This window comes from Eutrema salsugineum, unplaced genomic scaffold, assembly GCF_000478725.1.
Source record: "Eutrema salsugineum unplaced genomic scaffold, Eutsalg1_0 scaffold_8, whole genome shotgun sequence".
Classification (NCBI taxonomy): domain Eukaryota; kingdom Viridiplantae; phylum Streptophyta; class Magnoliopsida; order Brassicales; family Brassicaceae; genus Eutrema; species Eutrema salsugineum.
In genome coordinates, this window is record NW_006256414.1 from 1,563,808 (window position 1) to 1,625,757 (window position 61,950).

Here is a 61,950-nt window from a genome sequence, read left to right on the forward strand (position 1 = left end):
ATAAAAGAATCTGCTTCACTTCTTTCTTCTCCCAATCCCATCTTTTTTCTTCATCAAAGGTCACATCTCTTGATGTTTCAATTTTCTCTTCGTCTAACAAAAGAACTCTATACCCTTTAGATTCACTGCTGTAGCCGATAAACACCCCACGGTTGGCCTTGTCATCAAGTTTCTTCCTCTTTTCGTCTGGTATATGCACATAGCATAAAGATCCAAACACTTTTAAGTGTTTCACACTTGGTTTGACATCACTCCACTTTTCCATTGGTGTCATATTTTCTTCAAGAGCATTGGTAGGAAGTAAGTTTTGAATAAAATTTGATGTAGCCACTGCTTCAGCCCATAGCTTCTTTGGGAGACCTTGATCAACAAGCATCGAACGAGCCATCTCTACCAATGTTCTGTTTTTTCTTTCTGAGACACCATTCTGTTGTGGTGAGTATGGTGTTGTGATTTGCCTTTGTATCCCAGCCTCTTGACATAACTTGATGAATTCTTTGGATATGAATTCGCCTCCACCATCTGTCCTTAGTTGTTTGATCTTTTTTTCAGACTGATTTTCGACTAAGGACTTGAACGTTCTGAATTTTGAGAGAACTTCACTCTTGTTTTTGATGAAATACACCCAAATCATTCGTGAATAGTCATCGATAAACAGCACAAAGTACTTGCTTCCACCCATCGATTCGTTTTGCATAGGACCGCAGACATCTGAGTGTATTAACTCCAAAACTTCACTTGTCTTCGTTTGAGATTTCTTGGGAAAGCTTTTCCTTGCTTGTTTTCCCTTCTCACATGAGTCACATACTCCTTTTGTGACCTCAAATCTGGGAAGATCATTCACAATCTTCATTTCCTGCATCTTCTGTATTTTATCAAAGCCAACATGCCCCATTCTTCTATGCCATAACTCATCTTTGTTGACTCTTTCTCCTTCTGCAAGTAAGGCACTTACTTCAGATTTCTTCCATTTGAATGGAAAACTCTTATGCTTCATCCTTATATTTAGAATCCTTCTTCCTTGAGGATCATTGATGATGCACCGATTTGCTTCAAACAGAACTCCATATCCATTTGAAATCATCTGTGAACACTTAACAGGTTTCTCGCTAGACCTGGCACTAGAAATACCTCCTTGATGATCTTTTCTCCTTGACTTGTCATCACTTGAATGTTCCCTTTTCCTGTCGTCATTATCCTTTGACCATTCCCCACTTTGATTGGCACCTTTATGCTCTTGTCAAGAGTGATGAAGTATTTAACTTCCTTGGTCATATGATTAGTACAGCCGCTGTCAACTAACCATGTTTCATCATCTTCTTGTGATGATACTTCTTCTTCTGTCACGCAGAACAGCATGTGACTTTCATCATCTGTTTCTTCAAAACTTAGATCTGCTCCCTCAGTTCTTCTAAGTTTGCAGTTCTTTGCAAGATGTCCTGGTTTGTTACACACAAAACATCTTCTTTCATTTTTCATCGTTTGTTGTGACGAACCACCTTTGTTCTTTTTTGACCAACAATCACTTTCATTGTGACTGCTTCGTTTGCAAATGCCACACCACTTCTCAGTCTTCTTTTGACGCTTGTCTTCACGTTTGTTATCTCCATAGAATGCTCCTTCTGTTGATCGCTCTTCCCGGACTGAGATGCGCTTCTCATGTGCTTTTAATGTGCCTATCAATTCTGTAACTGATAGCACACTTCAGTCTTTTGTTTGCTCCAACACACCCACAATGCTGTCAAACCTTTCTGGAAGTGAAATCAGAATCTTTTGCACCATTTGATAATCTGATTTCTCTTCTCCATGAAGTCTGAGTTGATTTCCTGTCTCAATCAGTTTTGTCGTGAATGCGTTGATGCTGTCGCCTTCATTCATCTTCAGATTTTCATATTCTCTTCTAAGAGATTGAAGCTTTATCATTTTGACTTGTTGTGATCCTTCAAACTCTGATTGTAAAGCATTCCAGGCTTCTGTTGCGCTTGCTGCAGGAGCAATTCTCGGGAATATGGAATCTGAGACTGCAGTCAGAATGATTTGCAGAGCAGTTAGATCTTTTAAGGCTGCTTCATCATGTCGTGTTTTTAATTGAGTGGCTTCGGGGCTATGATCTCCACTTGCAGGTGGATTCGGAACTCCATTTTCAACAACTTCCCACAGTTTCTTTGTCTGGAAAATTGTTTTCATTTTGATGCGCCAAAAACCATAATTCTCACCATTGAAGATCGGAGTCACAATATGTGACGTCGTCTCCATGACTTTCTGTTTTGTTTAACTTCTCTCACTCGAATTTTGTCCCTTGAATCAGTAGGGCTCTGATACCATGTTGATCTTTTAATAAAAACTGAACAGACTCTGTTTTAATGATGAAAAACAGAGACAAATAGAGTACTTTAATTAATAAGGATCAAAATGTGTTACAGACTCTCATAATCAATCGGACTTGACTCAATCTATTTATACAAACAAAACATGTTCTTTGAAACGACATGTCTGTAAATGAAACAACGCAACCCTACAAACACAACTAATCACACATGTGTCTTTTAATGAGAAATAACTAACTAATGTAAATAACTTAAACCATACGAGATATGATTATCGTTCAACAATGAAGAGGACACGCTTGGGATCTTCCAAACTTCCTCTCCAGTAGCTCAAGAGATGTTCCCAAAAAGGTCCATAATAGAAAGTTCCGTCGCAAAACGATTTGAACATAGACTCGAGAATGCTTCTATTTAGTTCCATTTTATGAAAAGAGCACCTGAAAAACCACCATGAGACCAATGTGTCCATCACGTTCCTGCACACGTACACAATCTTGCAAGAAGAGTCCTTGAGGGTCTCGTGCATCGCGTCCAGTGGCATGTGAGTCGAGAACAGCCTTGGAACTGTTGTGTACTTGGCCAGGTCAGGACTCGAGCTTTCAATATATAAACCGAGCTCAAAGTATGGTACAATCCCATGAGGATTATGGGATAGTAGAGGATGATGATCAGAAGAATGGTTCTTTGATCTCTCGAGGAGGGCAACTGTGAGGGCCTTGAGCCAAGTGGTACCTGATTTGGGGTAGGAAGCAAGGATTATATCCGTGTCTTGTGGTTGAAAACCTCGCTGGAAATTGAGAACTCCTTGGAGAGTGTTGTGGAAATACCAACATCCTTGATACTTACAAATCTTCTTCCCTTGGAAATCTTCGTGTGAAGGAAGCGAAGAGATCAAACTCCTGGTTTCTTCGGTTATTTTGTCGTCTTTTACGATCGAGAGAAGGTCCTTTGGATCCATTTGTTTTGTTGGTTCTTTTTTTTTGGAAATAAATTGTTTTGTTTGGTTCTTATTATACAAAAGGATATGTTTAAGCTTCAAACGAAATCATAATAGATATAAGCCAAAAAACAATCATTGCTGGTAGTAAAGTCAAACCTATTTGCTAAGAAAAATTATGCAAATATGGATGAGTTAGTAGGTTAGTTGGTGTGTATTCGTAGAATCGATTTCATTTATTCCTTATATGTGCATTACAGCTAGTAATTTTGAATTTCACGTGATACATCAGTTTTATCTAATCTTTGATTTTAAAATTACAATAATTTTTCATTAAATGTAATGCAATATAACAGTGCATACTTTATACTAAAATTAATAACATAGTCTAAATTTCTAACAAAATAGTTTGAAGTTGATAACATTATATATTTATTCCGTTCTGAGATATACTGTATGTTGCATTTGCGTGAGGTGCGCTAATTCCTCGACCGTTTGAATAGACTTATGCGAGAGATGACTTTATGAAAGATCCTCTATGAGTCTTAGGGCTTACGTCTCACGTTATGATTGACCGATATATAGAGGATCTTTCAGAAATTTATCTAATATGGAAAGTGTAGAAGACAAATGATCATAAAAAAAATGGTTCTTTGATCTCTTAAGGAGGGTGACTGTGAGGGCATTATTATTATTATTATGGAGTTTTGCAAGAAATAATTGAAATGGAGTATCCTGGTTTGTTAAGGATGAAAACTGTACTCTTTAAATGTGATTGGTTTGATCCCAACTTTGGAAGAAGGGTACGATTAAACAAATTTGGAGTTGTCGATGTAAACCAATTCCGACGGTACAACAGGTTTGAGTATTTTATATTAGCTTCTCACTATACGGAAACAGTTATTTACCGACTAGAGTTTGTGATATATTATGCAGTCGTTAAAAGTACCGACTAAAGAACGACTACTTGACGACTACCGTGCGACTAAACCACTTTAGTCACCATTTCGTCGTCCATTAGCAACCACAAAATGTCGTCGTAAAACAGTCGCTAATCGGCGACTAATGTACGACTACAATGTTGTCGGTAAACGGTTGTCGTAACATAGTCGTAATTTGGCGACTAAAAAGCGACTGTTGCGGTGAATCGCAAAAAAATTAAACACGTGTTATACGTTTTGTGGTTGGTGTATCTACTTTTAACGACCATGGTTTGTAGTTGTAAAATGGACGCAAGGTACAGCCGCAATTTAGTCGGTAAAATATCTATATATACAGCTAAGCGATTTCTCGGCTGAATCACAATTGTGTCTCGGCTGAATCATAATTATTTTTCGGCTGAATCACAATTACGAGTATTTTTAATAAAATGTCAGAAAATCCTAATTATAGAGAATGGATGTATAAGAAGATTGATGAAAAGACGGGAAATTTTTCGGCTGAATTTGTAGAAGGGATGGAGCAATTCATGAATTTTGCAAACAATCAGCCTTTCACACAAAACAATGGTGGCAAGTTTTACTGCCCTTGTAGTGTTTGCAAAAATTGCAAATTTTTACCGGGAAGAAAAATTTGGAATCATCTGTATAGTAAAGGGTTCATGCCGGATTATTATATTTGTTATAAGCATGGAGAAGAAATTACTGATCTGGATTTGTGGAACTAGTTATGTTGATACAACTCATATAAGTGGGAGTGAAGAAGATTAAATGGTTCATATTGCTGAAAATAGTTATATGCATATGGTGAATGATGCATTTCATGATAACTATCATCAAGGTGATAACTATCAGAATGTACAAGAACCTGTACATAACCATTCCCAAAAGTTTTACAACCTCTTAGATGCTGGAAAAAAACCTTTATATGATGCATTTCATGATAACTAACATCATCTTTTCTATTTTCATGCTAGAAAACCCATACATGGGATCCTTTAATCACCGGAGTGGTCCAAGAGCATTTTGAGGCTATCTGTCAACGCAGGATGAAAGACATGGTGAGTACGTGTAGAACTTCTCGGGAGCAGCCGAACTGGATCAACGACACACTATGGGAAAAGATGATTAAAGTTTGGGATACTGATGACTGCAGAGAGAGGAGTGCGACAACATCAGCGGCTCGGTTGTCTGAACGTGGAGGTCTAGGTCCGCATGTACAGCTATCAAGACAGAAGTCATACCTTCAAATCCAGCAAGAGATGGTATGTTACCTTGTCCATTTTTAGTATTCAAATCATTTCATTTCAAAAATCATTTTCATACCTTACCTTATTCATATCGTTTCAGGAGGAGGAATTGGGAAGACCAGTGAGTCTTGGTGAAGTTTTCATCAAGACTCACACAAGACCAGATGGCACTTATGTTGATCGAAAAGCTCAGGCTGTAGCTGAAACCTATAAGAAGAACTTGGAAGCCAAATTTGCTGAGCTCTGGACAGACATAGGAGAGAACAACGAGCTATCTCCTCGTCCTGAGCTATCCATAGCAGAGGACAACGAGCTATTTCTTCAGGTATGCTCTTTTTTTTGTTTGTTTTTTGTGTTTTACGCAATAGCTGTTTGTATGTTTGGTTTTCATACTGATCACTCTTCTTTTTTTGCAAGTCGACTTTCACCAATGAGAGAGGAATACCTTATGGTGTAGGAAACCTCTCTCAGTCACTTGTCAACGGCAAAAGGAAGTACCCTGGAAGCACTCTTGCATTCAACACACTGCAAGATCAATTACAACAAGCTCACAAAAAGATAGAAGAACAGGCGGCTGAGAATGCAAGGCGTGAAGCAGAGCATACCAAGGTTGCAGCTGCCCAGCAAGCCAAGATCGAGCAATTGACATTGCTCGAAAGGTACCTAAGCGAAACTGATCCAGGGTTCTTGGACTTCAAGGCTGCTCACTCTGTTCCCACGTCTTCACCTCCAACCCCTGCTCCAACAGCTGCTGCAATCGGTGATGCTCCAAACGGTGCTTCAAAAGCTCCTCCAACCACTGCTCCAACTACTCAACCGCAAGATCCTCTAGGTTTCTCATCTCTATCAAACTCATTTTGATTGTCTCCTTTATTTTGTTTTTGTGCAATGGTTGTGAACTTGACTCCAATGGTTGAATATGGTTTTTGTGCAATGGTTGAATATGGTAACCATTGGATTTGCTAATGTTTTGTTTTGGGAACAACGGTTTTATTTGTGATGTTGTAATACATTTTTGGAAACAATGCTTTTATTTTTTATGGCAAATGGTTCTTATATGAAGTTTTTGTTTACTGCATTTTGTATTTGCATTTTGTATTTGGTGTTGAATTGATTTTAGATACCAAAATTAGCACCATCAAAAAGCATTACCAACTTTTGTAATCCGCAAAGAAAATAGTCGCAAATTGGACGGAACTTAGTCGTAATTCAATCGCAATTTAGTCGCTACTTAGTCGCTAATTTTTCAAATCCAGTCGTTACGTAGTCGGTAATCAGTCGTATCCAAATCACTATGTTGTCGTTATTTAGTCGCAAAAGTAGTCGCCAACATAGTCGCCAACTGGTCGTAGATTCGTCGTTAAAATTAACGACTAATTAGCTACTCCTGTAAACGACTAACTAGCGATTACAATGCAGTCGGCAAATAATCGTAACTTAGTCATACAGCAGTCGCCAAATATTACGACTAAACAACGACTGATAGACGTCATCATGTTTTAGTCAGCATTTAGTCGTTAATGTACGACTGATTAACGACTGTTTGGGTTTGCGACTAAATATTTCCGACTCTATGCATTAGTTGGTAATTAGTCGTTAATATGGAATTAGGGACTAAATCTCGACTAATTGTGGTGTCGCAAATTACCTGTAATCTTGTAGTGTCTCAAGCGGAACAAGTCACATTTGTGCCATATCCATGAGTTCGAGCTACAAGGATCTCATGGTTAACTGTTATTAAAGTGGCTCCGAAGGAAAAGATTGTAGGGGTTGAAGATCTTCCATTGCAACAAGAATCTTGTGTAGACCTGACTGAACCAGATATTGATGAGAATATATTCTTAATTGACCTTCAGAACAGGCAAGTTGAATATCTCCCCAATGATACAGAAGAAGAAGGTGATTCCGATGAATTTGATGAAAGCGAAGACGACGAAGAAGATTTGGAAGATGAAGGTGATGATGAAGAACATCAAGAAAATGAATCTGAATGATTATCATGGTTTTTTAGGATAATATTGTACTGATATATGTATATATATATATATATCATGTATGTTGTAGTTTTGAATAACTTATAATATTTTTTTCTTACTTCAGAACATTACGACGTTTTCTAAACCCTAAACCCTGTTTCAATATTGTGTATGTTGATTTGTGGTTAAGTATATTGATATGAGCATTACGACGTTTTTGCGACGATTCGTCGTAACACTGTCGTAACATAACGATAAAATTATGATAAAAATCACAAATCGTCGTAATTACGTCGTATAATCAAAATCTCAAATTTTGAAACCTTTGTATCTGATTGGTTATTTACTATTTCACAAATGTTTTTGATGGGTTATCTTATTTTATACGAAACGTTTTCATTCTGATAAAAATTAAAAATTTGAAAAAAAAATCATACATATTTGCAAGTTAATGCATGTTTTTATAAATGTCAAGTAAAATGTTATGAATTGTATAGGATGATTGAAAACATTGTTACCTCATTCACCAAATCAATCATTTGGGACTAAATAATGTCCTCATTCCAATATCTCAATTTAAAAGCAGTTTAGGAAGTTGATCAATGCAATTTTCCTTTTCAGAAACTTGGGGTTTAATTTTTTTTTTTTTAATCGTCGTAATTTCGTCGTAATTTTGTTGTAAAATTACGACGATTGTTCATCCAACCGTTGCAATATCGTCGTAAAATTCCATCGAACTTATGACATAATCTCAGTCGTTTATTTCTCTGATCCGAGGTACGAGGTAATAAATGACTGCGTATTACGACGGATTTACTACGAAACCGTCATAAAATCGTTGTAATGTTCACGCATTGTGAGTTTGCCACGTGTCGATTTATGCATTGGATCGTTTATATTACAAAAGTTATACGAAAAAATCGTCGTAATACGACGATTTTACGACGATCGCAAAATCTATATAAGGGACGCGGATTTCCTTTCTTCTTTGCTCGTTTCTCATTTCTCACTCTCTCTCTAAAATTTCTAAACTCTCTCTCTCTCTCTAGAATTTCCAGCTTCTTCAAATTTTTGTAAGTTTTATTTTATGCCTTTTAATTTATTTTTTATTTATAGGTTTCAGAATTAGATAGGTTCGGAATTAGATAGGTTCGGAATTAAATAGGTTTTGAATTTAAGAAAATTTAATTTTCGTTATATATAATAATTTTTTAAAAATTTATTTTGCAGATTTCGATGGCTCCCCAAAAATTCCACTATCGGAACCTTTTGGCTCTAGGAGATAGTAGCGGTCCGTCAGCATCTGCTACGGAGTCCATCATCCCAGAGTCTACAGAAACGCAGGCTGCCGTTTCTCAGAGCCTGGGATCTCAACCGGGTTTTGTTCTGCCGCCGCCTCCACCACCACCACCACCACCACCACCATCACCACCAGTACCAGCCCGATACTGCCTCCACCGTATGCACAATATACGGTTGAGGATCTTCTACAGCAGCTGGGACGTGGCGGGATGAAGAAACGTTGATCCGGACCGAGCTCCGGAGATGTTTTGGTACGTTTTATTTTTCTTTTCATAATTAAACAAATATATATACAATTTCTATATATTAATAAATTAGATATCTAACAAATATATTTTAACGATGTAGGTTTGGAACCGACAATTGCGTCGGTCGGAGCGTCTCCGATGTTATCAAGAGGTTCTTCTTACAATCCCATACAAGCTTTAGGAAGTTGGACCAGGCCACTTATGACACTTGGTTCAAGTGTTTCGCGGTAAATTTATAAATATATATTGATTTATTTTAACATAATTTACATTAATTTTACAATTTTAAATACATTTCTAACTAATTTTTTTTTTAATAGCAAAAGTGGCATTGAGAACTTTCTGCACAGGGGTGTGTCAAGTCGGCGTTTAGAGAGAAGGTCAAGCAGCATCTCAACAACACCATTTCCGACTAAAAGAGGAAGTGGGAGGTTGACCGAAACAAGGCAAAACCGGCGCCTATGGCTGATACTGTCTGAGAGGGTCTAGTGCAGAAATGGCTAGATTCGTATTCCCAGTCCATTGCCGCCAAATGTTCAGGATCCAGGTCTGTTTTTAAATAATTTAAATTCATATGTGTTTATGGATATATATAATATTTTATTAATATAAACTAATAAACTTTTTTTTTCAGGAACGCTAAAGATGATGCAGGACAACCAAAAAATGTCCTGCACAGTTCCGTTCAGGTTCTTTTTGCCGGTAGACGTCTGATGATGGTAAGCTTAATTAACATGTTTTTTTTTCCTAATATTTTTACTAACATTTTTCAATTGATTTTGTAGGTTGAAGAAATCGGGGGAGAACTTTCTCCGATGACAAAGGTCTTCGCCAATACCCACAAGAAGAAGAACAGCGAATTCACAGATTCTCGGGCGGAGGCAATCTACAGCGCGGCCTGTGTGAGGATCGAGGAGCGGCAAATGCAGCTCTCACAGCAGGTGCCTCCAACGTCTCCCGGTGGTAGCTCGGTCCAGTCCACACCGGCCTTAACGGTGCTGGAGATGGACAAGATCTTCGAAGAGGTAAGTTTTAATTTATTTTTTTCCTACTTAACGTTTTCAAATATATGTGTTTTACTTATATTTTCAACATTATTCCAGGTTGCCCCTCGGAAGAAGGGCAGGGTTTTAGGGATGGGATCAATTCATGATACTCCGATCGCTTCTGCGACTGGTCATGTCTAGGCAGTAGTTATTCGCCAGGAGCTCCACCAGATGCGGACGCAATACGAGACGAAGATCGACCAGTTGTACGGTCTCTTCGATATTTTGGATGCTGACAACCCGTTGCTCCAGGCACAGTTGGAAAGGTTACGGGTAGCTGATATATTCATAAATTGCATCATTTAATGTAAATATTCTAGTCCAAATCATGTCTTATTTGCATGCATTTTAGGTCTTTAGGCATTGTTTTAGGACTTAGGAGATTGCATTAGGTCCAAGAGAGTTTTGCATGTTTTGGAGTGCTAAACAGGTGCTTTTGGAGTTTATTTGGAGTGGAGGATGTGATTCAGATGAAGAAATGGAGTTGAACTTATCAAAAATGGTGAAAAAGAGCAATTTTGGGTTTCTCGGCAAAATGATGTACTGATGGCCGAAGATTCTCGGCCAAAATCCTTCCCGCGGATAGCTCTCTCAGCCAAAAACACGTACCGCGGTCAAGTCTCTCGGCCAAAAATCCCGGATGCAGATACATTTCCGAAATCGCGTCACCGGAGGATCTTTCCGGCCAATTCAGCTTACAAGGTCTTCATCAAACTTGAAGATAATTAAGTCAAGAACCCAGGACAGGTTGAATCAGGGCATTTGGAGCACTGAGCTGAAAGATACGGTCACCAGAAGACAGACCTCTCTCGCATCCATTCCGGAGCAATCCGATAATCCTGAATAATCGCCTGTCCGGGGAACCTTCCAGTCCGATTCAGTTGTCGGGGGCTTCATCAAAGTTGGAGAAACTTGGATCATGGTTCCAGATCAGGTGGAATCATAAGATTTAGAGGCGTGAGCAGAGTGTTAAGCTCGTCGGAAGGCACGCTTGTCTCGCTGCCGTTTTGGACCAACCCGATGAGCTCCAAAGAATGCGAAGGACGATGCACTTCCAGACCGATTCAGTTTACAGAGCTTTCATCAGGATCCGAGATATTTGAGTCCTCTTTCTAGAAAGTCTGAGATCATTCAATTCGGAGCTATGAGCAAGTTGATAACGTTTCCGGAATGGACACATGTCTAGAAGCCTCTTTCTGATCGTGTCAATGTACTGCAAAGATGAGCCCTCCGGGGAACCTTCCACTTCCCAAGCTGATGTGATCCTCCCAAAGATCGGCAGTCAGAAGTTGGTAGAAGGATAAGCTTTGGATCAAAGAAACCATGAAGTCTCAATGATCAAAGGATGTGGAACGAATGGTCGCACATAAGTTGCGGAAGACTTCTGATATACCGGTGATCCCTTGGATATGACACACCAAGACAGATCGATGGAACAAAGGCGCCACAAACGGGGATGGAAAACCGTTTGATAAGCCAACCACGGATATGACACACTGTGGGTTGATCAATGGATATTACACACCATGATCAAAAAGAAATGAGAATCACTCTCAAGATTCCAAAAATAATCATCAAAGTCTTGTTTTTTTATTCAGCATAGTGGGCTCTATAAATAGAGGAAATACATGACAATAAGTCCATTAAAAGTATCTCAACATGCAGAGAATCTAGGGAAATGAAATTCAAACTCTACAATACATGTAAGAGAGAGAAATAGGCAGAATTAAATGCAGTCTTTAACATGGACGAAATTTGATCTTCTTTGATTCTTTTTGGGCTTAATCCACTTTGCTGGACTTCTCTAATGGACCAAGATTATAGAACAACTCGGTTTGTAACTTAACTCATCTTGGTTTGGTCGGAATCCTTCAATGAATGCCCGTAGGCCCGAACGCGTAAGCTGGAGATCACCTGTTTTGTAAATTGAATAACTCCTTCGTCTAAACTCCGTTTGATATGATTCTTCTTTCAGGAGCTTTGTAATTGAGCTGAGCATTTTATCCAGGTGGTTTCATGCGTTTAATCGTCGTGGTTGAGAAGATACGCTTCGAACACTGAACACATGTTTTGATGCTTCCCATGATCACATCATCTTCTCCCTCTTCAAAAGGATTTGTCCTCAAATCCAGATCTCACAATGAAACACAATTTTTTCTCTTTTTTTTTGTTTTTCTTTTTTTTTTGGTTTGTTTTTTTTTCTCTCTTTTTTTCTACTTTTTTTTTCTTTTTTTTTTCTTTTTTTGTGACGAAAATAAATAAAAAATACAGAAATAAAATAAAATGGAAGAAAAAAGAAGATGAAGGGATAGAAGATGAAATAAAGAAGATGAAAATATGAGAAAATGAAAAGAAAATGAAGAGATGAGAAGATGGAATAGAAATAGATACCAAACTTCAGAGTGTGCTCTGATACCAAATGATGTGATCCTCCCAAAGATCGGCACTCAGAAGTTGGTAGAAGGATAAGCTTTGGATCAAAGAAACCATGAAGTCTCAATGATCAAAGGATGTGGAACGAATGGTCGCACAGAAGTTGCGGAAGACTTCTGATATACCGGTGATCCCTTGGATATGACACACCAAGACAGATCGATGGAACGAAGGCGCCACAAACGGGGATGGAAAACCGTTTGATAAGCCAACCACGGATATGACATACTGTGGGTTGATCAATGGATATTACACACCATGATCAAAAAGAAATGAGAATCACTCTCAAGGTTCCAAAAATAATCATCAAAGTCTTATTTTTTTATTCAGCATAGTGGGCTCTATAAATAGAGGAAATACATGACAATAACGTCCATTAAAAGTATCTCAACATGCAGAGAATCTAGGAAAATGAAATTCAAACTCTACAATGCATGTAAGAGAGAGAAATAGGCAGAATTAAATGCAGTCTTTAACATGGACGAAATTTGATCTTCTTTGATTCTTTTTGGGCTTAATCCACTTTGCTGGACTTCTCTAATGGACCAAGATTATAGAACAACTCGGTTTGTAGTTTAACTCATCTTGGTTTGGTCGGAATCTTTCAATGAATGCCCGCAGGCCCGAACGCGTAAGCTGGAAATCACCTGTTTTGTAAATTGAATAACTCCTTCGTCTGAACTCCGTTTGATATGATTCTTCTTTCAGGAGCTTTGTAATTGAGCTGAGCATATTCTCCATGTGGTTTCATGCGTTTAATCGTCGTGGTTGAGAAGATACGCTTCGAACACTGAACACATGTTTTGATGCTTCCCATGATCACATCACAAGCGCTGAGGGTGTTTTCACCAAAGTTCGAGATATTTGAGTTGTCTTTCCAATGCAGTTGAAATCATGTCATTTGGAGCCATATCCTGGAAGTTACTCTCCCCTCAATGCAAAGTGGTCCGAGAAGGCTTAGGTTGTGCGATACGGTACTGCGACTTGATTAACTCGCACCCATGAATGTTCAACGCTCTGGAAACAAGTTGAGACTTCAGAGATGAGTGTAAGGAGACTCTGAGCAAGGTAGAGACTTCCAGAATCAAATTTGAGTAAGTCCACAATGCTGTGCGAGATAGACCTGCGAGTTGGACATGAAGTGGAACCATGTAGCACATGTGTTCGCAAATTACACCGACTTGGGCATGCGACTTGGGCAAGGAAGTGACCATCTCGCACACATATCATCTCCATATTGCGTCCTGGTTGTGCGAGTTAAAGAAAAGGAAGCCTGAGCAGCACAAACGTTCGTAGACCTGCGAGTTGGACATGAAGTGGAACCATGTAGCACATGTGTTCGCAAATTACACCGACTTGGGCCTGCGACTTGGGAAGCACCTGACCATGTCGCACACCAGCCACCAGACCCAACTGAGCCGGGTCAGTACCCAGTTTTTCCTGGGCTGACCGGGTCCATCAGCACTTAGTATATATAGCTTTTTGGAGAAAAACCCTAAAAAAATCTTCTTCTCTCTTAGTTTCTTTCCTTTTCAGTGTAAAAACGAGTTTGATCAGGAGATATCTAGCAGATTTAATCATCTTAAGGCTGTTTCTTATCATCTGATCATCTCATCTCTGCTTCTAATCATGATTAACACCACCTCTTGCAAAGGAAATGGTGTGTTAATCATGATTAGTGAGTAGTCATCTTTTTAAACTTTTAGGTGTGTAGATTAGGGTGCTTAGATGTTTGATTTTTGATATTTAGGGTTTAGATTCTCATTTCATTTCTTTAGTTAGCTGCTCCTAATGCCAGATTTTCTTGGGAAAGTGAAATCTGGGTTCATAGGCATTTCATGCACCAAAAGTGTTTGATGAAATGCCTGAAAGAGCTACTTAAGGGTTTATGTTTTAAATGTCATGGGAATGTTTGTTTGAAGCATAAATGACATATTAGAACTGTTTCTTAATGCTCATTAGTTCATATTTCACAAATGAGAATTTGGTTTGAAAGTGGATTAGTGTAGAGATTAATGCCTTCATGAGAGGATTAGTCTAGATTAGAGTTCTAAGTTGAAATGTTTGAGATCATGTGATTGTTTGTTATGTCTTTCTGTATAAGATTCAGTCTTCTTGGTTAAGAGATTGTTTGGTCATTTATTAGGCTTGATGCATTATGCTTGTTGATTGCTTGATTATATCTAATGGTTGTTAGACTTGATTAAGTGATTAGCAAAGGGATTATTGTCATGGGAATGAATTAATCTGATTAAGAAGCCTAGACTAAAGAGTAGCAAGTGTTGCATTATGTTCTTAGCATCATGAATCAATATCTAAAGCACCCTAATCAATGATCACATCTAGAGGTTTAGCTTTTATCATCTTTATTATCACCATCATCTTGTTGAGTTTGCTTTAATTACTTCCTTATCATTGCTTGTTTGTTTCTTGTTTACGATTTCATTTGTTACTAGTTATCAAAAACCTGTCTTTGATCACTTGACTTAAGAACTTATCACATAAACTAGTGCCTAACTACCACACATATGGATTGACACCCCTTATACTACTTTGACAAGGAGATTGATAACCCGTCTAAGACCTGAAAAATCTTAGTTATCAATTAGCTGGAGTCTTTGGCGCATCTTCTTCATCCTCTAGGAGGCAACCATCAGTGCAGATGGACGAGGAGATGTTCGGGTTTCTCCCGTTGATCTTTCTAGAGATGGAGACCAGGCACTGGAAAACTCCAACCGAAGAGCCGGCAAAGAACCTGCGGACCAAGACGGAGAGCAGGACGATGCGGGGATAGACAACATTAGTATATATTTATGTCTTTGATAGGTTTTTTTGTAAATAATGTAATTTTTATTATTTTGAATTTTAATTACATTTAAATATTAATTTTCTTTTAATTATATTTTTTATTCTAATTAAAATTTCAGTTCAGATTAATTTTTTTTCTCATTTTAACAAAACGTCCTATAATCGTCGTAATACTATTTATTATTATTTTAATGTATCGTCATAAAATCGTCGTAATAATATAACAGTTTTACGTCGAACAAACCAAAAAATACGACGCAATTACTACGATATGTTCATCGTATATAATATATGACGCTTATACGTCGGTTAGTTACGACGATTTTACGACGGTTATGATGAAAAACAAACCAAAGCAAATCGATGTAAAATCGATGTAAATTTTATGACGCTTTTACGACGTCTTTGAAAATAAAGAAATAGTTAATATATTCAAGATAATTACGTATTTACACGATTTTACGACGGTTTTTGACCGTCCCAAATTTTACAACGAATTATCTTTTACGACGGTTTTAAAACTGTCGCAAGTACGTCGTATTAGGAATTTTACAATGATTTTAGTTGTTTTTCTTGTAGTGTAACTTTTATAAGCTTTTGTATTGAACTACTTTGATATTATATATTTTAATTTAGAAATATGTTTATTGGATATAATTAATTTAATCTTCACATAAGGCGGATAACAATTAACGCCTAACGGGCTATTAGTGGACAATATTAACCCTTTATTAAAACACATCAAAGCAACAATTAAAGGACATTCTGGTAAAAAAGAACCAAAGGACATTTTGCATAATCGAAGGAAACACTAACCATATACATACGTAACTCTAGAATTTCAAACCAGAACCTTGGAGTTTCTCTTGGATGATCATGTCTATCTTGTTCTCCATTTCAGGAGTAAGATAATTTTTCGAGTCGCCGACTTCCCCTTTACGGAAATAATCCTTGTTGTCCGAGTTGTAGCTTTTACCAGTTTTGTTAATCTTTAAACCGCTTAAATTACGTAGAGAGCAAAGGTCCGAGATCTCGTCCACACATCCACTCTCTTCTTCTTCTTTAGTAAAAGGGCAACCCAAGAAATCCGCAAGTCTCTTGATCTGATCATGAGGCTCTGCTTTCATTTCCTCATATCTCATGAAAAGGACACGCTTGGGATCTTCTAAGCTGCCTCTCCAGTAACTCAAGAGATGTTCCCAAAAAGGTCCGTAACTGAAAGTTCCGTTGCAAAACGATTTGAACAAAGACTCGAGAATACTTCTATTTCGTTCTAATTTATAAATAGCACAACTGAAAAACCACCACGAGACTAATGTGTCCTTCATGTTCCTGCACACGTACACAATCTTGCAAGAAGAGTCCTTGAGGGTCTTGTGCATCGCGTGCAGTGGCATGTGAGTCGAGAACAGCCTCGGAACTGATGAGTACTTGGCCAGGTCAGGACTCGAGCTTTCAATATATAAACCGAGCTCAAAGTATGGTACAATCCCATGAGGATTATGAGATAGTAGAGGATGATGATCAGAAGAATGGTTCTTTGATCTCTCGAGGATGGCGACTGTGAGGGCCTTGAGCCAAGTGGTACCTGATTTGGGGTAGGAGGCAAGGATTATATCCGTGTCTTGTGGTTGAAAACCTCGCTGGAAATTAAGAACTCCTTGGAGAGTGTTGTAGTTATACCAACATCCTTGATACTTACAAAGCTTCCTTCCTTGGAAATCTTCGTGTGAAGGAAGCGAAGAGATCAAGCTCTTGGTTTCTTTGGTTATCTTGTCGTCTCTTACGATCGAGAGAAGGTCTTTCGGATCCATTTGTTTTGTTGGTTGTCTTGTTACCAAAAGATGTGTTTAAGCTTCAAACGAAATCATAAAAGACAAACCTATTCTCAGAAAAACTTATTTAAATATGCATGGGTTTGATTTCATTGATTCTTTTTATGTGCATTACAGCTAATAAGTTCGAACTTCACGTGATACATCAGTTTTATATAATATTTGATTTTAAAATTACAATAATTTTTTTACAAAAAAAAAAATTACAATAATTTTTCATTAGACGTAATGCAATAGAATAGTGTATACTTTATATTAAAATTAAGAAAATAGTCTATGTTTTTAACAAAATAGTTTAAAGTTGATAACATTATAAATTCATTCCGTTTTGATATACTGTCTATGTTGTATTTGCATGACGTGCGCTAATTCCTCGATCGCTTGAATAGAGACTTATGCGAGAGATGACTTTAATGAAAGATCATCTATGAGTTTTAGGGCTTACGTCTCATATTATGATTGGCCGATAGAGGGTCTTTTAGAAAATTATCTAATATAGAAAGTGTAGAAGACAAATGATGATCAGAAGAATGGCTCTTTGATCTATTGAGGAGGGCAACTGTGAGGACCTTGAGCCAAGTAGAGCCTGATTTGAGGTAAGAAGCAGAAATTAATCATATCGGTGTCTCTTTCGGTTGAGAACCTCTGGGAATTTAGTAACGCCTTGGAGAGCGTTGTAGTAAAATTAACATCTTTGACACACTTACAAATCTTGTTCCCTTGGGAATCTGTGTCTGAAGGAAGAGCGAAGAGATCAAATTCTTGGTTTCTTTGCTTATGTTGTCGTCTCTAACGATCGAGAGAAGGTCGTTCGGATCCATTTGAGTTGTTACAAAAAGGTGTGTTTAAGCTTCCAACGTAATCATAATAGATATATGAGCAAAGAAGCCAAGAAAAACAATCAACCTATTTTTAAATTGTTTGCTAAGAAAAAATATTTTAAAATGTGGATAGATTAAGTAGTAGGTGTAGTTTGTTTTCGTAGAATCGATTAATAACACATGGTTTTTATACAATCTTTGGTTTTAAAATGTCAATAATTTGTTATTTGCTGAACTGCAATAGAATAGTGTAGGTGCAAATGGTCGATATATTAGAGTTTAGAAATATGTACGTTCTTATCATTTTGTCCAGCGCAACAATTTCGAGTACCGAGAGTTTAGAAATAAAAATGTTGGTTATCAAGAACTAAGTTCATTTTATCAAGAACTAAGTTCATTTTGTCAAGACTACATTTTAGGCTTCCTTATAAGTGATCAAAATGTTCTAACGATTCTGAACAAAGTTCGGTTCTCATCAAATATGGTTTTTACAAATATTAATTTTCTCACTAACAAAAAAAAATGTTTCGAAAACAGAAAAAAAAAAAAGAAAGATCACGAAAATAAAGAAATATCATCTTAACATAACAAAAGAGAAATGGTGAAAGAACGCTCTATTTTTTTTTATTAGCATTCAAAATAACTAACAAGTTATCAAGTAACAACAATGAAACCTTCAAAAAAAAGTGAAAAAGGAAAAAATATAACGAAATCAGACAAAATGCGCTTTACTTCTAGTTTAACCGGACTGAACCAGGCCGGTTAAACCAATTTCCAGTGCTTCCTCTACTCTGTGGAAGAGAGAAAAAAAAAAACAAACTTTGGCTCTGAAGTAAACTTACATATTGGACGTAGCCATTCATCTCCACCGGATAATTGCTGAGCCCCAAGTTAAACCGGCTCCAAAACCGGAAGTGGCTATGGTATGTCCCGGTTTAACTTTTCCGCTTCTCACCGCCTCATCAAGAGCTAGAGGAATCGAAGCAGCGCTTGTGTTACCGTAATTAGCCAAGTTTGAAATCACTCGTTCCTGTGGAAACTGAAGTCTTGTAGCCACAGAGTCTATTATTCTCTGGTTTGCCTGCAATTATTTTATAACAACTTTCCATTCAGCCATTTTTGCTGAATTTTCGGTATGAAAGCTCTAAACTTTCGTCATTTTTACACAAATTTCAGATCTTTTCATAAGTGAAGTTTGAATAAATGATAAGAAGATAACCTGGTGGAGGAGGAGCCAATCAATGGAAGAAGCAGGAAGACCGGCTTTTTGTAAAGCAAGCTCAATAGATTGGGGAACGCATTTGACAGCAAAGCGAAATACTTCTTTTCCATTCATCTGAATGCAAGAGTAGGAAGATTGTTTTGGAGGAAAGTCTCCAAATACAGAGCCATTGGAGCTCGAGGCACCATCAGTTTGGGATTCTTTAACAGAAGCATTCAAATGCCTGCAAAAAAAATATAGAGAATCTTAAGGGAAAGGGAAGGAGAAGATGAAACTTAAAAGCCCAGCAAATGAAATGTGAATCTAAATACCTACGACCATCTCCATCGCTGTGCACATCAAAACTAAATAACCCATCATCCTCAATATCACAAGCCTGCACGAAATGAAAGTACATTTATCGGCTTAGTTCAAAGAACAAAGATTGATCTTATAAGTCAAGAATTTGTTGGTAATGTGGCAAAAGGTGTATCCTCTGTTTCAGTATCCAATGAAGCTTATAATAACAAACATAGGATCAATAATGACACAGCTCGACATTGTTCAGTACCTGAACAACCACAGCACCAGCAGCGTCTCCAAAGAGAATGCAGGTTCCTCTATCCGTCCAATCAACAAACCGAGACAAAGAATCAGCTCCAATCACTAAAACGTTCTTAAAACCGCCTCCTGAAAAAAGAAAGGATAGTTATTACAGACTTATCTTATTAGCTATCTACTAATCAATTCTTGCATCGAATTTGACCTCTTATATGACAAGCAGCTGACACTAGACCCAAAACAAATCCACTACAAGCAGCTGTGATATCATATGCCAACGGGTTCTTTGTGCAACCAAGTGCCTTTTGAATCTGCCATCAGTAGAGAATTATGACAAATCAAACAACGGTTCCATCAAAAAGAAATTTGGATTTAAGGGGTCAGTAAAACCTGTGGAGCAGCACCAAATAGATCATCAGGAGTAGATGTGCACATCAAGATTAAGTCAATATCTTCAGGAACAACCTCTGCCATTTCAAGGGCTTTGGTTGCTGCTTCTACTGCTAAGCCAATCAAGCTATCTTTGCCTTCAATAGTAGTTTTACAAAAATTAATGTTTCTCTTATGTATACCAATTCTACTCTAAAATGATTGATTGAGGAATGAATTGAATATAACGTTACCTGATACAACTCGACGGTTGCGAATACCCGTACGAGTAGCTATCCATTCATCATTGGTATCCACTATTTTTGCAAGATCATCATTAGAAATCAGAAGACTTGGCACTGCTGAACCAGATCCAATCAATTTGCAGCCACTCGGCACTAGCCTTTAAGTAGACATAGCAGAATTAAATTAGAGACCATTTCAATGCTTTCGAGTAGCTTAAAGATCATCGTAAGGCCAAGCAAAGACTTAACAATAAGCATGAATCAACAACGATTTGAATGCATTCTACAAAAGCAAAAAAGAAAAACGATCTTCTTGAAGCTTAGCTAAAGACTTGTAATAAACTTTTGATTCCAATCTTCCTAATCTCAGAAACTTGAGCTCAATATCAAGAAACGATCTCAATATCAAGAAACGATCTCAAATCAATGGATTGCTAAAGAAGAATCACACCATGAACAAAGAATCTATGATTCTGAAACGATAAAGACTTGAGTTTTCTCACCTGGGTCGTCGATATTCAGAAGGAGATGGCGAAGCATGCTTATCGACGCCACCAACGGAGCTAACGCCGGAGCAAATAACCCTTTTAGAGAAACCTCTCGAAACGCAAAACCCAGATCCAGAAACTCTAGTTGGGATGTGGTTTCTGCTTCGCAGGGAAGAAACTGAAGGGTGAGTGAAGAATCCAGATGCATTCGCCATTTGATAGAGGAGGAATCGAAGAAAGAGAAAGAAACAAGATTGTTAATGTTTCGGATTACAGCGAATCGAAAATCTCTCTCTCTCTCTCTCAGAGCTCGAATTCAGTGTAATGCCAAAGTTCCAGAGATTGAATCAAAAGGATGAAATCGGCGAGACAAGAAGAATTCGAGTGTTTACAAAAAGAAAATGTTTTTTTTTTTTTGCTGGGAGATTTTCTTCTATAGATTTTCGAATTTTTCTTTATGATTGGTTTTGTGTAGTGAGTAAAATCAAATCTTCGGAAGTTCCAAAGCCAAGAGGAGACAGAGAAGATTGAGGAGATTCCAATGCTATATTGAAAACAACCACTGGTTCCACTGATGAAGAGTAATTTACAAATTATTCACAAAATTGGCACTGAAGTTAATGAATTGTAAATAAAGTCCTCTAGAACACCATTTGTTTTTATTATTTTTTTTCAAAAATATCTTAATTTTTTATATAACTACAGGGAACTTTTACAAAAAAAAAATTCTGTGGGAGGGTTACCTATGAAATTCAGGGAACTCTTTTTATAACTAATTTTGGACTTTAAAATAAGAAACAATGTCGAAACTTTTTTTTTTATATGAGTTGATTTTTTTTGAATAATAGAATTCGAAACTAAAAAGGTGGTGTTTTGAAATTAAAAATAAAATATAAAATTTTAGCTTGTTCTATCTTCTTATTTTATATTTTAAAATGTGTCTGTATTTTGTTTAATGTTATAAGATTCAATAGTTTAATACCAAATGGAAGAAACGGGAATCCTTGTCTCCTCCCAAATTTGCCAATTTCAGCGCCAGCTAATCATTCTTTGCACTATTTTGTTATCCTCTTACTAATATAGCTAAATATTTACAAGATTTCTAAAAATGAATTTCATCAAGTAGATTAAATTGTAATATTCCATCGGTTTAAACAAAGAAAATTAAATTGGTTAATACGAAGGTAAATGGGACAAAAGAAAAAGGTGGTTGAGTACCGGTCGTATATTAGTAGGGGTTTGGTGAACAACTTGAAGAAGATTAAGAGAATAATCAAAATCCACTTTCAAATTTAAATCGAAATGACTAAGTTATTCACAAAAAAAAAACGTGAAAGAAGATGCAAATGTTGTCATATATAGTTGGTTGTGGACCGTCTTCATAATAAGAAGCTTCATAGTTTGGTGGATGAGACAGAGACACAAAGACACTTTTAATGTTAATTTTACACATGAATTGTAAATTTAATACACATTCTAATTCTAAACAAAGAAAATCAATGCCAGAAGAGGAAATGGATAAGGATATAAATTTTTAGAAGTAAACCAAAAAGATGTGGGCACAGATGATAATCATATATATATAAACATAGTAGTCACAAAGCACGTACACTTGACATTTGAAACACAATTAATTAAACATGTCTGTATTGATGATCGCGTAAGCAGAGATATGAAATATACAACAACATTATTAACTTCAAAGCAAGCATCTTCGCAAGCCAATGTATCTAGAAGAGAGAAAGGTTGATGGTAAATCAAATGAAGACCAGCGTAGCCTCCACAAGTTATTATTTTTCAGATTATGGATTGATCGTGGCTAGTTGATGACCTAAACCAAATAAAAAAAATAACTCAGAGAAACATATAGAAAGTGAAGCAAATAGGAACAAGGAGAGAAAATGACCTCTTTGAATTTACATGAAGGTAAGAAACGGTCTTTAGTGGCTTCATCTTCCCATTCAATCAATTCTATCCATTTTCTCTCTCCATATTCTATCACGACTTCTTGTCCCATGGTGCTTTTAGAATTGAGTGGGAGCTTTTTCAACATTGGGCAGTTCCTCACATCGATATTCCTCAGATAAGGAAATGGTAGAGGACTCTTGTAAATGCTTTTTAGCTTAGGTAAACCATGGAGTTGTAGACATTTTAGCTTTTGAAAAGGTTTAATAACTGACTCTGCTTTCTCTTTGCTGATTATATCCTCTAGTTGCTTCGCGGTGACAATGGTAAGCTTAGACAGATTTGGAACAAACATCAGCCATGTTAGATCCTTTAGGTTGATGTTGCACTCACTTATATGCACATCAGAGAGGTTAGGGAAGCAAGGAATTTCACTGTATGTCCTATCAATCTTTATCTCCCATATAACACAAGTGCTTATGCTGAGGCGACGACATTTATCCATACTTGGCATACTCAACCCTTCTACCTTAAGGTAACTGTCGATAGATAGATCGGTAACAAGGCTGGCCAACTTGTATGCACTTAACAGTTGCTTCATTTTTGAGATTGAAGAAATACTCATGGTTAGAATATCTAAATGATCCATGGCTTGTAGCTCTTTTAGTGAGCTAAGATCTAGCTGAAGAGCTGAATACTTTAACCCCAAGATCTTTAATCTCGACAAATGTGATACCCCAGAGATACTTTCAAGACTCAGTGTGCGCTCCAAATTCAAATGTATTAATCTTTTCAACTCTCTTATACCAATAGGCAATCTTTCTATTGATGTTTCTGACAAGTCGAGATACTTTAGTGAAACTAACTCTGATATTCGTTCTGGCAATTCAGAAAGGAAATAGTTCTTTGATAGATCCAAAACAGCTAACCTTGGCATTGATGTGAAGAACTCCTCCGATATCTTTTGCAATTTTTGATTCTGCTGAAGGAACAAAGTTAAAAGCTCGGGAGTTCTAGGGATGTCAGATAAATATGTAATCTCATTACACATCAACGACATTCGTTTCACATCACTCCAGTTCTTGATCGTCCTTGGTATTCCGTGTAACTTGAATTTTGCTTGGGCAACAAAATTTTCTTTATGCTTCCCAAATTCAGATGCTACCCACAAGGCCATTTCACGAACCACATCATGCATCTTCACTTTCCGCTTATCCCTTTCATCTTCCATCAACAAACACGTATGAACAAGAATACCAATTATATCATGACCTTGGTGCACGACTTTTTCTCTATCCTCATTTTCAATGATGAACCCCTCGCATATCCAGTAGTCTATCAACCTATCTTTAGTTATTAGATAATATTCAGGAAATAGAGCACAATATTTGAAACATGACTTCACCTGTTCACTCTTCAAACTGTCGTAGCTATACTTCAAAACTGGAAGAATATCATCTTCCATTCCTGAGAATTCTGCAGCAGATGAAGTCAAAACATCAACAGCACAATTCCATTCTTGTGCTGTTGTTTTACATGCCATGGTCTCACCAATGGCGTTGAGTGCCAATGGTAGACCACCACATTTTTCAACAACTCTTTTTGCAAGATCTTGAATATCAGGATCACTCTTCAATGTGTTTGCTCCAACTTTCTTTTTGAACAGTTCCCATGCATCATCTGGCGCCAAACACTGGATCTCCACGGGGTTATGAACCCCCATGCGTGCACATACTTCTCGTGAACGAGTGGTGAATGCTACTTTGCGTTTAGATCCCATTGTTGGAAATGGGATTCCAATCTCTTCTAGATCTATCTTCCTCCATAAGTTGTCCAACAACAACACAAACTTTTTATCCTTTAGTGAACTATACAGCTCAATGGCCTTCTGGCTTTCCTTTTTACGGTTCCACTCCTCTCCACGAAGGCCAAGTTTTTCACCAATATCATCTTGAATTTTCCCGACCAGAGAATCTCTAGAAACTGTAACCCAAATCACAATTTTGAATCCACCACTTATTTGACCTAACTTGTTGTTGATCCTTGTGAGAATGGTTGTTTTTCCTACTCCTCCCATACCGTATAGTCCCATAACTCCGGTTTTATCATCCATGAGACGGTTCCATGCTGTTTCGAAGATTTCTTTATGACCAACAAGTGTCGGCTGAATAGGCCTCTCTTCAACTTTAGCTTTCATAGGTTGCTCAGCCACCACTTCAAAAACCCCTTTGGTCTTGAGATCATTAACATCCCGCAACATTAAGAAAACTCTTTTCCCATAATGATAGCTTGATGATAGATTCTTGGAGCAGAACCCACAAAGACACAACCTTTGAAGCTCAAAAGTTTTGGCACCTAATAGATCGTTGACTTGCTTTTCGATGGAATCAACACTCTTAAACCATAGCTGAATTTGGGCAAGCACTCGCAGACCTCTATCTTCTTCCTCTATCTTGGCCTTTGTAAGCAAATCATCTCGTCTTGCCTTGAGCTCTTCCATGGCTCTCTCCAAAATGGAGAGATTATCCTCAAGGTTATGGATATAACACTCTTTATCAAATAACCATTGAGAGGCACGATTGACGAGTTGATCACACGATATCGAGACAGAAAATAAACCTCCCATTATGCAAAGACAGGTAGTGTAAATTCACAAAGCAAAAACCGTGACAATAATTGCAATAAAAAATTCGGGAGAGCCTAAGAAAACATAAAACTACGCAAAAGAGGAAAGTGCATATAGTATACGTTGATGCCTTTCCTTCCTTTTTGGCTTCCATATATTCCTATTTGTCTACTTTCGCTATTTCAAACTTGTAATGTACAAGTGATTTATATTTGTTATATTTAGAGATTCTTTTACTTAATATATTTGTTTATTCATCTTTCCTTTCCCCAAAAAGTTACAAACATGTACAAGTGATTTCATTATATTTATATCATTTTAAAGAATTATATTAGCTTTTTGTATACATACGCTGATAAAATAAAAAAACTGAACTTATGTTTACTTAATCACTAACTAGTCAGATGTGAAATGCACGTAATTATTTATTTGTTAAAGAAAATGGACGTAAACAAAAATATTCAACTTTTTTTTGTACATGTGCAACAAATTAAATGGAGGTAAATTAAAGCAGGGTTTTAAAAAAAAAAGTAAAACAAGTTACACATGTGGAATATACCAAGATGCAGAATAAAATGAGACTCATCGCATGAAGAAATATAAAAGAGAATCGAACCGAATTCATGAATAAACTTGATAAGTTGAGGAGGAACAAAACCGATTGATGCAAGGCTGCCTTCTTATAAAAAAGTAACATTCTTTTCGGGGTTATAGGTATTAAGAAAGAGATCTTGAATTTTTCTTGATAAGCCTAAGATTTTTTTTTTTTTTTTTTTTTTGAGTCAACATTTGTTTTCTTCTTTTGATAAATAACGAAAAAATTCCCAACATTTGACCATGATCTTTCTATACGTGGGATCAGCCTATGCTAGGAATCTCAAATAGAAGAAAGTTGAGATTGAAGTTAAGTAGATAAAAAACATGGTATCAATGTCATTATGTAGAAATGTTATAAACTTAGCATAATATCATTATGGGACGTAAATTATCATTTCCAAACGGATCAAATTTAATAGGAATTCAACGTTCAGTTTCGTTAAGAAAGAGTAGCCAGCTTGTTACCACTCAAGTAAACTGATACCAGTGATTCAGTGAAGTTAGACAGTGATGAATTAAGATTTAACCACATTATAACCTGATAAAAACTACAATAAATAGTGGAGCATCATGCATGAAATCAAGAAAACTGGCTTGAGTTGCTTCATTCTCCATTCAAATCCCTTCTAGCCACTCTTTTCTATTGTATTCTATGATGTTTATTGCTCTTTTGGATCGAATAAAAGTTTTCTTCAGACTTGAGAAACAAGTCGAGATAGTATATTTAAGAGTCGGTTTAAATTCTCACATTAAAACCGGAATTAAAGTCTGGTTTAGTTCCGGTTTTGAAAAATATAATCCAATCTAAATGCAATAATTGGTCAACTTAAGTCCGTTAATGTTTACTAAGACCACGTCCAACGCAGGGTTTATAGAGTTCATACGCAGAGTTCAAAGCCTTATTTGGATTTTATTTAATCAGAGAGGTCCCACAATTTTCTTAAACCAGTTCTTATATTAGAGTTTTTTTAACCCGTTTTTGAGAAGTTTTAGCGTGACGTATGATCGTATAAATGGAGGAAGGAATTTTTTTTTTTTTTTGAGAAAACCTTTTGGTCTCTCTTTCCTCGACCACAACGAAGACTTCGACCAAATTTTTCTCTGCATCGTCTCTTCCAATTTTTCTCGCCAATCTCGTCCTCTCTAATACTTTCTTACCTTTCTGACCTTCTTTCTCTCTTTCCTCTCTCTTCGCAGCTGCATCTTCAAGTGAGTTTGATGAGGACGTGGAAGACGATGGAGAGAGCGATGACACGGTCCTCACCGACGAAGAAGACGAATAATTCCTCTGTTTCTTCAACCCCAAAAGCTCTTTCCAAAGAACTGTACATTTAGGAGGACGAGGAGATGGATCTTCGTCTATAAACCAACTCACTCTGTTATTATTATTATTTATTATGATTTTCTACCTATAATCTTTGGTGGAAGTCAGATTTGTGAGCAAATATTACTATAGACGTGTGGCTGATTGGTTTGTGTCTGTAAATTAAAGAGAAGAGTTCGAGCTAGTGGTGGACTTTGTGAAAGTAATAAAACCCCATTACAAATTAAGCATAAAAAATGGAGAAGTTCTTAACTTCTCAACTTAAAAAACAATATTAATAAAAAATGGAAAAGAATCTCATTAAGAGGTTGAGGGTTGAACATGCTCTAAAACAAAGTGTGACTTTGGTGGGCCACTTAAATAACAGAATCTCCATGGTTTGACCCAAGAAGAATAATTGAGAATCTCGTAAAACCCCAAATGGCACCGTCGTCATCGTTAACAAAATCACGCCACGTGGCTGTTATCGGAGCTGGAGCCGCCGGTCTAGTGGCGGCGAAAGAGCTTCGACGGGAAGGTCACTCGGTGGTCATCTTCGAGAGACAGAATCAAATTGGAGGAACATGGATCTATACCGATGATGTCGAACCGGATCCGTTAAGCGTCGACCCGACCCGACCCGTTGTTCACTCGAGCGTCTATGGCTCTCTCCGAACCAACCTTCCTCGAGAGTGTATGGGATTCAGAGACTTCCCGTTCGTGACCCGATCCGGTGCATCCGAATCCAGAGACCCGAGGAGGTTTCCGAGTCACAGCGAAGTTCTTGCGTATCTTCAAGAGTTCGCTAAGGAGTTTGGTATCGAGGAGATGATACGTTTCGAGACGGTGGTTGTGCGGGTTTCTCCGGCGACGAAAAGCGACGGTAAAGGAGGAATCGGGAAATGGAGGGTTGAATCTACAGAGAAAGAGAAGAAAGTTCGTCGCGATGAGATTTACGATGCTGTTGTTGTCTGTAACGGGCATTACATAGAGCCTCGTCTCGCTGAAATTCCTGATAATTTTCCCTTTGATTCTCCTCAACATCTTGACGTTCATTGGATTGCGTCTTAAGCTTCATAGGAATAGTGAAACATAAGCTAATGATAAGTGTGATTGTGATTCTCGTCTTGCAATTCTTCAGAATTTCTGATCTTGAATAGCTTGGCGTGTTAGGTGTTTCTATAGCCTTAGAATCCTTGTGTAATCTCGAAAGTTTAGATCGAATAAGGAAACAGTACTTTATAGAACCTGTGAAGCTAAAGCTTGAATAAGAAGTTTGATTGTGATTTTTTTGTTTTCTCCGGAAACTTTTAGGGATAAGTTCTTGGCCAGGGAAGGAGATGCACAGCCATAATTACCGTATTCCTGAACCATTCAAAGATCAGGTTACTTTTTTTTTTTTTTTTGAGAAAGATCATAGAATGTCAGATTTTTATGTAATGCTTAATAATTTGCTACATTTACTCAGGTTGTTGTGCTAATTGGAAACTCTTTAAGTGCTGATGATATAAGTAGGGACATTGCTAGAGTTGCCAACGAGGTTCATGTGGCTTGTAGATCAAATGCAGCTGATACTTTTATCAAGCAGACCGGTTACACTAATATATGGATGCATTCGATGGTTAGTTAGCTCTCTATGACTAGTACTCACCGTAATTCATTGATCTGATCAGTAGAGAAATAACTCTCTATGTTTTCTTGAATGTCATGCAGATAGAGCGTGTCCATGAAGATGGTTCAGTGGTTTTTCAAAACGGGAAAACGATTTTGGCTGATGTTATTATGCATTGCACTGGGTAATACATTCATTTGTTCTTTTCGGCTTTGAGCTTTATGGTTTCTTTTCTCTTTTCGAGATGTGGTAAACTTAAGAAGCTCTTTCCTGTTTTTGCAAAGGTATAAGTATCACTTCCCGTTTCTTGAAACCAATGGAAGTGTTAATGTAGATGATAACTGCGTCAATAAGCTTCTGGGTACTCGATTCACGGTAGACTGGGACGACATCGTTGCGCTCCTCTCAGACTCGACGCAACAATCTACTCCCCTGTTCTTATTCAGATATGCTTTTCAGGTGACTATTCATAGTCTTTGGCGGGAACGAAATAGGAGATATCACGGAGAACAACCGTCCTCACAGCATCTCCTTTATCGTTTCATTGATAAAAGCGTTGGGAATCGTATTTCTTCTCTCAGACTCTTGGGCATACATCGACGGGAAGATGGACTACAATGGTGGTTCTCCACCAGATAGCAATCTCTTTCTTTACTATGTAAACTAGAATTTATAATCTAGATTAGCAAATTTCAATAGCTTACAAACATTCAGAATTCTTTTGTAGAAAGAGGTTTTTTGATGAATAAATTTTACATTCTTCAAAAAAAAAAAAAAAAAATGATAACTGCGTCGGACCATTGTACAAACACATCTTCCCTCCAACATTAGCACCGTCGCTTTCCTTCATCGGAATTTCAAGAAATAGTTCACTTTTAAGCAACAGACAGAGAGACTTAAACAACAACAAGAAGGCAAAGAGAGAGATAGAGAAGCATCACAGAGGCAGAGAAAGAGAGAGAGTGTCCCTTTGAAATAAATCCAAATGGCATCATATACTTCGGTTGCTGCCTGAGGAGCCCACTTGACCTTTATGTGCTTATAATCACATAGAAAGAGAGATTTTAAACACTTAGAAAGAGACAGAGGCCATATGTAACCCGTTACTACTCAATATATTGGGTCCGGAGCTTCTCTCAAAAGATGAGGTAACTGGTCAGAGAGATTGGATACAGTGGCGCAAATTAGAACAGCTCTCGAGTTTGTGTATAAAAACATATATAATGTCGATCCAAATAAGAAAAGAACTCACATAAAGCAACACATAGTGAAGTTGTATTAATTTTACAGAATGCAACAGCAGACAGAGAACTCACACAATGCAACAAAGGGAAAGAGATTTCTCTTTGGAATAACCCAAAGTATAAATGTTATGCAAGTTGCATTGCAACACACAAAGAATGATAGTGCCTTCAAGGGAAGCAACCCAGAGAGAGAGAGAGAGAGAGAGGGAAAGAGTTCTTGGAAAAAACCGAGATGACTTCTTCACCTTCTGCTTTCGTAGATGCCTTTTAATGGCTGTAATCAAATTTAACACAAAATAAAAATAGATAAGATGCATTAAAGATGTAAGCTGTTCACACCTGAAAAAGTGCAATCCTTTGAAAACAAATGAGAGAGAGGAGAAATTTTGACCTTTGATAAATGTACGAAACGGGTTTTGGTAGCTTCGTCCTCCCATTCCAAACCATCAAACCATTTAAACTCGATGTATTCTATGATGAGTCCATATTCACCATGCGGGCCACTTTGGGAATTGAGTGGAAGCTTTTTCAGGCTTGGACAATTGTAAACGCTGATTTTCTCTAGACATGGTAAGAGTAGAGGACTCCAATAGATATTCTTCAACTCCGGTAGATCACACAACCAAAGAAAAAGCAGCTTTCGAAACGGAACAATCTTTGATTCTTTACCTTCGCAAGCTTTCTCTTTGTTTATTATATCTTCTAGTTCAGGTAAATTATTAAGATAAAGACTTTTAAGATTTGGAGCGAACATCAGAAAGGTCAACTCCCTCAAGTATTTGCATGACTTTATATCCACTTTGGAGAGGCAGGAGAAGCGTGGGCTTCTTGGATTGTGTAGAGGAGAAACTGTCTTGGTTTCGATGTTTACCATCTTTATCTCAGAGATACTGCAATCCTCAATTCTGAAATCACAAAGCTTGTCCATAGTTACTGGAAGAGATATTTCAGATGAATGCAAACCATCCCCGCAAGGCCGGAACTCAACAGATCGTGTACAGCTCGTTATCCTATGAGAGCTCAAAAATTGCTGGAAACCTTGTGAGAGCTCCAATCTCGCATCGAAAATTTCTAAATGTTCCAAGCTTTCCAACTCCTTCACTGCGTCCAGATCCCATAAAAAAGCAGAATGCAATAATTTCAAAACTTTCAAATTGTGAAGACTTGATATCCCAGCAATACTCGAAAGTTCATATGTTTCCCTCAAATCCAAGTGAATTAGTTTTATCAACTGTAGTAGACCTGTACATAAATGAGTTATAGCAGTCCATGATAAGTTGAGATATTGCAAGGAAACTAGTTTTGATATTCCTTCTGGCAACTCCGAGAGAGCTCTATTATCCGATAGATCCAAAACAACTAGCTTTGGCATGGAGTTGAAAAATCCACTCGATATTTTTGCCAAAGACGTATCTTGCAGGAGCAAAGTTGTGAGTTCAAAACATTCAGCACTGCCGGCGAGATGGTGAATCTGGTTCTTCATCAGTGACATCTTTCTCACAATCTTCCAATTCTTAACCTTTGGAATTTCACGTAACCCAACGCCTGCACGCACGATGAATGCCTCTTTTTGTTTTCCCAAGTCAGATGCAATCCATAAGGCCATTTCACGAACAACATCATGCATACGCACAGCATATTCAATCACTTGCACTTCCATCAATAATGATGCAGGATGTGCACGATCAGCATCATGCATACGCACAGTAGGGTCACGTATCCGACACTCCCTCAATAATGATGCACGAACAAGGCTACTGATAATACCATAACCCTCGTTCTCAGCCTTTTCAACACATTCACTTCCATCAATAATCCCTTCGCCTATCCAGTAGTCTATCAATTTTTTATTGGGGATAACAGCATCTTCTGGAAATAATGCGCAATATAGCAAACACGATTTGACCTGCTCCCCCTTAAGATTATCGTAGCTATACTTCAAAAGCGGAAGGATCTTATCTTCCATGCCAGAAAACTCTACAGCGTATGAAGTCAAAACATCTATAGCGTGGCGCCATTCCTGTACCGTTCTCTTGCATGACATGGTCTCCCCTACAACATTGAGCGCCAATGGTAGCCCACAACATTTTTTAGCAACTTTTCTTGCAAGATCAGGGATATCCGGATCACTTCCTAGTGTTATTGGTCCAACCTTCTTTTGGAACAAATCAAATGCTTTATTTTCCTCCAAGCATTGGACTTCCATTGGGTCCTTGACCCCCATGTGTGCGCACACATCCTGGGAACGAGTGGTAAATGCCAGTTTGCATCCGTTTTGTGCTGTTGGAAACGGGATTCCGATCTCTTTCAATTCCACCTTCTCCCATATGTCGTCTAAAAACAACACAAATTTCTTTTTCTTTAAGAAAGTGAATAAAACATCGGCCTTTTGTGTCTTCTCCTTCTCTTTCCACTCCCCTCCACCAAGATCAACTTTTCGAGCGACTTCATCTTGAATCTTCTCTACATGTAACTCTTTAGACACCACAACCCAAATCACAAAGTCAAATCCACACCTTTCTTCACTGAACTTATTGTTGATTTGTTCCAGAAGCGTTGTTTTTCCTACTCCGCCCATACCATACAGACCCATAATACCAACACCATCTTTCCTGAGATGTTCCCAAGCCTCATCGAGCATTATTTCTTGACCAACAATTGTCGGTTGAAGTTGTCTTTGTACCACCTCGGATGTTTGAGGTTGGTCAGCAATCACATCAAAAACTCCACTACATTTGAGTTCCTCACCGTCTCTTAAGGTTGAGAAAACAGCTTCCCCGTACAAATTGCTCGTTATTAAATCATTAGAGCAAAGCCCACAAAGATAAAGCCTTTCAAGTTCATTATTTCTAGCACTAAGAAGCTCGTTGACATTTTTTTCGATAGTTTCAACTCTAGTAAGCCATACCTTGATTTCTGCACTCCTTTGCAAACCTCTATCCTCCTCCCGTTTGACCCTTCCTAACAAAGTATCTCGCTTAGCCTTGAGATCTTCCATGGTTTTCTCAAGAGCCGTGAGATTCTTCTCGAGGTTGTGAGTATAACCTCCATTATCTACGAGCCAAAGATTGATTCTAGTCGTCCAAAATTCAACTGTTGTCGAGAAGCAATTCCCCATTTTACAAAGAGGGAGAATTCTGATGAAGTTTGAAATTCACTGCTTTGAGCAAGCCAGAGAGGATGCACAGAAGAATTGAAGATAGGTCTTTTGTGAAATATTGCATCTTTCTTTCTCGTCCACAAGAAATAACTGATTTTTCTTGGAAATTTTGCATCTTTGATGTCCATTATTTCTCACATTCACACTCTGGTAGTTGACTTTGGTGGGACATAGTAAATTAGTAATCAAAAAGTCTCTCCATGGCTAACCGAAGAAAAACACTTAAGAATCTCGTAAAACCAAAATGGCACCTTCCTCATCATCAATCAAATCACATCACGTGGCAGTTATCGGAGCTGGACCCGGTGGTCTTGTGGCGGCGAGAGAGCTTCGACGGGAAGGTCACTCTGTTGTCGTCTTGGAGAGACAGAATCAAGTCGGAGGAACATGGATCTATACCGATGATGTTGAACCCGATCCGGCTAGCTAGCGTCAACCCAACCCAACCTTCCACGAGAGTGTATGGATTCAGAGACTTCCCGTTCGTGATCCGACCCGGCGAATCCAGAGACCCGAGGAGGTTTCCGGGTCAAGAGTAGCTCCGCAGAAAGTAGCTCCGCAGTTGAAGGATCAAGAGCAGAATATTCAAGTTGTTTATAGTTAAATGTTATTTCTAATTTTTTTTTTTTTTTTTTGCAGAAACTGAAGAAAAAGATCAAGTTTAAATGAAAGATAATCTTTTTATAATTTTGTGTTTGTTTGTTTGATTTAAACATTCCTATTTTATAATTTTGTGTTTGTTTGAACAAAGCGCTGATGTTATATTTTTGAATTGGATTTTGTTATTAATTATTTATTTACTTATGAAATGTTGGATTTTGTTTATGATATATGTTTTTTCATTTCAGAAAGTTTTATTTTCGTTAAGATATTATGTTTTCTAAAAATATGTAAAAAATATATAATAACATACATAATATTACAATATTACGAGAATTCAAATGTAATTTAAATAATTAGATTAAAAAAAAGGATAAACGAGTTTAAAAGGGCTATTTAAGTCCGACGAACTTCTAAATGAACGGGTTAAAAAACTACAAACATAAACAGGCTTTATTTAAACGGGCTTTAATAGAGCGGGCTTCGGCAGTTGTGCGGGTTTCTCCGGCGGCAGAAAGTGACGGAGAAGGACGAATCGGGAAATGGAGAATCGAGTCTAGAGAGAAAGGGAAGAAAGATCATCGCGATGAGATTTATGATGCTGTTGTTGTTTGTAACGGATATTACACAGAACCTTGTCTCGCTAAAATTCATGGTAATTTCTCCTCTTTCAATAATTGGATTAAGCTTTGTTTCGTCCAAAGATTTTAGATCGAATGTGGAAAGAGATTTTCATTGAAACGTTGTTGTTTTAAGCTTTACTGAATTACTGAGACTGTTTTTAAGTGTAACTGTTTAATCTCCTAAATTAGATTAAATTCGGTATTAGTATAATAATCTCTATAGTTTATTAGTCTTGTTGTAGTATATTATTGAGATTATACCATTATTTATAACTAATTTCACAAAATTGTTAAACTAGGTTTATCATATTATATCTTTTGTAGTAACTAACCCTTCCGCTCTGTTTTTGGTCGTTCGGATTTCGCTTCCCTTTCGCTCTGTTTTTTTTTGCAAGGTATGATTTTTGACTCTGTTTTTGAGTACTTTGGTTGTTTTGCTCTGTTTCGATCATCAATAAAATTCTTGGTTGTTTTGGTCTGTTTCGATCATCAATAAAATCCCACCCTCAGTGTTTAAATAAAAAAGTTGTGAACATGGCATATAATTGTTTTTAAATATCGGAAGAAAAATGAAAATTAAGGTGGCATTTTATTTGGTTCATGTTGTCTTTAAAAGATAAATAATAAAGTTAAATAAGAGGTCAGTGTAAATTTATCTGTATAAATTTGTACATGTCCTCATTTAGTCTGTAGTGATTTTGATTGAAGCTTGACTGATGAGTTTGATTGTGAGTTTTTTTTTCCTCTGGAAACTTTTAGGAATAAGTTCTTGGCCAAGGAAAGAGATGCATAGCCAGAATTATCGTATTCCCAAACCATTTAAAGATCAGGTTACTCATTTTTTCAAAAGATCATGTAATGTCAGGTTCTTACGTAATGCTTAAATTCATGTGAACATTGTGCTACATTTACTCAGGTTGTTGTGCTTATTGGAAACTCTGCAAGTGCTGATGATATAAGTAGGGACATTGCTAGAGTTGCCAAAGAGGTCCATATGGCTTGTAGATCAAATGCAGCTGATACTTTTATCAAGCAGACCGGTTACAGTAATATATGGATGCATTCGATATATGGTGGGTTAGCTGCTACTTAAAAAAACTTACCTTAATTGGATGATAAGTAAGAAAAGTTTTTATGTTTTCTTGTAACTTTATACGCAGATTGCACGTGTCCATGAGGATAGTTCTGTTGTTTTTCAGAATGGGAAAATAATTTTGGTTGATGTGATTATGCATTGCACTGGGTACTATTCATTTCGTTTTTTGGCTTATTTTCGGGTTTTTATTTTCGAAATGTGGGAAACCTTGAAATCTCTAAATATCCCTAGCACACACATCTCTAAATCTTCCTAGTACGATCCACATTTTTACTCAACTTTTTATAAAATTCGTAACAACAAATCAGATCTTCAGGTTATACTGTTTCCGTTCCCTATGTTTGAGCTGCAAAGCAAGTGGATCACTGGTGTTTTGTCGGGTCGGATCACGCTTCCTTCAAAGGAAGATATGCTAATGGAAATCAAAACCTTCTATGCAAGACTTGAAGGCTTGAAGCCACTCCTAAGCGATACACTCAGTATTTGGGCATTACCCAAGTAAGAAACTCTTCAACTTGTGTTTCTTCTGTGAGACCAAAACCTGTTGTTCTGCACCAAATCTAGACCAAAACCGAACATAAAACACATTTAAAGATTTTTCTTTTTGTTGTTTCACAGTTTGAGTACAATAATTGGTTGGCTTCAAAATGCGGGTGCTCTGGAACAGAGGAATGGAGGAAAGAAATGTGTTTGATGTGTTTCATGAGGAAGATTGAGCATCCAGAGATGTATAGAGACGAATGGGAAGATCATCACTTGGTTTCTCAAGCTTATCAAGATTTCTCTTTCTACGTATAAACAAGATATGAGACTGTATCAATACGGTTTGCTATATGTCAGAGTTGAGCTAAAAAAACGTACATCAGATTATATATACATACATTTGCTACACTAAACAAAGCATACTGGCTTTCGATGGTCTCACTCTAGTAAGCCTCTAGACCTTTATCCTCTCTCTCTCCTCCTTTCTGACAAATCATCTCGCCATGCCTTCAACTCTCTACAGTGTCTCCAAAGCTGTGAGACTCTCAGCAAGTTTGTGAATATAGCTTTCTTAGACACATAACCATTGAGTGACTTGATTCAAAACTTGATCACATGACACTGTGATAAGTATCTTGATAAGATGATTCATCACACCCATTACCGTAAGAAGAAGTCTAAAGGGTGTTGGGGTCGGTTTCACCCCAATCGGTTTAAACCATCTCAAGAACATCGGAGAGTCGATCTGGCCGGGAGAACCGGCGATCCATCACACAATTTGGCGAGCCGCGCATGAGGGGAGTTGGCCGAACTCAAATGGGCCGAGCCGTGAGGAGGAAGAAAGTATAGGCCGAGCCGTGAATAAGGAAAGAGGGGCCGCACCGTGCATAAGAGGAGATAGGCCGCGCCGTGCATAAGAAAAAATGGGCTGAGCTGTGCACAAGGGAAAGTGGGCCAAACCGAAGCCTTGAAGGAAGAAAGCCCATAAAACCCTAGGCGATGCATCGAGGCGGTGGCCGCACGAAGCGATAAGGAAATATTCCTGAAATCTCTCCCGAGATTTTCGGCTAGGCGGTTTAGAAAGTTAGTATAAATAGACAATGTATGTAATTCATTCGGTAATTTTTGACAACTCGAGAGCAATAAGACTTAAACACTTTTCAGCAAAACCCTTCTTTTGATCTTACTGTTCTTGCGATAAACCCTAGAAATTTCGGATCCCTTAAGTTTTCCTTAACAAATTTTTGGTTGTGCGAGTTTTGTCTCACACAATTTGGCGCCGTCTGTGGGGAATCGAAACTTTCTTACTCTAAATCGACAAGACTTTAAGATCCGAAGAACATGGCGAGCAACACTCTCGACGGCAACAACAACAACAACGATAACGACACGGAGAAGGACGCTCCAGCATCGGGCACAACGACGGCGACGACCGAAACGCAAGAGGAGATGCGAAACATGATGGCTGCGTTGATGAAGAAAATCGACGAGCAGGACAAAAGGAACGAGGCGATTACGGAGAGACTCGACGCGATGGCGGCTGAGCGACTACACCCAGCTTGGAGAGCTGGAATTCCCGACCCGATGGATGGAATCCGGAGACGCTTCGATTTCTCAACGCCTGCAGAGGCCTCGGGGAGCGGTGCGAGAAACCCCTTGGCTCCACCAATGTTTCGTCCCTTCGGCGAACAGACTCCCGCGGCAACCCGAGTCAACATGACCGAGCCGCCTCCACTCCGTCGGAACTCAAGGCGACGAACCGGCGAAGAGGAGAATGACGCAATTGATGTGGACGTCCAGCAGAACGATGGAACCACAAACTCGCAACAAAACGGCTCGGCTCGGCGAATAAGCCAAGAAGAGCTCGCCTCGGCACTAAACGGCGTCCGGACCGACGAAATCACTGATCCGGCTCGCGGCGACAACCCGACTAAAGAAGAAGAAAACCTCCAATGGATTGAGCAGACGGAACGCGGACGAGCCGAGGAGAGAAGTGCGGGAGCGACTCCCCCAATCAAAGGGTATGACTCACGCACAAACCCTCAAAATCGAAGAGTTGGGAGCCTCAATGGCTCGGACAGTGGCAGAGATACGCGCCATGAAATCTCAAGTGCATAATACGACAAGTGCCGCGCCGGAGATTGATCGAATGCTCGAGGAAACCAAAAGAACCCCGTTCACGACGAGGATCACAGAGGCTAGGATCCCCGAGCCCGGAAAAGTCAGGATCCCTTTCTATGAAGGAACCACTGACCCGAAAGCTCATATCACGGCGTTCCGCATAGCAATGGGACGAGCCTTCACGAGAAAATCTGCCAACCTGACCAAGCAAGAAAAAGACGCCGGTTATTGTCTGCTGTTTGTAGAGCATCTCAAAGGGGCCGCACTAGAATGGTTCTCAAAGCAAGAACGTAATTCGATCAACAGCTTCCAGCAGCTCTCCGCCTTGTTCTTGAAGCAGTACTCGATGTTCATGGACCGAGGCACCTTCAACGCCGATCTATGGACGTTATCTCAAGGACCTAACGAACCACTTCGGGATTACATGGCAAGGTTCAAAGCTGCTGTGTCCAAAGTAGAAGGAGTAAGTGACAAGGCCGCCCTTGAAGCCTTAACACAATCCCTATGGTACAAATCAGAGTTTCGAAGGGAGATGGCGCTGAACACGCCGCAAACAATTCAGGACGCTCTGCATCGATCATCAGACTTTATCGTGAATGAGGAAGAAATGAAGAATTTAGACGAGCAGTACGAAGCGACGAAAGCAGCAATCCGGAGCTCGATTTTAACTCCGGATCTGAAGAAATACTATCACTAAGGATGCACCACGACCTGCATAAATTACAGAATAGCTTGATCCCTGCAAAGGGTACGTAGGCAGCCTGTCCTTGGACGGGTTCAGCTGTCCCCCTTCCTAAAATGGGGGGGGGGGGAGGGAGTAGGTACGTATACACAATACTTACACCATTTCTTAAATTTTTAGCTCGTCAAGTCAGGTATCTCTAGATTTATTTCACTTCATTTTTTTCGTTCACTTGCTTTCACTTCGGCTAGTTTTCATTCACTTGCTTTCACTTCGGCTAGTCTTTTATTCACTTGTTTTACGTCGGCTAAACATTTTACTTTTTTTTACAAAGCACTTTATTTTCATTGATCTTGCATTGCTTCGGCAAAGTTCTACTTTGGTATCCAAACATCGTACGCCTCGTCTCGTTGCTGGCCACAACGAGACAACAAATATAAAGTTCTCTAAACGGACTTTTACCACCTTTCCTAGGACGAGGGTGCAAGTTACATCCTCTATAGATAAAAATTAAGCGCGCTATACAAATTTCAGACCAAAAACATATCGGTCGCCACAGTCCACTATCGCACACGAGATTATAAGTCGAGACTACATCGCTTTCTCTAAAACCGAAGTGAACTCTTAAAACCCGGCAAAACACACTCACCCTCTCGGGAACGCCGATCTATAGTCATATTCCAAAGAGAACACTATATCCTCTTGAACTTTTGCCTCATCAATGAGAAACCCTGGGCTAACGCCTCGGCAAGAAAAAAACAGGCTCAAGCTAAACACTTTGGCTGCAACGCCCGACTCTTCCTCACGAACGATCAGTCTCTCAAAGAGAATATGGCCTATAAAACACATAACTTACTTGAAAAATACTTCGGCATTAGTCGGAGATTCTTTCTCAAAACAATCTAAAACAGCTCACCTCAATGATGACCTCTCTCAGTGATAGAATGGATAAATCTCAATGAACGGCCTGAAATCATCTTTGGTTAATAAAAAACTAAACGCCTCGTCGTTATACACAGCTCAGCATCATATAATGAAAAATCCTTGTCGTTATACACGGCTCGGCATCATTCAATGAAAACGCCTCGCCGTTATCATTAAACACGGCTCGGCATTGCCAATGAAAATCACCTCGTCGTTATCATTAAATACGGCTCGGCATTGCCAATGAAAATCGCCTCGCCGTTATCATTAAATACGGCTCGGCATTGCCAATGAAAATCGCCTCGTCGTTATCGCTAAACACGGCACGGCGTCATCTAAACGAAGACGCCTCATCGCCTATGCATTATCTTCGATCGTCACCTAGGCATCATTTTACTGTACTCATCGCCTAGGCATCACCTCGCCTTGTCGCCTAGGCATTATCTCGGCTCGGCGGCTAGGCATCCTCTTTCGTTATCACCTAGCCGTCATTGGCTTGTCGCGTAAGCGTCATCTTGTATCATCGCCTAGCCATCATCGGCTCGTCGCCTAGGCATCATCTTACCTCGTTGCCTAGGCATCCTCTTGCCTTATCGCCTAGCCGTTAACTAGGATCGGCAGCTAGGCATCCTCTTGCATTGTCGTCTAGCCATCATCTCGGCTTGTCGGCTAGGCGTCATCTTGGCTCGTCGCCTAGGCATCATCTTACCTCGTCGCCTAGGCATCCTCTTGCCTTGTCGCCTAGCCGTTAACTCGGCTTGGCAGCTAGGCATCCTCTTTTATTGTCGCCTAGCCATCATCTCGGCTCGTCGGCTAGGCGTCATCTTGCCTTGTCGCCTAGGCATCCTCTAGCCTTGTCTCCTAGCCATCGTCTCGGCTCATCTTCTAGGCACTGTTTTGCCTTGTCGTCTATGCATCTTTTGACCTTGTCGGTTTGGCATCTCCTGACTTAATCCAGTAACAAGCCGTATCTAGATCACGTGCGTTGGTGTAACACTCTCCCCCGATAATATCTAACACGGCTCGACATTACTGTCACATAAACGCCTCGTTGTTACCTTGAAACACGGCTCGGCATTACTGACACATAAACGCCTCGTCGTTACCTTTAAACACAGCTCGGCATTACTGACGTAAATGCCTCGTCGTTATCTTGAAAACACGGCTCGGCAACTTTCTTAGAAAAAATGCCTCGTCGTTACCCTGAAACACGGCTCGGCATTATTTACACAGACGCCTCGTCGCTACTTTGATACATGGCTCGGCGTCATTAACGTAGACTCCTCGTCGCACCGCAAAACACGGCTCGGCGTTACTAACAAAAACGCCTCGCCGACACCCTGGAACGCGGATCGGTGTTGCCTACGCTAGAACGCCTCGGCACAACTTCTGCCAAAACAGCTCGGCATTGTTCCTCATGTCGGTCACCTTGCCTCCATAACGGCTCGGAAATCTTGTTCTTGATACAGAATGATAAATCACGTCACTCTCGCCTCCGAAACTGATGAGCTGGGGGCTAACTGTTGGGGTCGGTTTCACCCCAATCGGTTTAAACCATCTCAAGAACATCGGAGAGCCGATCTGGCAGGGAGAACCGCAATCCATCACACAATTTGGCGAGCCGCGCATGAGGGGAGTTGGCCGAACTCAAATGGTCCGAGCCGTGAGGAGGAAGAAAGTATAGGCCGAGCCGTGAATAAGGAAAGAGGGGTCGCACCGTGCATTAGGGGAGATAGGCCGCACCGTGCATAAGAAAAGATTGGCCGAGCTGTGCACAAGGGAAAGTGGGCCGAACCGAAGCCTTGAAGGAAGAAAGCCCATAAAAACCCTAGGCGATGCATCGAGGCGGTGGCTGCACGAAGCGATAAGGAAATATTCCTAAAATCTCTCCCGAGATTCTCGGCTAGGCGGTTTAGAAAGTTAGTATAAATAGACAATGTATGTAATTCATTCGGTAATTTTCGACAACTCGAGAGCAATAAGACTTAAACACTTTTCAGCAAAACCATTCTTTTGATCTTACTGTTCTTGCGATAAACCCTAGAAATTTTGGATCCCTTAAGTTTTCCTTAACAAATTTTTGGTTGTTCGAGTTTTGGCTCACACAAAGGGGAAGCAGAACAAGTGCACGAGGGAAGTGAGAAGAGTCAAAGTGAGCTGGAGTTAGTCACCGAGAAGTAGAAGACACTTATTGATATAGAAGGTTTACTGTTACAAACGAGATTGAAGAAGATGAAGTATAAATATATTCCTTAGTTGTTTTACTTTCTGTTTTATAGAGCAAAGGATAGTAACCGATAGGATTTGTGATTTCGATTGTTTAGTCTGCGAATGCCCAAACGAAATACACGATCTTGAGTTCGTTGAGAACCGATGTTCTAGCCGAAAGCAAGAGGTTTAAGAGAGCAAAGTGCTTCTTAGATTAATAATTCTATAAGTCGTATTCTCACAAGTTGAGATATCGACTATACTTATAGTAAAAGCAAAACCCTAAAGCAATTAAGAAAAGGAATAAATCAAAGTTTATCTAAAAAAAGAAAAAGATTTAAAGAAAAGGAATGTAACTAAAAACCAAAGCCAAAACAGAAAAGGAATGACGTAGATACGCTGCATCAGGTCACCCGGGGTAGAGAAAGATTCGTCCCTGAATCTTGAGGGTCATCTTGCGCGACAAATGGAACCAAATGCTTGACATTGAAGACATCAGACGAACGAATATCAGAAGGAAGGCGAAGACGATATGCATTTGCATTAATCCTTTCCAAGACTTCCAGAGGACCAATCTTTCGCGCTTTAAGTTTGTTGTATTCACCGGATGAAAAACGATCCTTTGTTAAAACAGCCCACACAAGATCTCCGACATGAAACTGAACATCACGACGATGGCGATCAGCATCCATTTTGTACTTCGCAGAAGAGACTTGGAGATTATCATGCACCTGCTGATGAACAAAAGAGATGTCTGATACAAAGTCAATGGCGTGACCATGATCTCGTGTACCATCTCGTGCGACACCAAGATCAAGTGGGCCTCGAGGCACAAGACCATAAACCACCCTAAATGGACTGAATTTTGTACTCCGATTAACTGCATGATTGTGAGCAAACTCGGCTTTACAAAAAATCGAATCCCATGACTTGATGTTGTCACCAACCAAGCATCGCAACATATCACCCAAAGAACGATTAGTCACCTCTGTCTGGCCATCAGGATTGAGGTTGGTATGCAGGACTCATATCCAAACTTGTGCGGAGTAACGCCATAAAGAATGCCAAAAATGACTCAAAAACCGAGAATCACGATCGGAGACAATGGACAAAGGAAGCCCATGAATGCGATTGATCTCACGGAAGAAGAGCGTAGCCACCTGAACCGCATCTGTAGTCTTCTTACAAGGAATAAAATGAGCCATTTTGGAGAAACGATCTACGACCACAAATATAGAATCATTACCACGTTGAGTACGAGGCAATCCCAAGAAAAAATCCATGCTGACGTCTGTCCACGGCTGCGTAGGAATAGGCAGATGCATATACAAACCGCTGTTAGACGCATGACCTTTTGAAGGTTGACAAGTCACACAACGTTCTACATGGCAAGCAACATCTCAATGTAACGTCGGCCAGAAGTAAGAATCTGCCACCAGCTTCAAAGTTCTGTCACGCCCTGTTGGGGTCGGTTTCCACCCCAAGCGGTTAAACCATCTCGAGAATGATCAAGTATCAAAGAAAACCGGTTGGCAAGAGAAATCAGTTATGGGCCGAGCTCTCACATGAGAAATGTGGGCCGAGCCGTGCTCGACATTACAAACGGGGCGAGCCGTGAAGAGGGACAAGTAAGCCGAGCCGTGGGAAGGATGTTCAGTGGGCCGAGCTGTGCAAGAGAGCGAATGGGCCGAGCTGTGCAAGAAAGCGAATGGGCCGAGCCACTTCGCAATTGGGCCAAACTGAAGTCTTGAAAGACGAAAGCCCATAAAAACCCTAGACGATGCATTATGACGGTGGCCGCACAAAGCGTTAAGGAAATATTCCAGAAACCTCTCCCGAGATTCTCGGCTAGGCGGTATAGAGAATTAGTATAAGTAGACAATATATGCAATTCATTCAGTAACTTTTCACAACTCGAGAGCAATAAGACTAAACACTTTCCAGCAAAAAAACCTTCTTTTGATCTTACTGTTCTTGCGATTACCCAAGAAATTTCGGATCCCCTTAAGTTTTCCTTACAAATTTTTGGTTGTGCGAGTTTTGGCTCACACAAGTTGGCGCCGTCTGTGGGGAATCGAAACTTTCTTACTCTATAATCGACAAGACTTTAAGATCCAAAGAACATGGCGAGAAACCCCCTCGACGATAACAACAACAACAACAAGGACAACGGCGCGGAGAAGGACGCTCTAGCATGGGGCACAATGACGGCGGTAACTGAAACCCAAGAGGAGATGCGAAACATGATGGCTGCGTTGATGAAGAAGATCGACAAACAGGACAAAAGAAACGAGGCGATTACGGAAAAGCTCGACGCAATGACGGCCGAGAGACGACACCCGACTTGGAGAGCCGGAATCTCCGACCCGATGGATGGAATCTGGAGACGCTTCGATCTCTCAATGCCTGCAGAAGCCTCGGGGAGCGGCACAAGAAACCCCTTGGCTCCACCAATATTTCGTCCCCTCGGCGAACATACTCCCGCAGTAACCCGAGTCAACATGACCAAGAGGAGAATGACGCGATCGACGTGGACGCCCAACAGAACGATGGAACCACGAACTCGCAACAAAACGGCTCGGCTTGGCGAATAGGCCAAGAAGAGCTCGCCTCGGCACTAAACGGCGTCCGGACCGATGAAGTCACCGATCCGGCTCGCGACGACAACCCGACTGAAGAAGAAGAAAACCTCCAATGGATCGAGCAGGCGGAGCGCGAAGACGAGCCGAGGAGAGAAGAGCGGGAGCGACTTCCCCAATCAAAGGGAATGAGTCACGCACAGACCCTCGAAATCAAGGAACTGCGAGCCTCAATGGCTCGGACAGTAGCCGAGATACGCGCCATGAAGTCTCAAGTGCATAACGCAACGAGTACTGCGCCTGAGATCGATCGAATGCTCGAAGAAACCCAGAGAACACCATTCACTGCAAGAATCACGGAGGCTAGGATTCCCGAGCCAGGGAAGGTGAGAATTCCATTCTACGAAGGAACGACCGATCTGAAAGCACACATCACAACGTTTCGAATAGCAATGGGACGAGCTTTCACAAAGAACGCTGCCAAACTGACCGAGTGGGAAGTAGATGCCGGATATTGCTTACTCTTCGTGGATTATCACAAGGGAGCCACGCTCGAGTGGTTTTCGAGACAGGAGCGCAATTCAATCGACAGTTTCTAACAGCTCTCCGCTTTGTTCCTTAAACAATACTCGATGTTTATGGATAAGGGAACTTCTGATGCCGACCTGTGGACGCTATCCCAAGGATCGAATGAACCGCTTCGGGATTATATGGCAAGGTTCAAGGCAGTCGTATCCAAAGTAGAAGGAATAAGCGACAAGGTTGCACTCGAAGCTCCGAAGCGGTCTTTGTGGTACAAATCCGAATTCCGACAGGAAATGGCACTCAACACGCCACAAATGATTCAGGATGCCTTGCATCGGTCGTCAGACTTCGTCGTAAACGAAGAGGAGATGAAGAATCTGGACAAACAGTACGAAGCAACGAAAGCAGCGATCCGAAGCTCAATTTTGACGCGCCCCTCGAAGAAAGGCAATCCTTCAAACAACGCAACAGCACAAAGCACGGACGAACCTAGAAGCGGAGGTGCCCATAACTACCAAGTAGGCGCTGGACGCGGAAGAGGAGAGCCGCGCAACAACACTTGGGTAAGAAAGCCCACCAACTATGACAAAAAGGCGTTCTGCGAGTATACCAGACCTACGGGTATTCAACAGCACAATGCCGAACTCTAGGAGCAAAACTCGCAGCTAAGATGGCGGCGCGAGAGCTCCAGAACGCGGTGAATCTCAAGACCTCGTCCCTAATGAACCAAAAGAGGGAACCGAGCCGAGCGGCGCGGCGCGGTAGAACCCGCAAATCCTCCCCGACGGGGCGATAACACCAAACGCGACAAGAGAGGCGAACCCGAAGAGCGACCCGAGCCGAGACAAAGGATCAACATGATCATAGGTGGATCTCAATATTACCAAGACACGGTGTCTTCCATCAATGCTTATCAGCAGAGCCGAAGCAAAGGAAAATTGGACAGAACCGACCGATATTCCGAATACAGTGATCTCCTTCGCCGAGGACAAAACGACAGGAATAGATAGACCGCACAACGATCCACTGGTGATCGAATTGACGATCAGAGACCACGATGTAGCGAGGGTGCTCATCGGTACTGGGAACTCGGTAGACGTCATTTTCAGGGAGACACTCAGAAGGATGGGAATCGATTTTTTTCGAAGTGACGGCGATCCCCAAACCTCTGACCGGATTTTCAGGAGAAACAACGATGACTATGGGTATAATTAGGCTCTTTGTGGTAGCTGGTGGAGCCACTAGGATCGTCGAGTTCTGCGTCACCGATCACACGACAATCTACAATGTGATTATGGGAACTCCATGGATCAACGCGATGAGGGCGGTCCCTTCCACCTATCACCTCGGCCTCAAATTCCCGACTCTAGCAGGCATCAAAACAATCTGGGGAAACCAGAAGGAGTCGCGAATGTGTTGTTTGGCGGAACACAAGTTGAGGAACCCCGTCACTGACGCACGAGCAGACGTGGATCGCAAAAAACTGAAGACGGACCGAGAGCTTGCGAACGAGCTCTCGAAACTCTTATAGCAATTACAGACCGCGGAGAGGCGCGAAAACCGCGCCGAGCCCGTATGTGATGCGGTGGACTTGGTGTGCATAGACGAAGCATGTCCAGAACGACGCGTCGAAGTCGGATCTAAGCTAGAAGAGCCTCTGAGAAGCGAGCTTCTCTCCCTCCTCAAGGAAAATATCAACACTTTTGCCTGGACGGCGGAAGATATGCCAGGCATAAGCATCGACGTGACCTGTCACGAACTGAATGTAGACCCAACCTTCAAACCAATCAAGCAAAAAAGAAGGAAGCTCGGACTCGAACGAGCTAAAGTAGTTAACGACGAAGTGGAGAGAACGGCAAGTGGTGGGTCTGTGTAGTTTTCCCTGACCTCAAAAAGACGTGCCCAAAAGACAGTTTTCCACTACCACACATCGACCGGCTCGTCGAAGCCACTGCGGGAAATAGGCTGTTAACATTTATGGACGCATTCCGGTTACTACAAAGTCATGTCGTTCGAGCTCAAGAACGCAGGGGCAACTTATCAACGGCTCGTCAATAATATGTTCGCGGATCAGCTCGGAAAAACCATGGAGATATACATCGACGATATGTTAGTCAAATCATTCGAGGAGAAAGACCATATCGCGCACCTACGAGAATGCTTCGAGCAGTTGAACAAACATAACATGAAACTAAACCCGGCGAAGTGCAGATTCGCGGTCACCTCGGGAGAGTTCCTCGGCTATCTGGTAACTCATCGAGGCATCGAAGCGAATCCCAAGCAGATCAATGCATTAATCGAGATGCCCTCTCCAAGGACGAAGCGAGAAATTCAAAGGCTCACAGGAAGGGTCGCTGCGCTAAACAGGTTCATTTCCTGTTCCACCGACAAGTGCCTGCCTTTCTACGACACCCTTCGGGGAAATAAGAAATTCGAGTGGGACGAGCGATGCGAAGCAGCTTTCCAGGAATTGAAGCTGACCGACGCCGAGACCCGTTACCCCCAGATCGAGAAAGTCGCCCTAGCCGTCGTAGTATCGGCTCGCAAGCTGCGTCTGTATTTTCAATCACATTGGATTGTTGTGCTCACTACCCTTCCGCTACGCTCGATCCTGCACAGCCCGAGCCAATCCGGACGGCTCGCCAAATGGGCCATAGAGTTGAGCGAGTACGACATCGAGTATCGGAACAGGTCGTCTGCAAAATCACAGGTGCTAGCAGATTTTCTCATCGAACTTCCGGCCGAGGCGACGACCGAGCCAACCCCAGACGAAGTATGGGTGCTGCACGTCGACGGCTCGTCGTCTAAACACGGGTCGGGAATAGGAATCCGTCTCACCTCTCCCAACGGAGAAATGTTGGAGCAATCTTTTCATCTGAACTTTCACACCTCGAACAACGAAGCAGAATACGAAGCACTGATCGCTGGCATACAACTGGCGCAAGGAATCAGAGTTCGAAAGATAAGAGCTTTTTGTGATTCACAGCTCGTAGCATGTCAATTCAACGGGGAATAAGAGGCGAAGGACGGACGAATGGGAGCTTACCTCAAAGTGGTCCGAGATTTGGTGCAAAAGTTCGACGAGTTCGAGCTCACACGAATACCCCGAGGTGAAAACACCTCGGCAGACGCCTTGGCAGCACTTGCTTCGACTTTAGACCCGGATCTCCGACTTACAATTCCAGTTGAATTCATCAAACGTCCTAGCATCGAAGAGGTAGAAGGAGTTCGGCTGATAAATCCTCCCGAGCAGGAACCAGAAAGCGGCGAAGCGATCGCTATGGATGAAGACGCTTCACCAGCCGAGCTGGAGTTTGGCTGCGACAAAGAATGGCTCGGAGCCATCTGAGTATATATCGCCGATGGAGAAGTACCAACTGACAAGTCGGAAGCCCGCAAATTAAAAGCCCAGGCCGCGCGATATATCCTCGTCGACGGCGAGGTATTTTAATGGAGATTTTCAGGACCGCTCATTACATGCGTCGAAGGACCGGAGGCAAGAAAGATCATGCACGAAGTGCACAGCGGCGCGTGCGGAAACCATTCTAGCGGAAGATCACTCGCGATCAAGATAAAACAGCACGGTTACTTCTGGCCTATGATGGTCAAGGACTGCGAAAAGTTTACATCGAAGTGCGAGAAGTGTCAACGGCACGCGCCTACAATTCACCAACCTACCGAGCTGCTGTCATCGATCTCGTCACCTTATCTCTTCATGAGATGGTCGATGGATATAGTCGGACCTCTACATCGATCGAAGCAGAAGCGCTTTCTGCTCGTCCTCACGGATTATTTTTTTAAGTGGGTCAAGGCCAATTCCTACGCGAGCATAAAGGATGCTCAAGTCGAACATTTCGTCTGGAAAATATAATCTGCAGACACGGGAACTCCTACGAGATAGTCACCGATAACGGATCCTAGTTCATCTCAACGCGTTTTGAAGCTTTCTGCGAGAAATGGAAAATCCGTTTGAGCAAATCTACGCCAAGATATCCTCAAGGGAATGGACAAGCCGAAGGAGCCAACAAGACGATCCTAGACGGTCTGAAAAAGAGGCTCCACGCCAAGAAAAGGACGATGGGCAGACGAGCTCGAAGGAGTCCTTTGGTCGCATCGGACAACTTCGCGCCGAGCCACCGGAGAAACTCCATTGGCTCTAGTCTATGGGGCGGAATGCGTAATCCCCCCCCCCCCCGAGGTGGATTTCCCAGGTATTCGACGAAGACTTCTGCCGGGACAAGAGGGCTTGAATCACTTAATGATACTGGACGAACTCGATTTGGTCAACGAAGGGCACGACCATGCTCTAATCCGAATCCAGAACTACCAACAAGCAATGGCGAGATACTACAACAAAAACGTTCGAAGTCGAAGATTTAAAGAAGGAGAGCTCGTTCTTCGAAAAGTTTTCCAAAACACCGCCGAGAAGAATGCAGGAAAGCTCGGAGCAAATTGGGAAGGTCCTTACAAGATTACAAAAGTATTTTGCCCAGGAGTCTACGAACTTGCGACGGTAGCTGACGAAGCAATTCCAAGATCATGGAATGCAATGCACCTGAAGAAGTATTATCACTAAGACTACAACACGGTCAACATGAACTACGGGACGGCTTGATCCCTGCAAAGGATACGTAGGTAGCCCATCCTCGGACGGGTTCAGCTGTCCCCCCTCCTAAAAAAGGGGGGGGAGTGGGTACATATACACATACCTTCTACTATCTCAACAATTTTAACTCGTCTACTATCTCAAGAGTCACAGCCACCTCGGCCAGTTTTTCATTCGTTTTAAACCAGTTAGTTGTTTCATGTCCACCTCGGATTTTTAATTCATTCATTTGTCACTTCGGCTAGTTTTCATTCATCACTTATGAACACTTCTCCTAGACTTTTACTTGTCCTTTGCATTCACTTCGGAAAACTATGCCTCGTACTGGCCACAGCGAGGCAGCAGTCACAAAGTCCTCTAAATAGACTTTTACCCACCTTTCCTAGGACGAGGGTGCAAGCTACATCCTCTATGGATTAAAATTAAGCACGCTATACAAATTTAAGACCGAAAACATATCGGTCACCACGGTTCGTCATCGCACACGAGACTGTAAGTTGAGACTACATCGCTTTTTTTTTAAAACCAAAACGAACTCTTAAAACCTGGCTAACGCATTCACCCTCTCGGGAACGCCGGTCTATAATCAAACTTCGATATCGTCTCAAGACATGGACCTCGGCAACAAGAGTTCCAAACTTAGCGCCTCAAACGGCCAAAACTAAATCCGACCTAAAATGCATCCGCACTGAATCTTTCCTAAAGTCAAACGCCTCGGCACTTACGGTCAAAGGCACAAAAGAACGACAATCTCTTTAAAGAGAAGCTGTAACAGCCTGTCCCTTAGTCTAGCTTTCTATCAATCTCTCGTAACAGTTCAGCCAGGGAAGCAAACAAAAGCCTCTTCGGCTTGGCTCGACAAAACCAGTTGACAACGACTTGTTCCAGCCAATGTTTCCTCAAAAATCCGTAAACCGCCAAAGGTAAAAACAACATTTCCACAAACGACTAAGGGGAAAGACGAATACGATAACCATTGATAAATAATGACATAAAAAGAAACAAAAACACAAAAGTCAAGTGGATAAAGCCATCCAGGCAGCAATCATGTAAACACAAGAGTTCGAAAAATAGATAAAGCCATCCATGCCTTTAGTACAAAACACGTAAAGAGAAGACAAAGGGAAAAGGAAAGAGTCAAGCCGCGGACTGCATTTCCCGCTCGGCGAGGAGGTTCGAAAGGGCTGGCGTACCCGCATTTGATCCGGTCGGATCTACGACACCCAAGTTGGTCGTTGTCTCTTCGAGCGGCTCGTTACCTAGACTGGTGTCTACAGAGTCTGGCGACACGGGCGAGAAGACTAGCTCACCTTGGATCTCGGAGGCAATGCGCTCATACGCCTCCTTGTCGTCGGCGTACATGCTTTTAGAGCATCATGAAGTCCAATAGTGAAATTCTCCAACGTTTGACGGAACTCGTCTTGTTGTTCTTCAATTGTTGGTTTGCGAGGTGCCATGATATCGAAAAGGACCGAGCTTTAATTGAGAAATTAAAGCTGCTGGGCTCTGATACCAACTGATAGAGCAAAGGATAGTAACCGATAGGATTTGTGATTTCGATTGTTTAGTCTGCGAATGCCCAAACGAAATACACGATCTTGAGTTCCTTGAGAACCGATGTTCTAGCCGAAAGCAAGAGGTAAAGTGCTTCTTAGATTAATAATTCAATAAGTCGTATTCTCACAAGTTGAGATATCGACTATACTTGTAGTAATAGCAAAACCCTAAAGCAATTAAGAAAAGGAATAAATCAAAGTTTATCTAAAGAAAGGAAAAGATTTAAAGAAAAGGAATGTAACTAAAAACCAAAGCCAAAACAGAAAAGGAATGACATAGATACGCTGCATCACTGTTGGTTGTGCCTTCATATCTCCAAGGTCTGATATTGGCTAAGTAAAACCATGAGTTACTACGGTAAGAATAAGAAGCTTTACGAACGCAATATAGACAAGTTGAAGGACTCTATGCGTCTAAGAAGGTTCTACAAAAGACAAGACAAACTTTTGTGGACAAGGAGAGAGATTTTATAAAGAATGATCAAAAGAGGAGGAAAGTCTTAGACTTGAAGAAACTTGGCGACAAAGAAGAGTTGCAGTCGCTGAGTTGCAGGTTCTCTTTCACGTGATGAGCCAGTAAAGAAAGCTCAGGCTTTGGACCAGTTCTCGAGATAGTGTTCAAAGTATCAATCTCAAAGCCCAATAAAAGTAAAAGGAGATGGTGTGATATTGTAAGGCTAAGTTAGCAAGTAAGATCACAGTGAGAGAGACAAGGAGTCTAGATATTTGTAAAATCCTCAAGTTACTCTGATTCTAGTGGATTCCGGGACAACAAGTTTTCCGGCGTGAGTAGGGGTAACCCGAACACGTGAAACTCTTGTGTCTCAAGCTCTATACTCTGTTTTCTCTTCTTCTCTTCCTCAAGTTTCTTACGCATGAGAGTTCAATCAATTAGAGAGATGGTGAGATTACATGATAAAGGTTGCTACTTCGTCATGCTTGATGAGTGAAGATTTTGACTCATTCTAACCTGTGTTTACTGATCTTTTGGAGTCTTTTGAGTCTTTGTCAAGTCGTTTCAGGTAACTAGGAGGCTTAAGGCGATGGATTGGAGCAGCTGGAGCTTTTGGTGTAAAAAGGAGCTGAAGCTGAGCAAAAGATGTCAATTTACACGAAGTTGGATCGTTCTTGGTCGAGAGCACCTGCTCCTGATTTCACCCTTTCGTGGAGCACCTGCTCCAACCGCCTGAAAAAAATAAGGAAATCGATTTTTACCTAATTCTAGGACCAGAAAGAGAATAAAAAGTCCAGAGCCGCCTACCTTTTATTATCACGTTTTTCTACAGACTTTCTACGCTTTCTTTTTACAATTTCCTGAACCAGAGAGTTTTTACTTGTAAGCTTTTGGGAGAAGAAATCTGCTACACCTTGAGAAGAATTCTGAACCCTATTATCTCTTCTGCGATTTTAATCCATGAATTTATTTTCATCTGTTACTGTGTTTCTTTTCTCCATGTCTGAGTAGATCTCTTAGCTAGATTAAAGCGTTCAAAGGATTTCATGAGTTAGAGGATTAGATGCAAATAGGGCTTGATATCTATTGTCTTCACCATTGTTAGACTTAATGCTTAGGTTGAATTGATCACTCAATCTGCGATTTTAGGTTAATCTATTCATCAAAAGTGTAATAGGTTGCTAGACTAAACATTGGTGAGCGAGTTGTCCTTAGCCAACGACAGTTGAAGTTAAGGCAAATCGTGAACAGATCAAACCTGCTAGCTAATGCTTGTCTGCAATTTTCTAGGTTCAAACGACAGTTTAGGATTTAGGTTGTTAGACAAAGTTATTGAGATCACGACAGTGGATCGATAAGCTTTTCTGTTTGAGTTCAAGACTTGCGTTACACTAGTGCCCTGAATAGTCATCTGGTTCTTATCTCTGAAATTCCTGTGAATTGCTTTGGTCTAGTGCTTGTTTTAATTCGAATTTAAATCATTGTTTGCCATTCTGTTTACTTCTTAGTTTTCGCAACAAACCATTTTTTGTCTTAGCTTTAATTCAATCCTCGCAAAGTCATAGAGTAACATTGGTCCTCTGGATTCCGAATCCTTTATATTACAACTACATCACTGTTCTATTGCAGTAGAAACTTGGAGTACGTCCAGTGTGAATCAAATTTTGGCGCCGTTGCGACGGGGACCAATTTGTTACCTTTGATTTTTGGTTTAAAATTCAGACTAAGACTTTACTAATTTTTGTTCTCTTGTTCTCTTGTTTGCGTGTGTTTCAGGTGTATGTAAAACATATCCACAAGGAGCAACTGCACCGATCTTGTTTCTTTGTCAAACACCGAGCTAGCAAGAGTCGAGCGAGAAAACAGACGTCAAAGGCCTATTCAAGCCAACATGGGCGATCAAGGCAACAATGACAACATGGCTGTCGAGCTGCAACAGCTTCGACAGCAATTGGAGCAGCTGCAAAAGGCGCAGCAAGACAGGGAGCAGCCACAGCTTGCTATTGGAGACAAGGACAGTCCGCATGCTTACTATCACAACAGGGCTGCGATTGCTCCTCCAACCATTCAGAGGCAAGACTTTGAGATCAAACCTCAGCTGATCTCATTGGTGAAGCATCATCTCTTTCATGGGCTTCCTGCTGAGATTCCGATGGACCACATCGAGAATTTTGAGGAGATTTGCAGCACGACTGGATCAAATGGGATACCAGCCGATTTCTTGAAGTGCAAGCTTTTTCCATTTCTACACTAAGGCCAAAACTGCAGCTCTGAAGAACAAGATCTCGTCATTTAAACAGCAACCTGGTGAAGCCTTCTGTGAAGCTTTGGAAAGGTACAAGGAGTACCGAAGAGAGTGCCCTCACCATGGGTTCTCTGATGAGCAGATTCTGTCAATCTTTTATGATGGTGTCAACTGGGATTACAGGAATGCTTTGAATGCAGCTAGCAATGGCGATTTCATGACTAAGTCCAAAGAAGCTGCTTATGAGTTGATTGAGAACTTAGCTGCAAGCTCCAGCAACAAATCCCAAGAGTATGACAGGTCTAGCAAAGCAGTTCATAGTGTGGAGTTGAGCAAGATCGATGAGCTTACAGCAAAGGTGAATCTGCTGTTGAGAGAAAACCAGAGATCTGTGCATTTTGCTGATGAGGTTGGTGATGCACCTCTTGCTCGAGAGTTTGTAGATGCAGAGAATGATGATCAGATGGAGGTGAAATTCGTGAATGGACAAGGGTATGTGCAGAATCGCAGCTTCAATAACTTCAGAAACCACCCGAATTTATCCTACAGAAGCAACAATGTTGACCCTCAGGATCAGGTCTATCCGCAGCAAAGAGTGCAGAATCAGTCAGGATTTCAGAAGAACTTCTCCAGCAACTTCCAAGGAAAGCAGTTCATCACCAATCAGAATCGATTTCAAGGTGGAAATCAGCAGAAGTTGCCTTTAAAAAGTCTACAGTCTTCTTCGAGTTCCTCAAATAACTCGCAGGATGAGCTGAAAAATTTGATGCAACAGCTGCTGGTTAATCAGCAAAAGTCTTCCATGGAGATTAATGCCAAAGTGGACACCATGTACAATGATTTGAATGGCAAGTATGAAGCAGTGTGGACTCATGTGAAGAAGCTGGATGTTCAGGTAGCTCAGACTGCAGAAGCTGTGAAGAGATCATCTGGAACTCTCCCTGGAAAAGGTGAAAACCCCAGGAATGAGTTTGTTAATGCTATTGAGCTGAGAAGTGGGAAGACTCTGCATGCTGCACCAACAAGTTCTGTCTCAGAAAAAGGGAAGGAAAAGGACGTGGAGCACCTGCTCCAAGAAGAGGAACCAGCTCATGACGTAAAAAAGACGAAGGAGCACTCTTCCCCAACCAGAGCACATGCTCCAAAATCGGGAACACCTGCTCCAGACGTAGATTTGACGATGGAGCACCCTGAGCCGACGAGGGAGCACCTGCTCCAGCAAACATTCCTGCAAGAGTTTACATGCCTAAGGTACCTTACCCAGTTCCACCAAAGAAGTCCCGCAAGGACTTAGAGGAGGCAAAGTGCAGGGAGATGCTGAAGGATTTGACTGTAAAACTCCCTCTAGCTGATGCTGTTCAGATGATACCAGCCTTTAAAAGATATCTGAAGGGGTTAGTGTCTGGGAAAGCTGTTGAGGAAGAGAGTGTCATGATGGTTTCGAAGGAGTGCAGTGCTGTGCTTCAGAACAAAGTGCTGAAGAAGAAAAGTGATCCAGGAAGGTTTGTTCTCTCAGTCAGTATTGAGAAAGTGCTGTTTGCAAGGTCTCTCTGCGATCTGGGTTCAAGTGTGAATCTGATGCCTTATTCTGTAGCCAAGCGATTGGGTTACACCAGATTCAAACCGACGAAAATCTTGTTAGTGTTCGCTGATAGATCAACCAAATTCCCTGTTGGTATATTTGAGGATCTGCATGTTCAGATAGGCGATACACTCATTCCAACAGATTTTGTGGTTCTGGAGGTTGATGAAGAACCCAAGGATCCTTTGATATTGGGTCGATCCTTCTTATGCACAGCTGGTGCAATCATAGATGTGAAAGGAGGACTGATAGATCTCCAGCTGGGAGATATGGTGGTGCGATTTGAGATGAATAAACTCTTCAAGAAACCAATGCTGGACGGACAGACATTTGTGATAGATGATGGTTCAGGCAGCTGAAGAGGTTGCTGAAGAGGTTTTAGCCATTGATCCTTTGGAAGTTGCACTCACAAAAGCCGAAGGAGAACATGGGTATTTGAGTGAGGAAGCTGATGGATTTGCAAGGATGCTGAATACAAGCACGAGGATGCAAAGGCTAGTGGCGTACATGAGCTTAGAAGGTAAGGAGAGCTCACCTGCAGAAAAAGCCGATAGAGCACCTGCTCCGAATCCTGGAGCACCTGCTCCCGACGGTTTGATTGATGGACCTTGGAGCGAATTGAGAGCTCCGAAGCTTGAGCTCAAACCCCTTCCTGTGGGGCTCAGGTACGCGTTTCTAGGACCCAATTCGACATATCCTGTGATAGTGAACTCTGAATTGAACAATGTAGAGATTGCCTTGCTTCTTTGTGAAATTAGAAAGTATAGGAAAGCTCTAGGATATTCACTAGATGACATTCCAGGGATTTCTCCAGATCTTTGCATGCATAGAATACATCTAGAAGATGAATCGATGACTTCTGTAGAACATCAGAAGAGGTTAAACCCGAATCTACAAGATGTTGTAAAGAAAGAGATAATGAAACTTCTAGAAGCTGGTGTGATCTATGCGATTTCAGATAGTAATTGGGTTAGTCCGGTTCATGTAGTTCCTAAGAAAGGTGGCATCACTGTGATAAAAAATGATAGGAATGAATTGATACCAACTAGAACTGTTACTGGGCATCGAATGTGCATAGATTACAGGAAATTGAATGCTGCAACTCGCAAAGATCATTTTCCTTTACTATTTATCGATAAGATGCTTGAGCGCTTGGCTAACCATCCTTACTACTGTTTCTTAGATGGTTATTCAGGTTTCTTTCAGATCCCAATCCACCCGGATGACCAGGAAAAGACGACATTCACATGTCCTTATGGCACCTTTGCGTATCGCAGAATGCCATTTGGCTTGTGTAATGCTCCAGCAACATTCCAACGCTGCATGATGTCGATTTTTACTGACCTGATTGAAGACATAATGGGAGTTTCATGGACGATTTTTCTGTCTATGGAAGCTCCTTTTCTGTCTGTTTGTCTAATCTGTGCAGAGTTTTGCAGCGGTGTGAGGAGAAGCATCTGGTGCTTAACTGGGAGAAATGCCATTTCATGGTGAGAGATGGGATCGTGCTGGGACACAAAATCTCAGAGAAAGGGATCGAGGTGGACAGGGCAAAGATCGAGGTGATGATGAGTTTACAGCCACCAACATCAGTCAAAGGGGTTTGCAGTTTTCTGGTCATGCTGGTTTTTACAGACGCTTCATCAAATATTTCTCAAAGATTGCTAGACCTCTGACGCAGCTGCTGTGCAAGTATGTGAAATTCGAGTTTGATGATGCATGTTTGGAGGCATTTCACACGATAAAATGAGCTTTGGTCAGCGCTCCTATTGTCCAGCCACCAGATTGGGAACTGCATTTTGAGGTCATAACCGATGCTAGTGATTATGCAGTGGGAGTAGTGCTGGGACAGAGGAAAGAAAAGAGGCTCCATGTCATCTATTATGCCAGCCGAACACTCGACGAAGCTCAGTGCAGATATGCCACAACTGAAAAGGAGCTTCTTGCAGTGGTTTATGCCTTTGAGAAGTTCAGGTCTTACCTTGTTGGGGCGAAAGTTGTTGTTCACACAGACCATGCAGCGCTGAAATACCTGTTGACGAAGAAGGATGCCAAGCCAAGACTCCTTAGATGGCTTCTTTTGCTGCATGAGTTTGATTTGGAGATTAAAGACAAAAAGGGATTGATAATGGTGTTGCAGACCACTTGTCGAGGATGAAGATAGATGATGACATTCCACTAGATGACAGCCTTCCTGATGAACAAATTTACGCCATAGATATTTCTGGGTTCGACGAGCACCTGCTCCAACCCGGAGCACCTGCTCTGACGAGTTTTTGCAACCAAGTTGACGTAGATCGGCATTCTGGTTTCCCATGGTTTGGAGAGATTGCAAATTACCTTGCTGCAGAGCAGGAACCTGCAAATTTTGTGGGAAACAAAAAGAAGAAGTTTCTGAAGGATGTGAGGCACTACTTTTGGATGAGCCTTACTTATACAGGCATTGCTCTGATAAAATTTTCAGAAGATGTGTAGCTGATGAGGAGATACCAGGAGTGTTGTTTCATTGCCATGGATCCTCTTATGCAGGTCACTTTGCCACCTTCAAGACTGTGTCGAAAATTCTCCAAGCTGGGTATTGGTGGCCAACGATGTTCCGAGATGCAGCGAGTTTTATCTCCAGATGTGACACATGTCAGAGACAGGAAAACATTAGCAGGAGGAATGAGATGCCTCAGAATTTCATTTTGGAAGTAGAGATTTTCGATGTGTGGGGTATAGACTTCATGGGACCTTTTCCATCATCTTATGGGAATGAGTATATTCTGGTGGTAGTTGACTATGTGTCAAAGTGGGTGGAAGCTCTGGCTAGTCCCACGAATGACGCAAAGGTGGTTTTAAAGATGTTCAAATCTGTCATTTTTCCCAGGTTTGGTGTGCCGCGAGTGGTGATTAGCGATGGAGGCTCTGACTTCATCAACAAAGTCTTTGAAAACTTGTTGAAAAAGAATGGTGTAAGGCATAAGGTGGCGACCCCATACCATCCTCAGACGAGTGGGCAAGTTGAGGTTTCCAACAGGGAAATCAAGAACATTCTACAGAAGACTGTAAGCACCACAAGGAAGGATTGGGCAGTGAAGCTTGATGATGCTCTTTGAGCATACAGAACAGCTTACAAAACACCTTTAGGGACTACACCATTCCACTTGGTGTATGGAAAAGCATGTCATCTTCCAGTGGAACTTGAGTACAAAGCTGCTTGGGCAGTGAAGCTGCTTGGGCAGTGGAGCTGCTGAATTTCGATGCAAAGAGTGCTCAGGAGAGGAGAGTAATGCAGTTGCATGAGCTGGAGGAAATTAGGCACCTGGCCTATGAAAACTCGAAGATTTACAAAGAGAGGACAAAAGCTTTCCATGACAAGAGGATCCTCAACGGAAGCTTTGCACCAAACGATCAGGTATTGCTCTTTAACTCTAGATTGAAATTGTTTTCAGGGAAGCTGCGATCGAGATGGTCTGGACCATTCACCATCAAGAAGGTTCGACCATATGGAGCTGTAGTCTTGCTGGACAGTAACGGAGGCGAGTTTGTTGTCAATGGACAGAGGTTGAAACCATACCTTGCTGGTCCAAATATCGCAGAGGGTGTATCAGTCACCTTAAGCGATCCTCCTCAAGCCTAAATGGCCTTCCAAGTCAAGCTAATGACTTAAAACAAGCGCTCGGTGGGAGACAACCCACCGGTAAGAGTCTCTAACTTTGTGTCTTTCATTTTTGCTACTAACTTTGTTCTTTAGGTTCTTGTTAAAAAAAAAAAAAGAAAAAAGAAAAAGAGAAAGCAGGTAGAGAGGTTTTCAGCGATGGAGGTGAAAAGAAGAAGAAGGAAAGAGAAACCTACCGGAGCACCTGCTCCATCTGCTGGGTTGGTTGCTCATCACGTAGAATTTGACGAAAGAGCACCCCAATCCCCACCGGAGCACCTGCTCCACAGGGTGCTCCAGTGGAAAAATTGAGGAAGGAGCAACCCAAGGGAAACCGGAGCACCTGCTCCAGACGAACAAAAGACGAGGGAGCACCCAGCTCTGTTCCGGAGCACCTGCTCCGCCAGGGTGCTCTACATGTGTGAACCAGGTAAGTTTTTTAGGCACTTCTCTAGCTTATTTTCACACCGGGGACGATGTGAAGTAAATCCGGAGGAGGGTCGTGTCTCTTGTACTTCTTTCTTTTGCTTTCTTTCTTTTAGTACTTTCTTTGAGTCAGTCTTTAGTTTGTTTCTTTGAGTCAGTTGGTTATATGAGTCAAGTCAAAACTTGTGGGAATAATGACCAATTCTATGATGATTTCAGACCATTTGTGAATCTTGACTGTTTTGTTTCAGTAATCATTGCTGTAGAACCATCTAGATCGACTAATGGAAAATCCAAAGACAAAGCAGTAGACTAGAGGAGCCCATATTTCTTGACAAGTCCATTGAACCTGAGCTAATTTCTCAGCTCTTCCTTTTCCCTCATCGATCAGGTTAGTGCTCATAGGGCTTGACTCCTCATTCTTACCTGACAAATAAAGACTAGTGTGATAAATTTGGTATCCCTCTCCCTTATTCTAAGCATTGCTTCAGGCTGTTTCTGAAAAAAAAAATGATAAAAGGCAGAAAAGATTGAAATGATTTTCTTTTAGAGGTAAAGGGTTAGGAAATTTTCCAAGGATCCCATTATTTTACTTCTAAAGTGGAATGATCACACAAGGGATGGAAGCGAGGGGTATGAAAATTTCATGTGACCCCATTATTCGCCTACACCTTTGATATATAATGAGGGGACAAACCGGGGATTCGGTGGCAATCACCATCAATACTCGCGTCTTAGAACCTTGTTATATGTGCCAAAAAAAAAAATGAAACAGCTTGAAAAGTGAATAAGTTCGGGGGAGAGAAAAGATACTCTTGTGTAGTATGGTCAATTTGTTAAGGTATAAGTATGGGAACGAGTCTAGAAGGTCCTTGGCACTAGTTTTATCGATGAGACTCAGCAATGATGGGACATGGATGATGTTATGAAATTTAGGGACTAATCTGGAAAGCTGCAATGTCTACGGAGAAGTACATAGAGGTTAGATTTTTGATTGATTTGCAGCAGATTGTCACATGCCTTGGTCAGGTTTATGGTCTTTTGAGTTTTGCGAGTTCCCACCTTTATCCAGTCATTCTCTTGGAATTGAGTTTGAGTTTGTTTGAGGACAAACAAAGATCCAAGTCCGGGGGAGTTGATGAGTGAAGATTTTGACTCATTCTAACCTGTGTTTACTGATCTTTTTGGAGTCTTTTGAGTCTTTGTCAAGTCGTTTCAGGTAACTAGGAGGCTTAAGACGATGGATTGGAGCAGCTGGAGCTTTTGGTGCAAAAAGGAGCTGAAGCTGAGCAAAAGATGTCAATTTACACGAAGTTGGATCATTCTTGGTCGAGAGCACCTGCTCCCGATTTCACCCTTTCGTGGAGCACCTGCTCCAACCGCCTGGAGAAAAATAAGGAAATCGATTTTTACCTAATTCTGGGACCAGAAAGAGAATAAAAAGTCCAGAGCCGCCTACCTTTTATTATCACGTTTTTCTACAGACTTTCTACGCTTTCTTTTTACAATTTCCTGAACCAGAGAGTTTTTACTTGTAAGCTTTTGGGAGAAGAAATCTGCTACACCTTGAGAAGAATTCTGAACCCTATTATCTCTTCTGCGATTTTAATCCATGAATTTCTTCATCTGTTTCTGTGTTTCTTTTCTCCATGTCTGAGTGAATCTCTTAGCTAGATTAAAGCGTTCAAAGGATTTCATGAGTTAGAGGATTAGATGCAAATAGGGCTTGATATCTATTGTCTTCACCATTGTTAGACTTAATGCTTACGTTGAATTGATCACTCAATCTGCGATTTTAGGTTAATCTATTCATCAAAAGTGTAATAGGTTGCTAGAATAAACATTGGTGAGCGAGTTGTCCTTAGCCAACGACAGTTGAAGTTAAGGCAAATTGTGAACAGATCAAACCTGCTAGCTAATGCTTGTCTGCAATTTTCTAGATTCAAACGACAGTTTAGGATTTAGGTTGTTAGACAAAGTTATTGAGATCATGACAGTGGATCGATAAGCTTTTCTGTTTGAGTTCAAGACTTGCGTTACACTAGTGCCCTGAATAGTCATCTGGTTCTTATCTCTGAAATTCCTGCGAATTGCTTTGGTCTAGTGCTTGTTTTAATTTGAATTTAAATCATTGTTTGCCATTCTGTTTACTTCTTAGTTTTCGCAACAAACCATTTTTCGTTTTAGCTTTAATTCAATCCTCGCAAAGTCATAGAATAACATTGGGTCCTTTGGATTCCGAATCTTTTATATTACAACTACATCACTGTTCTATTGCAGTAGAAACTTTGGAGTACGTCCAGTGTGAATCAATGCTTAATCCTAAGACCATCTCCAATCCTACTCCAAATTTACTCTAACTAGAGTT

General features: G+C 40.8%; 6 protein-coding genes, 1 non-coding gene and 1 pseudogene across 7 annotated transcripts in view; 2 read left to right on the forward strand and 6 right to left on the reverse strand.

The window, feature by feature from the left end:
- Positions 1-3,285, reverse strand: part of LOC18009640 (cytosolic sulfotransferase 1) — a 5,622-nt gene extending 2,337 nt beyond the window's left edge. Inside the window, 1 exon segment of the mRNA XM_006391781.2 lies at positions 2,618-3,285. Coding sequence (XP_006391843.2) covers positions 2,618-3,285 — 668 coding nt within the window.
- Positions 3,286-15,982: 12,697 nt separating this feature from the next.
- On the reverse strand, positions 15,983-17,079 carry LOC18009632 (cytosolic sulfotransferase 5). Its single transcript, XM_006391782.2, has one exon. The coding sequence runs from the start codon at positions 17,077-17,079 to the stop codon at positions 16,099-16,101; it is 981 nt and encodes a 326-aa protein (XP_006391844.1). The 3' UTR covers positions 15,983-16,098.
- A 1,441-nt stretch (positions 17,080-18,520) lies between these two features.
- On the reverse strand, positions 18,521-21,309 carry LOC18009551 (3-oxoacyl-[acyl-carrier-protein] synthase III, chloroplastic). Its single transcript, XM_006391783.2, has 8 exons — positions 20,801-21,309; positions 20,307-20,455; positions 20,074-20,210; positions 19,889-19,994; positions 19,694-19,812; positions 19,455-19,519; positions 19,141-19,366; positions 18,521-19,002 (listed from the first exon to the last, which is right to left on the reverse strand). Exons 1-8 carry the CDS (start codon positions 20,998-21,000, stop codon positions 18,781-18,783), a joined length of 1,224 nt encoding a protein of 407 aa, XP_006391845.1. The 5' UTR covers positions 21,001-21,309; the 3' UTR covers positions 18,521-18,780.
- Positions 21,310-22,587: 1,278 nt separating this feature from the next.
- LOC18009546 (disease resistance protein RPS5) lies at positions 22,588-24,767 on the reverse strand. Its single transcript, XM_024160884.1, has 2 exons — positions 22,706-24,767; positions 22,588-22,616 (listed from the first exon to the last, which is right to left on the reverse strand). Exons 1-2 carry the CDS (start codon positions 24,765-24,767, stop codon positions 22,588-22,590), a joined length of 2,091 nt encoding a protein of 696 aa, XP_024016652.1.
- A 2,890-nt stretch (positions 24,768-27,657) lies between these two features.
- LOC18009612 (flavin-containing monooxygenase FMO GS-OX-like 4) lies at positions 27,658-29,512 on the forward strand. The gene is made up of 5 exons (XM_024159630.1): positions 27,658-28,229; positions 28,529-28,601; positions 28,685-28,837; positions 28,930-29,012; positions 29,113-29,512. The coding sequence occupies exons 1-5, from the start codon at positions 27,658-27,660 to the stop codon at positions 29,465-29,467; spliced, it is 1,236 nt and encodes a 411-aa protein (XP_024015398.1). The 3' UTR covers positions 29,468-29,512.
- A 552-nt stretch (positions 29,513-30,064) lies between these two features.
- LOC18009633 (putative disease resistance protein At1g63350) lies at positions 30,065-33,294 on the reverse strand. Its single transcript, XM_006391786.2, has 2 exons — positions 30,464-33,294; positions 30,065-30,346 (listed from the first exon to the last, which is right to left on the reverse strand). Exons 1-2 carry the CDS (start codon positions 33,188-33,190, stop codon positions 30,314-30,316), a joined length of 2,760 nt encoding a protein of 919 aa, XP_006391848.1. The 5' UTR covers positions 33,191-33,294; the 3' UTR covers positions 30,065-30,313.
- A 155-nt stretch (positions 33,295-33,449) lies between these two features.
- Positions 33,450-36,349, forward strand: LOC18009703 (annotated as a pseudogene).
- A 17,607-nt stretch (positions 36,350-53,956) lies between these two features.
- On the reverse strand, positions 53,957-54,063 carry LOC112082318. The gene has a single exon (XR_002896977.1). It is a non-coding gene; the product is annotated as a small nucleolar RNA R71 (small nucleolar RNA).
- Positions 54,064-61,950: the final 7,887 nt, after the last annotated feature.

What these genes read in the sequence shown, in the direction of transcription:
- LOC18009632 (XM_006391782.2), bottom strand. Translation starts at nt 17,079, where the DNA reads ATGGATCCGAAAGACCTTCTCTCGATCGTAAGAGACGACAAGATAACC.
- LOC18009551 (XM_006391783.2), bottom strand. Translation starts at nt 21,000, where the DNA reads ATGGCGAATGCATCTGGATTCTTCACTCACCCTTCAGTTTCTTCCCTG. An exon ending in TCTGAATATCGACGACCCAG is followed by an intron (nt 20,456 to 20,800) that starts GTGAGAAAACTC and finishes GTCTACTTAAAG; the next exon opens with GCTAGTGCCGAGTGGCTGCA. An exon ending in AGCGATGGAGATGGTCGTAG is followed by an intron (nt 19,367 to 19,454) that starts GTATTTAGATTC and finishes TTTTTTTTGCAG; the next exon opens with GCATTTGAATGCTTCTGTTA.
- LOC18009546 (XM_024160884.1), bottom strand. Translation starts at nt 24,767, where the DNA reads ATGGGAGGAGTAGGAAAAACAACCATTCTCACAAGGATCAACAACAAG. An exon ending in AGACCGTTTCTTACCTTCAT is followed by an intron (nt 22,617 to 22,705) that starts GTAAATTCAAAG and finishes TATTTGGTTTAG; the next exon opens with GTCATCAACTAGCCACGATC.
- LOC18009612 (XM_024159630.1), top strand. Translation starts at nt 27,658, where the DNA reads ATGGCACCGTCGTCATCGTTAACAAAATCACGCCACGTGGCTGTTATC. An exon ending in CCTCGTCTCGCTGAAATTCC is followed by an intron (nt 28,230 to 28,528) that starts TGATAATTTTCC and finishes CCGGAAACTTTT; the next exon opens with AGGGATAAGTTCTTGGCCAG. An exon ending in ATATATGGATGCATTCGATG is followed by an intron (nt 28,838 to 28,929) that starts GTTAGTTAGCTC and finishes AATGTCATGCAG; the next exon opens with ATAGAGCGTGTCCATGAAGA.
- LOC18009633 (XM_006391786.2), bottom strand. Translation starts at nt 33,190, where the DNA reads ATGGGGAATTGCTTCTCGACAACAGTTGAATTTTGGACGACTAGAATC. An exon ending in GTTTCGTACATTTATCAAAG is followed by an intron (nt 30,347 to 30,463) that starts GTCAAAATTTCT and finishes ATTTGATTACAG; the next exon opens with CCATTAAAAGGCATCTACGA.